This window comes from Centruroides vittatus, unplaced genomic scaffold (assembly GCF_030686945.1).
Source record: "Centruroides vittatus isolate TY-2023 unplaced genomic scaffold, ASM3068694v2 contig_371, whole genome shotgun sequence".
NCBI classification, from domain to species: domain Eukaryota; kingdom Metazoa; phylum Arthropoda; class Arachnida; order Scorpiones; family Buthidae; genus Centruroides; species Centruroides vittatus.
Window position 1 is genome coordinate 843520 of NW_027122194.1, and position 72089 is coordinate 915608.

Genomic DNA, 72089 nt, shown 5'->3' on the forward strand with positions numbered 1-72089 from the left:
TTATAGATTTTTAAAACTATTTTTAATAATGATTTTTTCTGTTTTTAATTTGCAAGTCAAAAATTAAAAGGAATGAAACTTTTAAATATTTATTAATACAGTATTTTGATTTTTACTTTACTGATGAGAGTATTTAATTGTCTTCTAAATTAAAATTAATGTTTTACTGTTGACTACATCTTAAATCTTGAATTTCTTCCAAAAATCTCTTTTATTTTTTATTTTTTTATTTTTATATTTACTTTCAATGCAAAGTTTATGTTATTATTAAGTTATTTTTATTTCAAATTTATTCAAAAAAAGGTTTTATTATTTATTTTTAAATTAGAAGTGTAAATTTTAGATTATTTTAGCATTAAATAACAAATCTAAAATTAAATAGGTAAAATTAGAAAAATAATTAATTTATGTTATGTATAATTATTAGTAATTAAAAAAATACTTTTTAGTATTTATTTTAAACAAGTTCTGAATGTCTGGCTGTTAATCTTTAATCTACAGCCCACCAATGGATAAAAGTCGAGTGGATAAAAGCACTGACCACTGGTTGCGAGTTTGAGCCTGACTAACAAGTTGGTAAAATGTTTTTTTGGGTTTTCTTAACATATCTAACACTTAAACAGGAATCAGTTTCCCATAGAAAGTCTACCCAGCAGGCAAACCCCCTAGCATATCGCTCAAATACTGCCTTGCTTATTCCTTTAATCCAATTCGATGTATTTTTGCTCTTTAAAGAGTTATCTACAAACGTTTATAGAACTCTTACCTCTTTATCCCTATTTTGAACGGTTCCTGATTATCAGTTGTCTATTTACATGCTTCTTTTCATTCGTACCATTAGTTTGAAATTATCATTGTCCATCCTCTTGCTCTAAAGAATATTAAATTTTCCATCCTTACTCATCCTGCTGCTTACAAAATTCTTAGAAACTGGAAGAATTAAATGAAAGGCTCATATTCAAATTGAATTTATATCAAATTTAAACACCTCCTTTTAAGTTTATTCTCATACAATTATCTATTCCAATTAGTTTGCTTTCTATAATTTTCAAACGAAATGTATTACTTCTTATAATGTCTTATAAACAAGACAAAAATTAAATGTAAGTCTTATTTTTAGTTTAATACTTGAATATTATACAAAACAAATAATTTTTGTTCAATATCTATATAAAAGCTAGCAGTATACAAAGAGAAAGTAAACATGAAATTATTATTCAAAAATTGATAAAGATGTTTTTAATGAAATATTTAAATGTAGCTACGGAATATTTATTTATTTTAATTAGTTAAAATCTTCGTGGAAATACAGAAAATACAACGTAATAAACAGTAAGAATTAAGATATTAAAATAATCTAAAACAATAGGGTTTCAAAACACTTTTTCTGATATTATGAGACTCTATGGAGTTAAAAGAGGTTACAAATGTTTAAATAATATAAAATAACCCTTAATTATTGTTATTAAATTAAGAATTTATAAAAATATTTCTTTGAAAGTTATCTGTATTTACCTTGTTATGCTTCTAAAATCTACTGTTAATTTTTTATCCGAATTTTGCCACAAATCTAGTTGCTTACGTAGACTAAAATACACGAGAGAAAATGAAACAATCTGATCCCCTAAATAAAAAAACCCCATTAATCCCCAAAATCCTATGCCTAAATTAAGGGTTGGCAACCATTTTAAATGTGGGTGCCAAAATTTTCAAATGTATGATGCAAAATTATTTCATGTGACAATCGAAATTTTTGGAAGCAGATTATTTGGTGTTCTTTAGATATTGATAGAACCTTTTCAAATAATAAAAATTTCATATACAGTGTATACATACTTTAGAAACCCGATAACATTTTTACGAAACACGAAAAAATGTATAAAAATATGTTGAATATATATTACTTTTCCGGCTATTATATACAATAGAGGGAAAGTATGGCGATCAGTCAAAAACTGACCCCACAAGACTCTTACAGTTTTGGACTCAGGGGACCTTAAGATGTCGAGAAATGCAAAAAAAAAACTTGTAATTTTTTCTCGTTATATCTCATTTAAATTTTGGGCAGTTTTACATAAAAGCATCCCAATTGCGTTTTTAAAAACAACTTGTGCCATTCGTTTGCTTCTTTTTTAAACGTAGATGTATGAAGAAGTATTTTTCTTACATAAACGTTTGCTAGAACTTAAGAAAACGCTTATATAAGCATTTATTTAAGTTTTTATATAAACGCTTATATAAAATTACGATTTAGAATGTTTAAGACACCATTATAATTGAGTAACAAATATAATTTTGATTTTGTAATTTTATAAATAACAAAAATATAAAAAATATATATTATATATAAAATTAATAAATTAATATAAATTTTATACAAAATATATAAAAATATAAATACAGTATATATATTTATCTTTAAATTCTGAGTAGATATTAGCCGAATTAATTAATTTTTCTTTTAAAATATACTCGTTTGTTTATTTTACATCGAAAACCAAATGCAAAAACTACTAACTGCGATAAAAATCCGATACATGAGAGCTTAATTTCCTGTTATGCGAGCGATAAATTCTAGTTTTCGCTTGTGCGTGGTTTCAGTTCCAAACATTAAACTTTTATTTCTGCATCTGCTTGGTTGTAGCCTTAATACTACTTATATATACTGCTGTAAGTTATATACAAATTAACTAACAATAGCAATGCGAAAATAAACGTCGCAAATCAGTAAAACAATAGTACTTTTTATTTTTATAAAATTGACAAACTCGTACATTGAAGTTATAACGTCAAAGATATAGATAGACTTTATTCCAAACATTCCATCCTATTTTTCCACGGAATCACCGTCAAAATTTGGTTTCATTGCTCAAAAATGGGAATATTTATGAGGACATAGCAACAGACATTCGATTTTATGTACAGTACAGAATGTTGATAGTGATTTAGATATACTACATGCAATCAAACTTTTAAAACTTATTATATTGAGCTACATATGATAAATATATTTACCACATATTTATAATTTTATCTCCCAAGTTTTCGTCAAGAATGTTCTAACGACAAAATTTAAAAATGAGCAAATTTAACTAAATGTTCAAAAATTTCGTGGTACAAGTTCGTTAGAGATTAGAAAACTTTGTTGCACAGTCAATGTTCTCTTGTATTTTTATTTAAAGACACACACCCCTAAGGCCTGGTCCACATGAAAAAAAATGTTATTGTGCTATGTTTTTCTTCTTTTTGTCAACTATTTAATTTTGTAAATTACAGTGATGGAGTTAAAGAAAAAGAATGTGATGCTTTTGATAAAAGAATACGAAAAACTCACAATAGCAGTAACATCAACTTCAGTCTCTGGAGAGAAAAAAACTAAGCATCTGTGTGTCGAAATCTCAAAAATCATTTAAAAAATTTTATAAAATAACTTCATATTTTCGGAAAACTTAATTAAAAATTTTAATTAAAACAAAATTATTTCTAAACCAAAATTTTTATAATTTAAAATTATGGCTTTTACTGTTTTGTGTGTTAGCAGTATTAAAATATCACAGAAGATCTTCTATTATTTTTAATGTAAATTATTATTATTTCTTAAAATGAATGACATAATATTTTCTTAAAGTAATTAACTAAAAATAAATAAATTTATTTGATTCTATACTTCTATAGATACAAAATTAATGAAAGAAAGACTACATAGAATCTTTTCCAATAGCAATTAGTGACTGCAATGGGGAAGTAAACAGGATTGCCTGCTGAGAATAAAGTTAGAAAAAGAAGGAAATTACTAAAGTAACTGAACTTCTATACAATTCTCTGATAGAACCCAATGAAATTGTATTAAATTGTCAATATTTAATATAAATGAAAACATTATAAACTCAAAGAAAAAGTTTCAGTTTATTTAAAACACTTTAAGTGTCAATTTGGAGTTGGATGCTGAAATTAATTTGATTGATAAACTGTTTATTTTTTATTCATTGTGGTAAAATATTAAATATTTACTTATTGATTTTATGCAGTTTGCACAAAATTTCTATTTAAAGTATTGCACAAGCTTCTATTTGAAATAAAACTTTTTTACAGCACACCCTCGATTTACGACCGCTATTTTACAACAACCGTTTTTACGATTGGCAAAAACTTCATACTAGATATTAAGATATTAAAAATTTTTTATAATCTTTCAGTACTATAAAGTTAAAATTATATTTTCACGAACGTAAACAAAATTTATGGTATTCAACTTATGGAAAACGGGATGACTCGCTTTACATATCACATACCGATTAGAAGTCTAATGTAATTGGTATCAAAATCAATGGTTTTCAACTTGGATTTTCACTAAATTCCAACATTGATAACCACAGATCAGGATCCGTGGTATCTGTGGAATCTTAATCTTAATCAATATACAACAAAAATATTTATTTCTTAAATTTCATAATATAACTTCTACAACATATTACGAGAGAAAAAGAACTGAAGCGTTAGACAACTCGTTGCAACTTGAATGAATATTCATAAGTTTTCAAAAACTGTGTGCAGGAATGCAAAATATTCATTTTGATATTTTCCACGCAGATTTCAGGATATTGGGGAAAATATTTAATTACGTGACTCATACTTACGTATAACCCATAACTTCTGAATTATTAAATATCGTTAAACAAATATGTATAAAATAGAATCAAATAATTAATAGATGTATAATATATAAAATATAATTTATTAGGCTAATAGTTTCTTATTTATAGTTATTTGAAATTTATTGATATAAGTTTTAGTATTCATAGCACCGAAAATAAATCGTTATATAAAATAATTTCAAACTTTAAATATATGAGAAGTTCTCATTGAGAATTTTCAAGAAAATACAATATTTTAGGTCTACGTGTACTCATGCATTTATAAGTAATATAAATTTAGTGTGCAAGCAGTCCACACAATTCCATTTATTTTGCATATTTTGAAAATATATTCTGCAATATACAGGGCGAGTTTTTCATCTTGAGACAATGAAATATTTTAATTGGATCTCATTATTTTGGAAAAAAGTTTAGACAAAACTTGTAGGGTTTCGAAGAGGCAATCAATTGGTGACCTTGACTTTAATCTTCAAAGTAATTTGAAGGTCAAGCCTGTTTTTTTTCCAATGGGAATACATATTTTTGACCCCGGCAATGGAAAGAGAGAAAAATTTCACAATCAGCCATAACCTTGAGTACCCCGAATTTGAGCGCTGAAGGTCATCTCAAGCGCGATCATTTGAAGCGTGGCTCAACAAATGCATCAAAATGGAAGGGCATCATTTTGAACATTTGTTATAAAATTTTTTCCTAAAACCAATATCTCAAACAACACTGAGAGGTAAAGTGACTCACCGAAAACAAGCACCCTGATAGTGAGAGGCAAGGGGACTCACTGAAAATAAGTACCTCAAAGGAAGCAAAAAACTTCTATGTCCGTGTCGTTACTCTTGGGTAGTGCTAAAAGTAGTGAATGCTTTTAAAGGTCGAAGTAATAAGGTTGCGAAAAAATGTAAATTTTACCTCCCTGTCTATTCCAGTAATAAAAAGTATGGTTTCCCATTAGAAAAAGCTTTTAATTTTAACCTTAAAATAATATTGACCTTTGATCTAGACCTTAAGGTCAAGCATATATCCAATTGTGAAATTTTCCGTTCTTTCCATTGGTGGGGTCAAAAATATGTATTCCCATTGAAAAACACAGACTTGATCTTCAAATTACCTTGAAGATCAAAGTCAAGGTCACATCCAAGGTCACCAATTGATTGCCCCTTCGACACCCTACAACTTTTGTCCAAACGTTTTTCCAAAATAATGAGATCCAATTAAGATATTTCATTGTCTCAAGATAAAAAACTTATCCCAAGATATAAAACTTATATACAAGGTGTATCAGTACAGCGGTTACAAACTTTCAGGAGAGATAGAGTACACCTAGACGATGGGAAATCACATAGCAATGCATGGTGTGTTGTCACTACCGCGCTTTCCTAGCGCGGTAGTGACAACACAAAACACAAGAAAGGAAGGGCATGAACAGGGTGAGAAAACATGTTTATTATTCTTAGTACAGCAAAAATGCTGAGACGTCTTTGGCTGGTGTAGCGACATCTATCGCGGACACCAGCCTGTATATATTCCGCAAAACGGATGTAGTATCGTACCCTCATTCACATTAAAATCTAATTTGGATAACATCATCATCAGTGGTTCGTGTCGTGACGTGTAATGACCGGAGGTCATTACACGTCAGCGCCTCTGGTCATTACACATCACGACACTAACGACATTAGACGTCGGTAACTTCTGAATCGGTAGTCCCGTGGTTGATTGGTCGGGCCTTTCGATTTTCTTTAACACAGGAAGTGCATGGAGTTGACCGTTTGTCTCTCTTGCCGAATGGCTTGTTCAGCAACCGAATTATTGTACACAAAACGAGGCAAATATGGCTTTTAAAAGTTTGTTCCTAAACCGAATTGTTCGGAAAGCGAGGCGTTCGAAACCCTAGCTTTGACTGTATTTTGGTACTTTTTTTTTGTTATTTTATGAATACATTTTTCTTGAAAAAATGTTGAATTTGCACTTTGAAATCACTTAAATTTTTCATAACTATATATATTTAATTTATCAAGAATCATTTTTATATATTTTTGAGAAATATGTGTTTTATTTATTTTTATTTCCATTAATTTACATTAATGGAAAAACCGGTAAGAGTAGAAAGAACTTTAATACATATGCCATCATAAACGTTGATAATCAATATGCTGATTATAAAAAGAACATTTGAAAAATGCATATCTGACGTCATATTCAAAATACCGCTCCAAGTTTCAGTTTTTCATGAAAAAAGTAGCGGTTTTCTTCTTTTTTGAAAACCTCAAAAAAAGTTATTTTCTTATTTCTTATTAAGATATTCTAAGATTTTCTTTTATTGTTTTGCTTCTCTACTTCTTATTTTTTCTTCTTTTGATATTCAGTATGAATCAAGTTTAAATCAACACATTCAAATTCAAAACAGAGTGATCTTTTATAATGTCAATTGTAAATATCTCCTGAAATAAATATTAAATTGAAAAAGTATCCTCTCTGAAAATTTATTATTTTGGAGGGTCCTTTTGAACCACATAGAAATTAAGCCTCTATTTTGTGGATGGGGTGGGAAACTTTACATTTTCAATTATAACCTCCCACATTTTTTTTTTTTTTTTGTATTTTTGGATTCCTTATTGAAATGTTATTGATAATTATTTCAAATACTTTTTTTTATTAATGTCAATATAAAAGTTATTAGCACTTTTAATATTATTGAAAATAAGGCTTTTCTGTAAAGATTGGATGATAAAAGTAAAGTTTATTGAAAGAGATTAACATTTATCACTTTCTATCTGTCAGATGTAATATTATTTGCTAGATTTAACATCTCTAGATTTTTGTCTCTGGAGAATACTAAAAGAAAAGTACTATCACAATGTACCAGTGACATGTGAAAATATACAACATATTATTAATACTTGCGCTACAGAGTTTCAGAAAACGTGGTAAGAAATGCATTGAAGTCAATAGTCACTCTCCCCTTGAACGTTTGTTAAAATGAACATTCTAATTATTTTTCTAAAAACTTAGGGTTCTACTTACAAATCTAAAGTTACTCCTGCCTCATTCACAAGGTGGAGAAGATGGATTAATTTCCATTTAGTTCAAAAAGCCTTTCCAAAATAATAAACTTTCCTTTAAGACTCTTTTTTCAATTTAATATATATTTCAGGAGATATTTGCAATTGACATTACGAATGAAACACCCTGTATATAACATCAAAATCATTCATTTCGTAACTTTCAATTCAATAAAGAAAATTTTACACAAAATAATATAATTTAGTTAATATACAAACAAGTTTATTTTCTTGATAATTCAATTATTTATATACAGAAAAAAACTCGATTATTCGTCACTCTTTTAATTGTCAGTTTTCGTTAACCGTGAAATTGCTAAATTCTTATTTGGGCAGTATATTTTTTCATTACAACAATAGCTGTACTTTCACTATAGCAATTGCTGTAGTGAAGTATATATTGTACTATATTCTAATGAATTTTTCTGTGTAAGATTCTGTACTGTATGCTAGTTAAGGTACTACATTGTATACATATACAGCATTGTACAGTACAGGCCTTATTCTAAGATTTTTTTTTCTATTACACAAATACCAGTTTTGTTTTGGCCAAGCCAATAAATCCTAACATTAGTGAACAATTGTTTATCGTGACATCGTCAGAATACCGGGCTGCAATTTTTCGTCACAAGGCTCTAAATTTTAGTAGTTTTTTGTCCCTGTACATCTTACTTTTCCTATTAACAACAGAGTCATGCCAGTCATCCAACTCCTTTCAGGAACAAATCTTTGAATTAAAATAACGTCTGGTCCAAACCGGAAGTCACGCTATTTCAATTCAAAAGTTCGTATATAGCTAATTGGAGCCTTTTGCCTCCTAAGTTTTCCATATCTGGTCTCGACTTTTATCTATCTAACTCAGTTCTCGAAATTAAGGAAGGACAGACAGGCTGACGCCAGTGGGAACTTATAGGTCTGCAATTTTTTAAAAATGCAACCCAGTAAGTGCTTTATTGTTGTGGGTTATAGTTTAAATGATAATTGTTACGTTGCGACTGTATAAAAAAATATTTATTGTACACTGCTGGTCATTAAAAATGCTACACCAGGAAGAAATGCAAATAGCAGAATCATATTTATTGTATACAAACAGTATAATGGGAAAAAGACATGATTAAATTGACAGGTAATTTTGAGTTACGGAGCATACAGAAATCAATACCCAGTGCTGCCGCCCCTCGCAGCAATAACAGTTGTAATCCGGCTGGGCATCGAGTCAAACAGAGTGATGGCAGGTTGGATGGGTACAGCATTCCATTTGGTTTGAACTCTAAGCCAAAGTTCATCTGTTGTACTGGCTGGTGAGTGGCGGTGTGCCAGTTTCACGGAAACAATTGACCAGACGTTCTCAATTGGGACATATCTGGAAAACGTGCTGGCCAGGACAACAGTCGATCACCCTTTGTATTAGGAAGGTCGGGATAGCATGGGCAACATGCGGTTGTGCGATTGTCCTGTTGAAAGGTAGCATGGTGATAGATAGCATTCGAAGATAGGCACAACAACGGGCCTTAATACATCAGAAATGTAATGGCGGCTGTTCAAATTACTGGCTATGCAAACAAGGAGTGACCGAGATGTAGTATCAATGGCACCCCCATACCATCAATCCAGGTGCTGGACCGACATGACGATGACAAATGCAAACCGGTAATGATCGTTCCACATACTAATACGGCCATCATGATGCCTGTACGCAGAACCGGGCTTCATCTGAAAGGACGACGTGATGCCACTCCTGCATCCATATTCGTCGTTAAACCTACTATTGTGGCGCGCCTATCTCTGTTATAGCATCAAGGGAAGCCGTGGCAATTGTCGTCATGCTAATAATCCGTGGTGCTGTAGATGTCGTCGTACAGTCCATGCAGACACTTGTTGTTCTGAAAAAAATCCAAGTTCCTGTCTTAGAGTACATGACATGGCTGTACAACCCCACAAGGCCATGCGGACAAGATGTCTGTCCTCTCGGGCATTAGTGACCAGGGGCCGCTGAGATCCCACACGGCGTTCTGTATGGCTCTCCTGGACTCACATATTCTCATGACGGTCATGGAATCACGACCAACGCGAGCAGCAATAGCGCGGAATGATAAACCACAGTCCCGGTCTGACGCGTTCTGGTAGGCATTCCCTCCTTCTTACGCGAGGCGTAACAAAACCGTTATAGAAGCAACCAACGTCAAATGCGATTTCCATATGAGAAACCAGTTTTACGATGTTTCCTTTTATACAGACTGTAGGTGACCTTACTCCTACCTGCTTTATGAGCATGCATTGAAATATGAATCATTTTCATATCCAAGCATGTTGTACCTTACATGCAAATTTCGCGTTTGTTGCGTGCCGCCTTCATGGTGCAGCAATTTTATATTAGCAGCAGTATATATATTCAATACAAATGGTAAATCCTGTCAACATTTCTTTCATAGCTCTTTTTTCTTAGGCCGAATAAAATATACATTAAAACCCGTGTGTACAGTAAAGGTCTCAGGACTGAAACCTGAAGGCAACACCTAAGGGTTCAGTCCTGAAACCTTTATTGTGGAATTTGTTTTTTGGTGGATGTTTGAGGATATTGAGAAAATTTGAAATTTGGAATTGTGGAATTGTTCATACTGCGTACACAGATGATTTGGGTGTTGTTGATACCTGCGGATAGCCGCAGAAAATTGGAGGAAAAGTTGCAATTTGCTTTAAAGATTCTTAATGAGTGGTTCAAGTCTAATAAGATGGTTTTGTCTGCCGAGAAAACTAAGTATATGTTATTGAAAGTTCATGTCATTTAATAACGGACGGTCTTGCAAAACAGCGACCGCCCGTTATTAAATTGGATAATAATAAGATTGGATATGTTACATTTATAAAATATTTGGGTATATGTTATGGAGAATGCCAAAATATATTACTCCACATGTTGGATATGTGTGTAATGAAGCTCTTTATTGTTTTTACAAATTGAGAACTATTGCAGGAAAAAAATGGGGAATGAATTATAAGATTTTTGAAATTATTTACAGAGGATTAATGATACCAATATTAGTATATGGTATAAACGTATGGCGGAACTCTATTAAAAAATATCATACAGATTAGTTTACGAAGACTCAGAGTTGCATTGATAATGATGTCAAAAGGATATAGAACAATTTCTACTGCTGCTCTCCAATTATTGACTAATTGTTTATCAATTGATATAAAAATTATGAAATGGTATTATTTTAGTAAAATAAGAAAAGGCCTTGAATATGATTTTAGTATTGATGTTGATAATACAAAGATTAAAACTGTTAAATATAATATAAATAAAGAATTATTGGCATTATGGCAGAGTAGATGGAACACGGAAGTTAAGGGTAGAATAACATCAATGTTTTTCCCTACAATGAAACAAAGAGTAAGTAAAAATTGGATAGAATTGAATTATTATAATACCCAGTGAGCACGGAGCATTTTTTGTTTGAATGTGATTATTTAAGAGATGAAACTAATAATATTTTACATATAATAAACATAAATAAAGATGAAAATTGGTCTTTTAAAGATAAGTGTTACGAAATAGTGCGAAGTAAAAATAATTTTATTAAAATAACAACTAAAGTTGTTAAAAATATGTTTGAAATTAGAAATTTGATACGTTGTGGTTAATTTTATTTGGTTGATTATAACTGAATGTTTGTTTGTTTCGATGATGTTTGTTTAGTCCCATTTATAAAGGGATTTCTAATTAGCTATTTTAGCATATGCAATATTTGTTTATGTGATCTTTATTGTTAATTATACATACGGTCTGTTTTATGTTTATTGTATTTGTTAATATTTATGTTTAAATCGTAAGTTTGTAAAATACTGTTTTGTAACATTAAGAAGTGTCTTGCCGGTAGGCCTATAGAGTGTGGTGAGACTTCTGGGACATTACACACAGTAGCGAATATTTTTTTTTTTTTTTTTTGGTTTGGCAGATTTTTGATTCGAACAGGTTCTTTTATTATCGTAGAAAATTGTTCTGTTCTGAAGAATTTTTTTCTTTTAGGCTGTTTCCTTTTCATTAAGGTTCCGTTTTGGACAGGTTTTACCATACACTGTGTTCCTTCTGGTTATATACTGTAATAACCACAAAAAATACTTATAAAACCCAAAATAGGACAATTAATTACTGCACAAATATGGGATTCCCACTGCCCAATTTGAAATTTCCATTACACATTTTGTGTCGACTTGCACGTTAGAATATGTGCTGGTACAGTAAATATACAGGGTGTGCCAGCGAAAACGAAACGGCAGGTGTTCATGTTCGTCCAAGCAAATCGCTCGGACAGGTCGATTTTACTCTCGAGGGGACATCTTATGCAATAAAGTTTTTGCGATTCTGAATATTAACTAAACAAACATTTTTTTCGAAATAAATGTTTGTTTAGTTAATACAAAATAAATGAGTTTTTAAAATTTTTTGTTGTCTGTTGCATTCAGAATCGCAAAAACTTTATTGCAAAAGATGTCCCCTCGAGAATAAAATCGACCTGTCCGAGCGATTTGCTTGGACGAACACGAACACTCTGCCGTTTCGTTTTCGCTGGCCCACCTTGTATAGTTGATTGTATAGTACTGTACTGTACGTATAGGATTGTGTTTTAATTGTGTATTGTAAATTAAATTTTGTACTGTTAGGAGGAATTCTAATATATCTGTCCATTCTCATATCCGTCACGGTCCTGACCTTTAATGGATAATAGAGTTTCTACTGTATCGATTTTAAATATAATTTTATAATTCGTTCACATTCAAGTATCTTAATTAAAATTTCTATTTCTAATTTTGATCATAGAATTATGCTAATTTAAGTAGCATATTTAAAAATAATCTTTGCATAAATATTATAAAGATTAATTTAGAAATCCTAGTATTGCATTTACTTAATATTATATAGTATCGAAATCATTGAGTGTGCATAATAAAAATATATGGAGATACATATCTTTGGATGACATATATACAGTATGTATTTCGTTTCTTTGAATTTATAACGTTATAAATATATAAAATAAGTAAACAATGCAATAAAACATTCAAGGTAAAGTTTCAAGCCATATTTGAACAGACCTATAAGAAATTTGACATAATAACATGTAATAGTGTTAGAAGTATATAACTAAGAATGATTCTAAAATCTTTTCAGGATTTTATCCTTTGACACATGGCATATAAACGCTTAATTCTCCAAATTTTTATATATTAATATTGTAATTTTTAAATTTATTTCAGATCCTTTAACCAATCGAAAATGGTGACAATAGAAAAACTTAACTGTGTTTTACAGCCGGCAGAGTTTAACTAGCAATTCATATGCCATTTACAGAATGTTTGTCATGTATACATTCAAAGTTATTAAAGGTTAAAGTTAAACAAAAAGGATTCTCGTTCTTATTTAGATGATAGACATCGAGAAAACTCCACGCCACCAGTTCGTTGGTGAGACACGAACCCACCACCAGTAGTTTTATTCACTTGGCCACTGATCAGATCGATCCGTAATGAATTTCCTAATCTTAAATTTATAAAATCTTCATAAAAATAAAATATAAATTTACATAATATAAACATATAACCAACACGAATTTTTATCAGTTGTGTACTTATAAATTTCTTTCACCAGAAGAAAAATAAATGAACGAGCAGGCTTATCTTTTATAATTTATCTTTATTTTTTTTTTAATAAAGATAAATTAGTTTTAAAAAGTTTAAAAATAATTAGATATAAGCTTATAACAAAATAAAATATTAATTTGCTGCTACATGTGCGTAATATAAAAAAAGAATTTGATTAATATATTTTTATAATTACAAAACATGTAATAAGGATATAAATACACCTGTCCACCCATAAAAATTTTAAAATTTAGTTGCTGTAACGACGAAGACATAGCTTCTATGCAATAATTATAAAATATTAACATTATATTAAATTGTAATAAACAAAAAACACTATTAAAACATAGCATTAAATTAAATTAATTAATAAACACAAATAGTCTATAGTGTATTTTAGAAAACTTTTAGTGAATGGTCCAATTTATTTAAAGAATTTTAAAACAAAATTATATCTAAGAAAAAATTATATATTTTTTTCTTTTCTTTAAAAAAGTAATACAGAATTTAAGTTTTCAGAAAAATATCCTCACTTATCTGAAGAAAAACAGTGTAGACACTTGAGAAACTTTTCCTTTCTTACCCTGCAGAGAAATATGCTACTTGAGTTTGGAAAAATATTTTTGAGGATCAAGTTTTTTTATGTTTTAGATAAAACTCTACTGTAAAAGAAAGATATATTGTTGTTTCTGTGAGTGGTAGTCTATAGAATATATATTATTTTTTAAACTAAGTGGAATCTATAGTACTTTATTATATTCGGATAATGATTAAATTATTATATAATAAAGCCCCTTTTAGTTGGACAAGTTTCGCAACCTACAAAGTCGTAATAACATATTCAATACATAAAAAATACGTTTTAAATAAAAGTTTTTAAAAAGTTTATTTTAATATATTAATACTTAACAATACATTAGCAAATTCTTGCATAGTTATAAATTTTACGCTTTATTCTTTTTATAAAATATTGTTTACAAACCGAAATGCAAAAAATTCAGCAACGAGTTGCGTAAAGTTCTTAGCCGAACTTTAAAATTGTATGCGGCGCCATGTTTTACGAGATTTTATTTTAAAACTTTTTATATTACTATTATAAAATGATAAAAAGATTAAATTTAGAGAAGAAGATGAGTTTTATAAAAAAGAAAAAAATTGTAAATGCTAATAATGCGAATGGAGAGTCCACTCGAGAGTTGACACACGACCCCCTTTATCTTCCAACCCTCTTGGCCTCTAATTTTTTTTTTAATTTAAAATTTTTACCAAAATTTTTATAGCATCAGTCCTCTAATACATAAACCTCCTTGCAAAATTTCAGAGATTTTCGACAAAAGAAGCTATTAAGCTTCAAAGTGAGTGAACAAAACACTACACACACTAACATCCATACATACAGGAAAAAAGCCAAAGATTTTTGCATTTTTCGATCGATTGCCACACTTTTCTCTATTATATAAGCCGAGAAAGTAAAAATAAGAGCATATCATCATAAGTTTCCTATCTTCTCCCTGCAGAAACTGCAAAGCAGTTCGATTGCTCACGTTTTATTAATAGACTACTAGCTTGGCCATTGCTTAGTAAACCAGCGAGGATGGAGAAGATTTGTCTACTCTGTGACCAGAACAGACTATAGACGCAAGAAAGATGGGGCACTTCATTTCTAAGTTGGTCACCGCTCTTGGATATTCTCGGGCAACATTTTCTTTTGGAATACCAGAATTACGGACAGACGTCAATGTTGCAGACTCAGACAAGTAGTTACAGGCAAAAACCACCGGTGACTTTCAAGCTTGTAACCATTAAACGGCAGGTAGCATTAAGGCAAATTACGGCTCATATCAACGCCAGTACTTGTCAACCTACTACCTACCGTACTATACAACGGGCATGGAGTTCTATAAGCATCGATCCACAAGTTACCCTTACTCATACTCGGGCATCGTGCAATGTGTTTCTCCTGGACCAAACAACATCGACACTAAACTGTAAACGACTGGTATCGTGTCGTATTGTCAGGTGAATCCGGTTTTCATCTGTTTTGAGTGGATGGCGGGATACCTTTGTGGAGCAGATCTTATGAAGCCATGGATTGCTAATGTCAACAAGGAGTCGTACAGAAACATACTAGTGGCGAATCTATCTATAATGGTATAGGATTTGTTTTTTTGAAGCTTACTTGGAGGTTTGTTTTGATAGGTTCTCGTAACACGAATATCTTTGTGACCATCTCGGTTCATTCGTTGATGGAGACGGGCTGTTTCAGCTGAACAATTCCACTCAACATCGTGCACGAGTGAATGGGACTAGTCTCACGAGCTTTCCAATGACTTCCTGATGCACCCTTCGAGCTCGCTGGATTAGAATCTAATCGATACCTTTGAGATACGCTCTCGGTGACATGGTATCATCTCCAAACAAACGACTGTCATCAAACATGCTGATATGACTGCTGAAATACACACCAATTTCAACACCTCATCGACTCCATGCCATGTCTTATAGTCGCTGTTATTAGATTTAAAAAAAAATTGTTTTACCGGTATTAGTCTGTTGTCTCTTGTTTTTTGGCACTTCAATTTATATACAGGATGTTAAGAAATTAGAACAACAAAATAAGTAGTAGAGTGAGTCAATACAAGCGATTTTGGTCCTATAAACGGAGGTCTCAGCAATCCCCTTAACGAGATACACGCTTCCTAAACTTTTGGTAGTTGTTACTGCCTTGTGATTTACGAATACCATGCAAAGAAATTTGACATTACTGTTAAACATCTGTTAAAGCTATGCGTAGAGTGACGTTAATTCACATTGTTCTGAATACGACCGTATAAACTTAGATACTCGTTCAGCTCTGGATAATCTGCTTCGTATAGTTTGACGATGGCTTGTAGCAACAAGCCAGACGTTAACATAATTCGTTCCACTGACGCAGACAATAGCTTGTGTTTCTTGCCTACGTGTTACGACTGTATATGGTGTTAAATCAATAGTTCTTCAAAACTGTCAGTTATTTTCGAGTATGATCGTCCTTATCTAACTGATATTTTAAAAAAAACATTAGTTTTTTCTCAATTGATTATGGATTATGGCAAACCTTGATAATGTATCTGATAATGAAATATCGTTCATGATAATATTTTTCGTTAATCGTCTTTTGCATTTAGCTTTCCCGTAAATAAAATGCATATCAGCTAGCTCCTAAGATGTAAATTTTTCTATTTTGCTTGATAAACATTCACTTAGTCAAAATAATTACATGTCATGCCGGCTTCACGTCTGTTTAACAAGTGGATAATAATGTTGAGTAAATACAAATTAGGATGCTAATATTCTAAAAGATAAACGTTTAGAGTAAAAATACAAATACAATTTGTATTAAGAAATGTTTATTTTCTTCTATTATAATTAATCTTATAAAAGCATTTCACTTAAAGGTATTTTCATTTTTGACTTTGGACTTTTATTTTGTTATTTATTATAGAAATGGTCTTTTGCCCAACTACCACTTTTTAATTGTTAATTGCAATTAAACTTTAACGTGCAATTAAAAGTGGAATATCAATAAATAAATAACAATTAACAAACATTCTCTATTATGATCCCAGTTTTTACTACTCTAAGATTTATCTGTCTATGTTTTTAAAACTGCTACATGACGAAACAAGGCACATGGCAAGTGGGCTTTTATACACTACGCTCGTGCAATGAGGGGCAGCAAACATTTAGGCGTGCAAAGAAACTTTTGGAGCCTGTATCTCGTAAGAAGACTGCGGCGATTTCCAGTTAATACCACCAAAATTGCTAGTGTTGACCTCTACCACCCATTACATTTTGTCGGTCTAATTTCTTAGCACCCTGTATAAAATTTCATAAATAAAACTAGTTTTGCGTTTTGTAAAGAGACAATTATTATAATTAATAAAATTTATTAAAAATTAAACAAACATTGATAATCAAAATGGTTTTCAATTTATAAGCTCTTCTTTGTGGATGAAATTTACAAGGCTATTATATGATCCGCGCGGTTTTTGTGCTTTCGAAAAAAAAATAATAAATACAATTCCATATAACTATAAAATAGTTTACTGAATGAAGAAACTAATTGATAACATAATCCACTGAATACCAGTGCTTCTTGAGAATTTCTATATATTTTGGACTTGATTGCAAAATGGAATCGTTCTACATAGGTGAGGAATGAAGAATGATGTTTAGATCAAACTATAAGTTAGAATGAAACAGTAAAAAGTAAGCTTCTGTTATACCATACAGTAAAATCGCTCTGAATTGGACAACTCAGAAAGACGTTTTTAATAGAAGGGAAAATGAAGAGCTGTAAACAATATTTGTAATAAACCTGAGTACATCTGTAGGATTGAATTGATGGAATAATGCAACGCAGCAGTGGAGATCTACCAAGGATGAGACACATCTTAGAACTTTCAATGACAAACTGGTCCTACTTAGGTGTTAGACACGTGAATAAAACTCGAAAAACTACACGTGGCCATTTCCTTTGTCAGGCGCAAACACGTAACCAACGTTTTAATTAGGTATGAATGATAAACTTATACTTAATAAAATCTTTTAAGATACTTTATTATACTTTTCTTAACGCAAAAATCTAAACAGCATTTAGTGTTATATATTTTAAATGAAAATTAATTATATTAATCATTTTATCGTCATCATTAATGTATTTATTGATTAGGTAATTTCCAGCTAAATTGCGATTGTTTTTACTTGACAAAATACAAAAATCAATTTATTTATACTACGATATTATACAAGTACAGTATATAGAGAGTGGTCCAAAAATCGCTAACCATTATACATTCCTATATTATTTAAACACTTACTTGTTAGTCATATTTTTACTATTACTATATTTGCAAATTAAAAAAGCACATTGTTCTGACCTCAGTTTATAAGTGTATATTTTGGGCCATCCGTTGTGTGTAGGTGTGTGTGTGTGACGTATAAAGTTCTAGATACTATAACGAGCAAAGAAATAATCAATAAAGTGGTATCTATTAATTGGATCTGTTTGCATGAGTCTTAATTGTGACAAAATTATTTACGGTTAACATAAAAATAGTTGTTTCTGTAATCATATTTGCTATTTCACATCAATTTTATCTTATTCTATTATATATACACAGTCAAACCTCTCAACAACGACCACCTCTAAACGCCGGACACTTTCAGGAACGTTTCTTTTCAAACTAAAATGCATATAAAATAATCTCCTAATAACAACCACTCTGAACAGTGGCTGTTGTTCAGACGTTTGACTATACATACACAGTAGCGAGGTTGAGGCCGAAGTTTTAAACGCGAAAACGTGTACGTCGGACGTTCAGCGCCGCTTTCCTGTAAGCCTAGAAGTTTGACAATGGTGTTTGGAAAGTCACTGGAATCATGCTCGACATTCCAAAGGCCATTGCCAAACTTCTAGGCTTACAGGAAAGCGGCGCTGAACGTCCGACATACACGTTTTCGCGTTTTTAAAACTTCAGCCTCAACCTCGCTAGTGTAAGTATATAACATAAATTTAACCTTGTTATTTATTTTAGTAATATTGTTTATTAATTAATTCACAAAAATGGAAATTGTGTGTCATTTAACTGAATGCTAGCTCACTTGAAATTTAAAAAAAAAAAAAAAATTAGTTTACTTATCGATACTCATTTATTCAGATTTTATTATTATTATTATTATTTATTATTTTGACTCTCCATCCTGTGGGCAAGGTCTACCAGCTGCCAAGTGGATAAAACCATAAAACCACTGAACCAAACCCTGATCCTGGGTTTGCGCCTCGCCAACGGGCTGGCCACGTAGTTTACTAGATTTTTTTTCACGTTTTTAACACGTGAATAGGGCTAGTTACCATAAAAAATCTTTCTGGGAGGCAACCCTTGGCAGATGTACACGTATTACGTTGCCGAATTTCGTCAAATCCTGTGGGCACTAAGAGTCTTTTAAATCATTTCCCCCATGAGTTCGTCCAGGCCCACAATGGGAATGGTGTGGTGGTGAAAGACGAGGCTTGATGAAAAATTCGTGGTGTTTCTCGGCAGCTGAATTCGATCCGGTCTCCCTCACAGCGTTTTGATAACGAATTCTCTGTAAATTTTATTACTAAGTATACGATTTTTATCTCGTATAATCAGGATATTTTCAATAAAATGTGCTTATTTTGATGCTTACCACAGAGAGAGTCGGTAAGGTGATTTGGCACAGGCCTCACATTTACGGGCTCTCAAGAACCAGTGCTCTCTTAACGCATGGGCACGCTGTGCACTTGCCCAGCGGTCTCACGCTAATTTGTTTACAGACCAAAATTTAACAGTAATTTTCCGATCACCCGCCGGTTGTGTAGGCAGGTCCAGTGCTCAGGAGTCTATAATGCTTATCAGACGGTCCTGTCAAGAACATTTGTTACAAATTATTCATTCTATTGCATTTCATGTGTCTTATGAGGAGTAAAATTCTTATTTCTTTTAATAATATTTTATACAAAACATATAATACAATTTTTTAATATTATTTTGTTTTTTCTAGTATACCGAGACCTCAGAAAAGTAAGTGGAGGGCCTCCCTTAACCATTCAAAACCTTAATAGTAAGTACTTATATAAAGGACTGGACTTAGACTTGTTTTGGTCATAATCTCGAACATATAACAAACCCTTCTTCTCCACCAAATAATGATACATGTAAAAATATGAGACCGTAAGCTCTAGAGACGTAAGTTTTTATAATTATTTCAAATAATTTTTATTTATTTATTATTATTTATTTAATTTTGCATTAATTTTGTTTGAATTTTAAATTTTTTAAATTTTAAAAATTATGAGTTAACATTAATTGAACTATCGAACTGCATAGTGTATATAATTACATAAATTATAAACTAAATTTATAATTTCTTTTACTACTCTTTGTAATTTAAGACTTTTAAGTAATTTATAAGTAAAAAAATTAATGAAATTTTAGTGTAATTATAAAAAATAGATAATAATTTATTTATCATACTAAATGACTATAGTAAAGAAGAGAAAGCGTCCTCTGATCTCTGAAACATTAAAACATATCTGAGTGAATCGATGAGTGAATATCACAATAAACATCTTTTATGAGGTATATAGTAACATAACCTTAATTTCTTATAACAGAAATATGAATTAAAAAGGTTTATATCTCACTTTATACATATAATGGAAGCGATACCCATCTGTATTGTTTTCTACATTTCGCCTCCACTCGCTTTATATTGCCTTATAGAAAATCTCGAAATTTTGCAGACTACCTAAGAAAACAACTGTTTTTTCGAACGAGATATTCAGGTATTTGGGGGCGGAGAAATCGATTCCCAAAAATCGGCAACTCTGATTACCGTATATATAGTCAGTCAGTGACTGTTTTTACTTGGAGGGGAGTCACTGCCGTGTCTCTTGATAATAAATCTATGCTAATACAGTTGCATGGAATCGAATAAGTAACACTAAATTTATTTTTAAAAATATTTTTATTATTACAGTAGAACCTAGTTAACTCGAATCTGGATAACTCGAAAATCATTTTCTTTCTCTGATCGTATATACATGTTAAATCAAGCCGGTTAATTCGAAATAGTGATGGCTTCCAGTCATAATGTGAGACATAGATACTATAACTTCCATTCGAACATGTTTTTCGTTTTATTTGATTACTAATGAATTTCTCCGACTTACTGATGTAATAAATAAATGTGGATGACCCGCGTGATGTCTTATCAGGGACCCGGTATTTCCTAGCATTGAGATCGACACTCTCCCTTAATTTAGGAGGAGGTGTCGTTCAGAATGGAGAGATGTGAACTGCGTATGTGGGTGGTGGCGTTAGACACAGAGGCACGAACTCCGTTTACATTTAATCTGGTTTCACTGTATTTTAAACTACTGTAATTCTCCTTAAGATGTATAAATGGATCTTTATGCAAGCCCTTCATGGATTTCATTCCTCTGTCCATTGCGAACTAAACAGTTATTTGGTGTGAAGAAAATGTGGACCTGTGGACCTGATTCACAATGAAGGCAGATATATTGTGGGGGATAAAAATATGGCTGGTGGGCTGACAATGAGGGCAGCTGAGTGATGAAATATACAGGCCAACCATGAAAATTTCTTAGTCCATTCAAACGCGAATTTTGTCCTCCAAAGCGACAGATTGGTGCCTTTAACGCTTTCACTATGCTGAATATGTGAAAAAATTAACCTAAATGTTCTATTTTCTTTAAAATTTTATTCAAAAAACAAATTTCTTTAAACTTTTAGATTCTTTAAAAACATTTCTGAAATAGTTTTTATAAATAACTTTTAAATAAAACATTTTTGAATTGAAAAGATCCATTCTTCAATCTGTTTTGCCAATTTTAAATACGGAAGAGATTTTCCTTATGTTTGATTACTCTAGAAAAGAATAATGCAAAGAGATAAATTCTGATAATGCTTACTTTAAAAAATCTACATAAATAAATGGAATTTTAAGTATAAATGAATTATTTAGTATTATTATTAATAATTATAAATATAATAATAATTTTAAAAGCATAAATTCTATTAAAATATCAAGTTAAAGAATTTGGTGAATTCAAACAAAAATTTCTTTCTGTATTTATCAAATTTAACTGGAAGCCGAAAAATCGATTAATCGGAAAGTATAAATGGTAATAAATTCCGTTAAGTGATTTTGAAGCCGTCCTGCATATAAAAATATTACATACAAATTTGTTTTTTGAGTTCAAAATAAAAAATTCCCATGTTGAAATTTTATTACATTATTCATATACGTGACTATTGGTTATATACAAGTGGCTCAAATGTCAGTTATCTACTGTAAAGACTAAATTATCTAATTTAAATAATAAAATAGTTATATTAATTATAGTTTTAATTAGTATAATTTATCAATTTTGTAAGAGAACACATTATTCTATACTCATTTCTGGATCAAATTTACGTGTAACATAGAAAACACAGTAAGGGACACCTCCAAACAACGGCCATTTTTTTTAAAAGTCTTCCGTAAGTGGCCGTTGTTAAGAGGCTTGACTAGATATAGATATAAATTCTCAATAAATCCTCATCATATACTAGCAGCATATATTTACAGGTTCACCAAAAATCAGTTAATTATTTGTAAAAACTAAAATTTTCTATCTTATTCAACTATTTAATCATAATTTTTATTCAAGTTTCTATTAATTTTCTAGAAGGAGGATACGTTCTAAACTCAGTTTACGATTCGTATTACTGTTCAAGGTACAAATGATATTTTAATTTTGTTTTTCTGTGTCAACAGATGCTATAATTCTTTACACGGTGCTCCTATATGAAGATAAATTTGGGAATCTCTTTAATAAAATTAATTATACAATTCTGTATTAATTTCTCATAAATTAATTTTGTCTAAGTGAATTGTTATATTGTATATTCAATAGTTTTGTAATATTCTTGTAAACTAAATACCCCGTATAACCGGTTAATGTTTCTGTGAAATTATAAATTACCATTTACAAGCGTAGCTTGAACACACAAAACAAAACACGGTTTGGGCCACCCTGTATATGTTTCCTATATTCACGCTGTGTAAACACGTATTCTCGTTGCTTTCTCTCACCATATTGTCACACAAATTGGCTAAAAAGGCGCATATAATTAGTAACAAATAAATAAATTTATTATAAAAAAATTATTTTAAAATATTCTTTAGAAAATAACTAGAATTTTTTATTCTAAAGCGACGTTAAATTTAAAAAGAATCACAATCATTTATTTTTTTTTAAACTTGATTTTTGAAGCTTGATTTTTGTGTTTGATCATCTGACATCCAGTTAAAAGATGTGTGACGTCAAATATCTTCGCTCCATGGCTTAGTTTGAATGGAGATTCCAGTCAAGCGCTTTAGCAACGTGGGATATTCCCCAATAATCATCTGACAACTTCTTTCTCAGAAAATGTGATCAATGTCACTCCTTTCTTTTTTCTTTACCCTGATAATCTCACAATTGTGTAATATTCCCACATTCATGAAAGTCACTATCCCCACAATTACACTTTAAAAAATACATTCAAATGACAATTAAAGCGATATTATTTTATTTAAAAAATTGTTTGTAAATAAATTTATTAAAGTTTTATCAATAAAACTAAATCGTTGCATTAAAAAAACATGTTTTAAGATAGAAAAATTTAATTACATTCTATTTTAATTAAATGCAATACAATTATAATCTATTACATTTAATTAATTATATTTAATTGTATTCTGTTTTAATTCTGTTTATTTATCACAATATTTGAGGAATAACTTTTTGGAAAAAAGGTAAATATAATTAATTAAAATGATGATAATTTATTTTTTATTTATGTTGTTTTAGTTTCCATTAAAGTTTTTATGCTTGATTGATTTTATTGTATTTACTTATGTGGATGATATAACAGAATTAATTAAGAAATAATTGCTGAAAAATCAATACTTTTAATTATTTATTCTTAACAATTACTTCTTAATTGTATAAATTAAAACTTAAATTAGTTTTTAGTAGTGTAAATCGTTGCATAAAAAATTAATAATTGCACACTATTTTTAGATCAACCATTTCTTATTTAAAACTATTATTATTAACATTAAAATACTTTAAAAATTCATCATAAAATTTCGTATTTATTAATATTTTAGTTATTCAAAATCCTGTTATAAAGTTATTTTTAATTGGGTTTTTAAATAAATTTGTGTAAAAATTAAATAAAAATTTGAATAAAAATATTACAAAAATTTCAAAGACATAAATGTAAAGAAACATCTAATAGAAAGTTGCTTAACTTTCCCGGCAACATTTAAAACTGCGTGTGGCGCCATCTATATAATATTTTACTTTTAAAAATCTCTTTATATATTTACTTATTATAAAATGGCAAAAGACTTAATTTCGAGGTAAGGGATGGGTTTTATAAGAAATTGTAAATGCTAATAACAAATAAAGTTGTCATTAAGTCTGACCCTACTGGAGATACACACACTCCTTTTTATCTCCCTATCCCCTCAACCTTTAATCACCAAAATTTAATAGCATCAATCCTCCTAATAAACAATCCTCTCTACAAAATTTCAGAAATTTTCAACAAAAAGCATAGGAGTTATTAAGCTTCAAAGACGGTAAACAAAATTGTGCCCCACACACACATTAATATCCATACATACAGAAAAAAACCCCAAAATTTTTTTGTATTTCTCAACATTCCAAGGTCCTCCGAGTCCAAAAATATAAAAATCTTGGAGGCAATTTTTTTTGACCGATCGCGATACTTAGTTTTTACTTTCCCGGTTCTGTTATATAAGGGAAAGTACCCTTATATAACAGAGCCGGGAAAGTAAAAACTAAATGTAATTAATTATTGTTGGTTTTGTATTTTATATAATATATTCTTTATTTTTATTCCACTTTAAAATTACACAATAGAAAAATTATTATAAGTGAAACTTTTAAATATCTGTAATGTTAAATATAAGACACAAGATAACAGTAGTAACAGAAAGAAGCACGTAAAGCAGAACTATAAGAAAGCTGTAAAATAACGAGCAATTATTTATTTTGACATTGTCACAATGCCAGGCTGTAATTTTTAATTAATTTAATTTAAAATATACGCTCTCCACCTCAATTAGTAGTGACTTGCCCCTGTACATCATACTTTTCCTTTAACAATAGAGTCGGGCTGGTCATCTAACTCCATCATGATAAAAATGCAACAACTATTTAATTAAATATATAACTAAATTTTATAATTTTAAATAATAAAAAATCACGCAACTGAATAATGTATTTAAAATAGAAACAATTTTTAAATTAATTGTTATTATTAAATTTAACTAAAATAATTTTTTAAATTTAAATTAAAAAAAAAACATTATTACATTTAATAATAATTTTTAAAGAAATTAATCAATTATATATTTTATAATAAAATTGTTGTAAAAAATTAAGCTCTAAGTTTACACTATAATTACAAATAATAATAAAAAAATATTATATTCAGATTAAAAATTTATAGAAATATTTTTAGAAATTAATTAACTTGCTTATAATTAAATTTTTAATAATAAAAAATAATAAATTTTAATAATCTTCCATATATAATCAGATAAGATGATCCTCAGCATCACTTTCTATCAAATTTTCGAAAATTTTAACAAAAGAATTTATTGTAATTATTTACTTTAAATATTTATAAGTCTAATTATTTAATTATATTTAATTATATTAAAGCTATAAATATTTAACAATAAAATTTATTTGTAATTCTCCATTAAATACGGTCGAAACTCCAAGCAACAGCTATTTTTATTGTCATTATATTAATTTTTATTTATTCATTAATTTTTTAAAATTAGAATTTTCTTACATAGAAATTTTAAGCGAATTTACGAATGAAATTTTTAGTTAAATAACATTCGAATGTAACCAATTAACGATTTAAAGATTGAAAAATACTTAAATTCTATCCTTTAGGATTAAATAAACGAGAAAAACTTTTTAACAACTTAACAATTGTTTTCTTGAGAGTATCTCATTTATAATTTATTGAAATTGTTTTCGTGATTTTAGTAAATAATAAACCTTTTTGTTTCAAAATAATTCGAATTAAATGTATTTAATAGTAATAATAACACAGTCAATACCTCTAAACAATAGCCACTGATGGGAACGTTAAAAAAAAAAAGAAAAAAAAATGGCCGTTGTATTGAGGTTGAAGATTCGGCTGTAATAATAAAATTTTTAAATATTTTTTATGAATAAATAAATATAAAGTGACTCGAAAGTCAGTTAACCATTGTAACGATCAAATTGATTATCTTTGTTGTGACCTGTCTGGGATTTTTTAGAATTTGGTACACACCCCAACATTCATACATACAGAGGAAACCCGAAGGGTTTTTTTTTTTGCATTTCTAGACGTTTCAAGGTGTCCTGAGTCCAAAAACGTTGACCGATTACTATACTTTTCCTCTGTTATATATATAACAGGTCGCGGAAAGTGAAAAACATTAATTAAATATTAAAATATAGAAAAATTTACTAATATATTCAAATTTGAATTTTAATATATACAAATGTATCTTATAGTTATAATTTTTTGAATAATTTACAAGCAGACATACAGACCAAGGAAATAAAAATAAATTTGAATTCTAGTTTCTGAAATGTCTTATGGACATTTACAATTAAATTTGTTTTTTTATTCAATTCGTTTGTTCGTGTATTTGTAAATTATTCAAAAATTACAACTATAAGATACATTTGTATATAAATAAATTAAATAATAAAATATATAAAAAATTATAATTTATATATAAATAAATGTATCTTATAAATATATTTTTCTGAATAATTTAACCGACGGACAAACAGACAAATTATATAAAAATATATTTTTTTAAATCTAGTTTTATTTCTTAGTCGACTCTAGTTTTTGAGAAATTTTGAGGACAGATATGCAAACGAATGCAGGAAAAAAAATTAATATAAATATATCGATCTACGTTATAAATATACAATTTAAATTTTAAAAAATAAGAATAAAAATATTTTATTTTATAAAATGATAGGATTTAGTATTTACAAGTGATCGATCCTCTTACTTCTAAAGTATTAGTCAACATTTCTAAAAATTGATCTTTACTTCAGAATTTTTTTTGACTTTTTAAGCTGTTAATAAGATTTTTAAACTTTATTACGATAATTTAATTAATATAAAATTTAAAAAATATAACCTTTTAGGTAAAATACAAGTTAATTTTTATATTTAGACATTTAAAGATGATGCTGAGCATCATTAGATCAAAAGAGAAGATCAAGATGAAGCATCAGATAAATATGATAAATAGCTTTCTTACTGATTTTAATATGAAAATAATGTTATGATCTGTTAATTAAATAATACAAAAAAATATAATAAATAATTCATTTTTCCTTTCAACTGTAAATAAAATTTATATTTTTAAATATAAAAAAAAAAAAATGTTTCGTTTAAATTCATACCATTGATGATAATTTGCGAAGAAAATTTTAAATTATTTTATGAATTGAATAAAAATTAAGTTTTTTTAATTATTTTCAATTTATTTTTAAAATGTATTAAATAAAAAATAGATTAGAATGAAGTCAATTTTTATTTTTAGGCATTTAAAAATGATGCTGAGCATCAATGGATCGAACAGGAACACAAAAATAAAGCAATAGAATGGATATGCGAATAGCTTTTATTGATTTACATATGTAAATAATTTTGCAATCTCTTGAAATATAACAAATAATACAAACATTTTCCTTGTTAATTGAAATAAAAATTAATATTGTCAAACTTCTAAACGGGAACAAAACCTGACTCGTTCGAAAATTATTTTTTGTATGGCATTTCAAATAGAAACGTTCCTGAAAAAAGATAAAAATGTAAAAATTACAGCTGTTATTTTAGGTTAGACTGTATTTTTAAATATATAAAATAAAAATTTTAGTGATTTAAAATACAGAAATTGCATATTTTAAATTCATAGCTCTGATGATATTTTAAACGATATTAATTTTTATTCTATATTATTACTTAAAATATCAAAAATTTAATGTTATTATTTGAAATTATTTTTATTTTTTCATGAACTGAATTTTATTGATGTAAATGTAAGATTATGATTATAGATTTGTTATAGATGAAAATTAATAATTAATTGTTCCTTATTTAACTTAATACAAACCCGTAGAAGTCGACACTGAAATCCAGTCACACGTATAATTAAATCAGTCAATATTAACAATACACAATATATACTTCGTAACTGTTATGCACTATTAAAATATAAGTACAGTATGCCGTTTGCAATAGTTCTGTTAAGTATTCATTTGTGTACGATTAATCACACAAGTGAAAAATTTAAGAAAATAAAAGAAAAATGTCATTTTGTAGATGAAAAATTAGTAAGGTTTTCAATCCGAACTCTCACTCTGAAAATATTTATAATTTTATACGGATTATATTTGGAAAACGTACAATTTGTACAGTAGGATGTTTGGAAAATATGAGATAAGATTTTTATCAAACAGGCGATTTATTTACTAAGATTCTTAGTAAATAACGGGCTGTTTTGAAACACGAGATTTTTACCAAAGAATGTTTCAAAATATTCAATTTACACACTAAGAACGCTTAGGAAACATTAGATTCAGACACTAGAATATCTGAGAAACATGAAACTTATATACTAGGGCATTTGGGAAACAGGATTTATATATTAGGATTTATGCTTTTGGAATGTTTAACAAATAAACGATTAGAATTGTTGTTCCGGTTTGACGTTTGATAATTATAATTAAAACATTCGACATATTTCTTTAGAACAGGAATTAAAACTGTAATACTTTTTTCTAATTGCATTTAAGTTAATTATTTTCATTAGATAGATATGAGGATTATGCATTAAGATGATGATTTTTATTAATAAATATACAACATCTTGTCAGATGTCTAATGGAAATATTGAGTTTCTATTTGATGGGTGTTTTATGAATTACAAGACACTAGAATTAATCAATATTTTCGAGATAAATTATGTTTAAATACTTCAAAAATTAATTATCTTACGTAAAGAAAGCATCTCTCAAAAAATTACTTAGAGTATATAAAAATAACGGATCGATTTATTTATATTTTACACTTCAATTGCCAATATTTTGTGGCTTCCTTTCCACTTTCTATCATACAACTTTATATTTTATTTTTTAATATGTAATAACAAAGTTATAATTATAGCGAGTATTTTCATTAAGAAATTTTCATTTAGAATAATAAAATTTAATAATTAAGGATTATATTTTCATTAAAAACGAAACATTATTAATTTTTTTCCACATGAAAATTATGAATTTAAATAATTGACGATTGAAACTATTAAATAAATATCATAATTCGCGAATGTAAAATATGACGAACTTTCATGTTAACTGTTTCTTTACAAGTTAGCTATTTTTAGGCTGGTGTGGGTAAAATTTGACAAAATTTTATATTAATTATGCCTCTCAAGGTCATTCTTTAGTTTTAATCAAGCTTAAAAGTGGTTAGAACTAAATAATGTTTCCCTTGAAGAACACTTTGAGAAAGAGTTAGAGAGGGGGGAAAGGATCTTGCCTTGTTTGATCTTTGTTATAATTTGAGAAAACCTTTTTTATAGTAGATACGAATAGGGTACTTGCACCGCAGGCTTTTAAATTATTTACTAGTAGTGGGATATAGATTGAATCAAAAGCTTTTTGTATGTCAATGAAAACAGCATATACTTTTTTTTTTTTTTTTTTTTTTTTTTTTAATAGATGAAGTTGTATTATCATCAGTAATATGAATATTGCTGATTTAGTTTCTTTATTTTTTGTAAAAGCATAGCGAAATTTAGCTTCCATATCAGTAACTTTAGTCCATTGTTGAAATTTATTTGCCATGAAGCATTTACTTGTAGTTGATAATAATGCCATAGGTCTGTAATTATTAGGGAAAAGCTGATAACCTTTTCTATGGATCATGGTAAGAATAACTGTATTCCAAGAATCAGGATACGAAGAGGCTTTGTACATGGTGTTAAAGAGATTTAACAATTTTAACCTAGAGCTATTTGGAAGCATTTTTAGAAATTTAGTAGTAATATTATTATTTCCCGAGGTTAATTTACTCTTTGTTTTCTGAATTCTTCGTTCAGTTCTTCAATAATAAAATCGGAGTCTAAATATTCGTTATAAGCATCGGTGTTTATTATTGGTAGTAAGTTTGAATGAATTTTTGGGAATCTTTGATAAAAATTTTTCCAAGTATCAAAGGCATTGATTGGTGAATTTTCAGTTAGGTTTGCTTTAAAACGGAATCTCTTATTGTAGACCAGAAGAATTTACTTATTTCTTGATTAAGTTTGATTCGAGTTTCCTGAAGTAGTTTTTCTTTATTGTCTTGGGTAAGTTGTTGTAGGATTGTTTGGCTTTCTTGTAATTAATAAAATTAGTATCATTAGAATTTAGTCTGAAAATTTTTTAATTTAGATTGCTTTTCCATTTTCATTTTATGACAATCAAAATCGTATCAGATTTGTCTGAATCTATTATGGAGGTTTCTTTTTTCATTATTATTGTATATATAATCATTCATTATATTTGTCATTAATTTATAAATTTCTTCACTATTGTTTTCTGTTATTATCGGAATGTCTGTAAATCGATTTTCGATTTCTGTTGAATATCTTGAAGTTTTGTATTTTATTCTTTGACTTTTAATTGATAAGTTGCCTGATTTCTTAGTCGAAAATAGCAAACTTTTGCTATTGTAGGTAGGTGATCGGAGATATCGAAAGTAGTCGTGGTGAAGTCCAGACAGCAATCCAGTAGTAAGTCTGAGCAGATTGTATAATCAATAGTAGATTTTTCGGCATATGTTAAACAAGTGTATTCTGCAGGAATATTAGGCTTAATGCGTCCATTTATTATGTACATTTTAAGATCCGTCATTATTTCTATTAGTTTTTCCCCCAGTCTATTAAAGCTGTTTATCTCTCGATTGACGACTATTTTGTATTAGAAGATTAGGTCCATCATATTTAGAGTCCATTGTTTCACCGTTTCTTGCATTAAAATCTCCTAGTATAATAGAGAGTCATATGTTGCCAAATATCAATTAGTTTGGAGGTTTCATTTAGATTTGTTAAATCATCAGGAGGGATATAAACGAGCATTAGAGTCATTAGTTTATTAGTCATATTTGCAAAGATGGGTTTGTTGATTGAGATAAGGAGCAGGATGTAGTTGTCAGATTTTTTTGTTTGTATTATTTTACAAATTTTTTTTTTATTAATATACAGAGACCATCACTCGGACGACCTGGGCCTATTTGTTTATGTGCCATTACTGATTCTATTATAAATGTATTTAAAAAATTTGACTGAGGGGTTAATTCAGAGATTATCCAAGTTTCTGTTATAGCGAAGATATCGGGTTCAACCTTGAAATGAAAAGAGTTGATTAGAGGAATTTTATGTTTAAGACCTTGGCTATTCCAGTTGACAATAGTAAATAATTGGTTGTTCAAATAAGTTTTATCGTATTGAATTTTACTTTAATTCTTAGTATATCAGCTTGTTGTATTTGTTAACCTAGAAGACGAAAGAAAGGTATCCACGTGTACTAATTTCTCGGTATTTAAACTATAAGTTAATTTTTCACGTTTAATTATTAAAGTGTCATTGCGTAGTTTTACCCGAGGATTGTGTTTTCGTAGTTCATAGAAAGTTGGGAGTAGGTATTTTCGTCTAATCCTTGAGTTTTTTGTTAAGTTCGGTGATATTTGCATATTTTTCCATCCTTCTAGCAAATTCTGTTGTTTCTTCCATATAAAGGTGGAAAAAATGCGATCACGAATATGATTATTGCCAAATGTTAGTCTTATAGTTGAATTTGGTGATTTAGTTAGTTGAACTATTTCCAGGATGTCTTCTTGAGCTATGTTTTGCAAGTTTAATGAAGTAGTAATAAAATTATGAATTTCTAGTCTAGAAATTCAATTCAATTCTTTTCAATTCAATTCAATTCATCTTTATTTGTAATAGGCCTTGGCCTGTTACAAGGGGAGTTATGATCAACATTCATTAAATAAACAGTTATATAGTTACAAATTTTTTAACAAAATTATACAAGTTATAAATAGATTTTAACTTAGCCACATGAAAAAACATATACATTTCCTTTTCCGAGGAGCACTCATTTAAAATATTTAAATCGAAACTTTGTCTTAGGACTATTGCTTTTTCGCATCCACAGACCAGATGAAATTTAGAGAAGTTTTCTAAACACCTCGGACATTCAATTGTAGAATAGATATAAATCTTGTTTTCAATCGTTATTACATCATTATTAAGGCGAAGCTGGACGAAGAACCTCTTAACACCAAAGGGGAGATTAAACAACATGTAATTATTAATATTAGGGTAGTCCAGTATTATATTATATGAATTCCGCATCTTTCGTGTCCGGATATCCTCCACATCAAGTATCAATGAATTCTCCATTACATTTCTAGTAAGCTGTTTACATAAATCTTCACTAATCTCCGGAAGGTGTATAAACGGGCCCATCGAAAATCCAAAATTATTAATTATTCTAGTCAGGTGACTTACCCAGTTCTTTCTCGATTCTGTTCGTAATGATTTCCTATATAATTGGTTCAAAAGACTAAATAACAGCTGCCCACTGTCTCTCACCTTCATTAAAAATTTTACACATCTCTTAACCAACATTGAAGTCATTCTGAATCTATTCAACTCTAATCTTAGTATACTTCCAGGGATTTTATAGTCCAGTAAAAACACTCTCCGTATGAACTTATTTTGAATCGCCTCTAACTTCTGATATTTTGGCAAACACCAAATTGGGGCTGCATAGCTTGTTGCATTTACAATTATTGAATTAAACAATTTAAATTGCGTTTGGGTGTTTTTTAATTTAATTTTTGAAAATAACATTCCTATACTTCCTATTAACTTATTCGCCTTGACCAGTGACATCTTGACTTGTTTTTCAAAGGACAACATAGGGGTTAAGATTACCCCTAAAAACTTTATTTCATTGACTATTTTTAATTCCTCTTTATTAATATAAAATGACATGTTCTTCTTTGAAAGCTTAGAACCATTTCTAAACACCATGATAGCCGATTTCTTCGGATTAATATTCAATTTTAATTTATTAAAATATAACATTGTTTGCTGAATTTTCCTCCGTAGAGCAGCAGCAGTGGGGGCGATTATCACAATATCATCTGCATAGACAATGGAGTGAACTATATTTTCTTCAATCAAGAATCCATCCTCTTCCCTTTCAAAACTGTTATTTAAATCAAAAGTATAAAAATTAAAGAGATGGGGGGACCTCTAGTCTAGTAATAGTTTTAGGATTGGAATAATTATATATAATTGTATTATTGTGGTGATGATCATTAATTAGAGAGTCTATTTTAAATTGAATACAGTCCTTATCTACTTGTAATTTGTCGACATGTTGTTTTAGGTTATTTATTTGTTTTTCCATTTGTTTCTGCTGTTTTTTAGTTTCACAGATGTTTTTATGTAGGCTATAAGGTCAAGATCTTTTTTTATAAGAATCATTTGGCTAAGATGTTTATGGTTAGAAGTGTTAATCAAGTTGGAGATTTTGTTCTATAGGACTGTTGCAGAGGTGTCTGGTAGATTGTCCGGCTTGTTAAGTAAAGTAGGGTCGAAGTTAGTTGACTCACCTGCGAGACTATGATTGCTTAGTTGTGACAAATTCAGGTTAGGGTTCACGTCCTCTGTAAAGTCTTCATAAAAGATTTTTCGGAACTTAAGTTAAAATCCGTTATTAGCCTGAAGTTTGACGAGGATGGTTGATTCTTTTTGCCGTCTGGTTTAGAGCGATTCATTGGCGGTCTTTCCCGCTTTGGTGGAGAACGTTGCAGTTTTACTAATATTATTATTACCTCTGGTGATATTAGTTAAAACAAATATAAACTTTTTTGACACTTTAAGTTAGTCAGAATTAATCAACACTTAAACTTTATGCAGATAACAAAGTGCGCAGAAAAAGTCGCCATCAGCCTTGACGGTTGGAACCAGAGGGTTGAATAATACCAAGGCACAATGCATTTTTGTTAAAGTAATAATATTTCTTATATAATTTCTGAAAATATGTTCGTTGTAAAGAGATAGTGGCAGTTAAAAGTTTGACTATATATATATATTATATATATTTCTTTTTTTCCTATGAACCTATGAAAAAATAAGAAAAATCTATATACAGTATTTTTCTTCAAAAAGTGTAAATAATTTAATCAATTTTTTCAATTATAGTTTTATATAAAAGAGACCACTCAGGGAAAACAACTATGAGGTTTCCTTTAGTTATAAATATATAGGCTATATATATAATAAACAAATAAAAGATTTAATTGGGATAGTAAGAAATGTAATGTCTCTTTACAACTGATACAGAAGTAGAAGTGTAAAGTAAATATTTAAAGATCTGTAATTTTTCTTTTAAAAAATTAATTTTTAATATATAATAAGTTATTTTATTTATTTTTTAAATAGTTTATATATGTATACAGAGCGAGAGAGAGAGAGTTTATGCCTTCTAGATAAATAAATAAATAAAGTCATTAAGATGAGTATATCAAGTAAATGAATCAAGAAATTAATATATTTTCCAATAAAATTGTTTTTCTTTTAATTATTTAAGCTTAAATATATATTTAAGTAAGAATTTTATTTAATTTAATATAATGTAAATATAATATTGATTATGTAATAGGAAGTGGGAATACAGCGTAATGTAATAAAAAGGAAAATATGATGTACAGGTTTATAATATATCATGCATCCTCTTTCTTCGGACATTTCTTGTTCTATGATTTTATAATGGTAATTCTAACTCATATAATGCAATGTAAATGGTGACGTGCATGTTTTGAAAATGATTTAAATGAATAAAACTTCATCTAAAAATTTAGTTTTTGGATAAATTTTCATATAATAATTTAATACAATTTTTAAAAATATTTTGTTTGTAACTAAATATTTAAAATTGGTAATAACCTGTAAGTTTAAATTGTTTATACATATTTAATTTCATTTATAAATTTAACAAAAGTTCACTAAATTATGTAAACAGTATAAAATTAATTTGATATATAAGTCCTGATTTTTTTTAATGATATAAGTAAATAAAGAACACAAACTCATTTTCCTTCTCGTCACTTTTAAAATAAAAAAAAAGAATCCCGTTCTGATATATTACAGTCTCAAAGTTTGATGTTTCTTCTTATAATTTTTCCCCACAATTTAATCTTGAAATATTACACGTTGTTATTGTTTCCGGCAAACTCAGTAATCTTCACAAACCACTATAGTTGAAGTTGCAATGAAGACAGTCAATATATTGTAATCTTTAAAGAAAAGGCTGAAAAGGTTTTTGATAATCAAATACAGAAACTTCTTTTACATTAAAAATTCGAAGAAGAAAATTTATTTGTAATCTTAGTTTTTAATTCATTAATATCTTCTTTTGTCTAATTTTCGGCTATCCGTCTGTCACTGTACATAAGTGTTAATTTATGATTAGTTTTTATAATCAAAATATTTACTTATAACACTGCATATAGATGTACTGTACAGTACATATATGTATAGGCTTCTAATGTTTGCCTATATATGTATAGATTTTGGCTCTATACACTATAGTTGGTTGAGAGAGCCAGGACGCACCGAAAGGCATAGCCTGAGAAGGAAAGGATAAAGGGAGGGAAAGGAAGGAGTATGGAATAGAGTGGGATAGAGGGAAACGGGGAAGGAAGAAGAGGAAAGATGAAGATCACATGTGTGCCATTGCCAGGAGCCAATTGCTAGGCATAAAGACAATATATACAAATGGTCCCTGGCACGGAAGAAGCACAAAAAATGGTGAAAGAGTGTACATAAGATTGCGCGTTAAATTTTACACAGAAGATAACGAACCACATAGCATCGTTTTACACAGCTAAATGGAAAAAAGGAGGGGGGCCAGTAAAGCCCCATACACAACGACAATATTAACACAGTCCTCTATACTCTATATCTCATGAGTGAAAAAACTCGATGTTACAGTCCATTACTATTGTTTTTCTGCTGTGAATTTTTTTTATCTTGTTATCTAACCACTGACTTTATACTTTTTCTGATGGACTTTTACTTTCGCCATAGATCCAATATCTAATATAACATTACGTGCTTTTATACTAAATTTTTAACATTCTTAATAATTAAAACATATATATTAATTTTAGAAATTTCTTTTAAAAATGAATTAAACTTCTATGAAGATATATTTATTTAACTTTAAATTGTTTCAATAAAACGTAACATATGTAACGTAATAACGTACATGTACTTGTTTAATATATGAACAAATTATATTACATTAATTTGTTCATATATTAAATAAATAAATCTCCATAGCTGTATTTAAAAAAGCATGACGTAATTGGTATATACATTTCTTAAATGGAAAGTACGCATCAGTGACCGAATAGATAAAAAAACCACTGAAGATTGTCGCAGGTTTGCTCCTCATCAATGAGCTGGCACGTGGAGTTTTCCGGGTTTTCTTTACGTGTCTAACCTGGGGCCGGCGTGACCTTTGTGGGGCAGAATACACATTCAAATCCTATACTTAAATTTCACAATAAGGAATTATTTATTATAAGTACAAAGGATGTTACATATGTAATATTTATCTTACAAAAAATATAATTTTTCTCGCTTTTTTCGTCGCAAAATCTTTGATTACGTTATCAAAATTGGTTGAGTTTGCTACTTCGCTTTCTATTGAAAAGATAGCCAGAGATGTAAATCGGTCTTGGCTTATTGATGATCGGTTTCAACAGCGAGAAACTACGTTCAGCTGAAGCCACGGTTACTGGCGTAGTTAACATTATTTGTAACGCAATTAATAAATTTGGGTAGGCTTCCGAAACATTGTTTTTTATAATGTATTTCATCGCATCTATAGCCGAATAATTGGCTTGCCTTATCGATTGGGACATCTTAATCTCTTCAAACATTTTAGTTCCGTCGAAATCACCTTCCAAATGTAAGTGAAGATCTTGACAACATTTTAATAAATATTTGTAATCTAAATTCGCAATCTCATTCATATATAGAAAATCAAAAATATTCTGGTGATTTGCATATAATTCAAGTTTACTTTTAAATGATACTAACGCAGTATCTATTATTCTTAAAAAGTGATGTAATACGGAAGTATTCTTCGTCGCTGATCGTCGACGATTCATCCTGTCCTTCGTAATCAAATAATTTCCGTTAAAAAGTTAATCAAAATCGGTGTTTTCTAATTGGGTAATTACCTTAACAGCTAATGTCCTCCGCACCCGTGTTGCAGATGTGCGAACGTTTAATGTCAACGTCTGCAACACGCTGCAACGAAATATTTCAATGCAAAGACGGGAGAGAAAATCTTGTACTTTTGTCACTGTGCAGCAAATTGTCATCGATTAGTGGATTATGCTATTTTTCACACTCACCCGAATATTCAATCTACTATATAGGGGGTCCAACAAAATGTCTCATGAGTTTTTGTAGACCGCGGGACCTTTCAAAACGCGAGCGCGCTGAACCTGCCTCGCGCCACTCTTGTGTCAACTAAACATTGGGTCGCAAACTGATGACTCCCGGTTAAAATACGGCCCGTTAAGGCTTCATATCCGGCCAGCGGCCTTGATGTTTTCTTTTCTATAAATCAATGTTTCTAACATCTTATGAGGATTAAAACAGAAAAAAATTCCGAGTCTAGCTATTTACATAAGCCGCAAAGGCCTGGCAACAAAAGGGCCTTTTTTAATTACAGTATGTTTTAGTTTACCGAATACTAAATCAGAATAGCGCCTGATATACATGTATGTGACTGGCTTTTTTCTGGTTTGAGTTTGAGACCCCTGATCCAAACAGACTCTTGTTTGCCATAAAAATTCTCTGAAAGGCACTCTCTCTCTTGATAGATTCTCTTCTAGTGTTATATTGCTTTACCCCATCACTACAGTTCATTAATTGAAAATAAAATCTTTTAGGTAAATTACAGCACTTTTTTGAAAAGATTAACTGTAAAAAATCAACTTTACTTCATTTTAACTTTTTATAATATAAAAATACATATTTTTGGCCATAATTCCAAAAACCCAATTCTATTTCAATACTTGACCGCTCAGTTTTGAAAATACTTAATTATTTTTTTAATATTGGCAATTAAGAATAGTTCAAAAAATGGAACGTAGTTACATTATTTAATTAAATATATTTAAAATTTACATTTAATTTATATGCATGTTTAATTGTTACTTTATAATAAATACAATTAAATTGTAGCCCATTTACTGGAATCGATATTTTTAATGAATCGATAATCAAATTTTCATAAATTGTACTAAATTAAAATTTTTAAATGAAAATTAATTATATTTAAATGACTAAAGTAATATATTAAATTATGTTTTTGTATTAAAAAATATTCAAAAAATAGTTTCTAACAGCTTTCTTTTCGATCCATGCAAATGTTTCGATAAGAAATCCGAATTTTAATTAGATTCTTAAATAAGAAAGAAACTTTATCCTTTGAAAATAAAATAAAGACTTAACTAAATTAGTAAACAAATAAATTTAAAGTAAATCAAATACTATAAATGCTACTTAGTAACATGTAAAATTAATGTGAATCACATAAAATAGTGTTAATAATCTACAACACCTTGGAGGATAATTAAATCTACTAACTATGACTTATTTTTTGATATTAATAATTAAAAATGACTTGAAAACATGAAAAACTGTTAAATTCTTAATTAAAATTTAACAAGTTCAGTTTTAATGTTGACTTTACTAATGAAATATTCAATAATTCAAGGACTAAAAGCGCAAATTTCACTTTAAAAAAAGTTAAATTTGCACTGAGAGTTCTTTAATTATTTAATATTTTTTATCGTTTTTAATTTATATATAGATAAATTCATGTATAAATTATTCACAACCATGCATTTCACTAATATAATTGAAAATGTATGAATACTCTCAACAAATACCCACGGAATATAATAAATATTGTAGTTGGCTTTCGGAAAACTTGTTATTTATTTTCTTTAAGCTGAAGTATTGGTTTTTTCTGCAAATTTAAATTTCATTTATTTATTCTACATAGAAGCGAGATTTGTGCTGATTCCATAGTGCTCAGTACGTTCTGCATTTTTACTCACTACTGACAGAGTAGATAAAACCACTGACCAATGGTCGCGATTTGGCGCCTGGCTAAACGGGTTGACTACGTGCAATTCTGCGGGTTTTCTTCACATGTCTAACGCTTAAATAAGAGCCTGTTTCTTATAGAACGTCACCCCCATCTCGGCTACTCGTCCGTGTTGTGTTATCTTATTCCATCAATTCAATCCAATCCGTATGATAGCATGTTGTATTACTACATCATTTTTCTAAAATTTCTGAAAGCATCTGCCTTGTTTTAAGTCATAAAAACTGTTATATCTCCATCTTTTTAAGGGAGTTGGAGTTATTGTTTTATTTCTTAAGAAAAAGACGTTATTCTTATTAAACCAACAACACAAAAGAAGACTGTTCTCCTCCGGAATAATTTATTCGAGTAACAAATTCATTTCGTGCGTAGCCTTGTTAACTATACAGGAAACAAAAATATTTTCAATAAAATACGCAAATTCACTTACAAAGGCATCTATAAAAATAAGAATATGACTGTTTAAATTTTTAAAACATGTATATTTGTCTTTTAATTGTGTTACTCAATCCCTTCGTATAGGCTAAAAGACTGCAGAAATGCCTTAAAAAACTAGTTAGAATTCAAGTTAAATGATCAGATAATTCTTACGGTTTACTTTTACATTCATCACGTACAAATATCATTAAGAAATGTTACAAAGTGGCATAACCCGTTAAAAAAATACGTGCAAACAGTTGATTAGAACGTAAAAAACCCAATTATTACGTGTTTTTTATACTCGGTTAACGCAAAAATATTGTTATACCTCCTTTTTTTTATAACATTTATTAGAAGAGCTTTCATTTTCGTTCGAATTTGAATTCATTTTACAACATATTTTCGTGTCAAAGTACGAATATCTTACCGTTATAGAAAATAACGGTAAATCTGGCTTGCTCGTAGTATATACTGTATATTATTCATTATAATATTATGTATGTTTTTAACTTCTATTTTTATAATTGACAACACTTTATATAATTTCCAGATCAAGCTTCATGTATTATTTATCATTAAACAAATACAGGATGGCCCATGTTTTATTCTATATGTTCCAGGTACACTTCTACGAGTAAATGTAAATTGAGGTTATAGAATTTTTTTTTCTTTCACAAAATTGACCGAAACTGTCATGAAAAATATGGTTAAGTACTTAAATACGATAGCAATTGATTGCAGAATTAATCATTGTTAAGATTTAATTGCATTTAATTAACTCAATGTTTTTACTAATGTTTTCATGTAAACATATTCTAAATTTTGTTAGTAATTCTTACAAGTGTAACTGAAACACACGAAATAAAACATGGTTAACCCTTCATAAATTTATAAAATTTAATATTAAATGAAGATTATATATATACATAAATCACCATCTGTTTACATTCATTTTAAAATTATTTTAAGTGTATTTATTTTTCTATAAGCTATTCATACTCTGACACGAAAATTATCTGATAATTTCAGTAAATGGTTTGGAAATTCTTAGCAGTAGCCTAGAACACCAATGTTAACGAATGATGACATTAACTTATACTTTAAAGGAATTTTCAAAAGTTATATTAAATATAATTTAAATTAAATAACATGTTTGAAAGGTAAACAATTCCGTAGAAATTGAGAAACATGAATTTCAAACACATTCAAGTAAATAATGTAGGATTTAACTAACATATGCTAATTTAACACTTATAAAGTGTACCCCAAAAGTCAGTTAATTAACCATAACTAAATTTTTTGTCTTTTTATTTACAAAGTTTACAAAAACTGCTCAAAATTAGATCTTTCTTGAGCAATCCTATCCGGATACTCGATTTTTGGGTCTATTGTTACGCAGTTTAAACTACTTATGGCTGTCTAAAAGTTGCGTAATCGTGTTCAGATAACTGTACATAATTCATATATTAATTATTATTCACTTTACAACAATTTTTTTTTGCATATTTTAGGCTCATTCGTTTTGTCAGGATAGTATATCCTTACGTTATTCTTGTTCTTTTTTACAATGGAAAAACGTAAAATGACGTTAAATTGACCCAATAATGTGCACTATTCCTTCGAAATGAATGCTCCTTTTAATTTAGAATAAAAATATTTTACAAAATACTCAACCAGATAAATTTTCTCTTATTATATTTAAGATAAAAAATAAATAAAATAAGCAGGAAAAAAAACCATAAAGAAATCAATTAGGTTAGTATATTAGATACGAACTTAATATATATATGTTCCCCTCCTAAAAAAAAACTAAAATAAAATATTTGGATAATTTACAAGTCTTATATACGCTAGAAAGGTTTATTTAATTTCAAAACGTAACAATAAATCTGTAACGTTATAGTCTATTTTATTCATTTAAGTATATTAAATTTATGAAATTGGATGGATTTCTAACATATTGCTCTTATTTTTTCCAAAAAATTCCTCCAGGATAAAGTATAATGCATTTCTTAGGTTATAGGAAACTTCAATATATTTTACAAGAACAGAGATATATTTTATATTGAATATTTTTTATTATATAATATTTATATATTTTCATAAATTATAATAATATTTAATTTTCTGAATGAATTTCAATTTTTTCTTGGATGCGTTATTATTCAAATATATGTAAATTCATCTAAGAACTTAACGAAACTTTTTAAAGAAATTTTATTTATATAAAAATACTTCTTTTAAATAATTAAAAACTTGTTTTTTAAAATTTTATAATAATTAATATTCTTTACTTCATTATGTATAATAATCCTGCAGTGGTAGATTGAATAAAACCGTTGAAGGCTAATAGTTGGTCGCGGGTTTGCTCCTCACCAATGGGGTTGTAGAATTAATGAGATAAAATAAGGCCACATGTGGGCGATCTGCCACGAAAAAGTGTCACCAGAGACTTTCTATGGAAAACTGGTGTTATACATATGAAGAAATACTAAAAACTCCATATGACCAGTCCGTAGGTGGGCGCGAACCCAAGACTAGTGTTGATTGGTTTTATCCACTCGGCCATTAGTGGGCTCTCACGAGAAAGGTTTTTCCTAAATAGTAGCCAGTTTGGCCTCTATTTAGGTAGCATCTCTAGGCAGATCGTCCGGTATTACATTGCCTTATTGCATTATCTAACTTAACTAAGATATCATTTAATAAGTTACGTGAACTATCAGAGAGTGTAGCGATAGAAACTATTTAGCAATAATTTATATAGTGACACTGATAAACTGCAAGATGACAGAAATATTACTGAACATACAAAGACTTAATTAAAATGTGTACTAAGTTAATCCTATGCACGAACTTAAATTCATAATTAGATGTCAAATTGTAAAATTCTTAGCTAAATATTTATAAAATATAAATCAGTTATCGTTCTAAAATACTTTATAACGTCAAAAAAACACGCATATAATTCTTTAGATGCATTATTTATGCGAAAAGCACTAATAAAAGTAAATATTTTCTATGTCCTTACAGAGTATTGTTGTTTGGATATGATTTATTAATGTACAAATATACCAATTTTTTATTTTTTATTTATATATATACTATTATAAATTTTTTATTATATAGTTTTATGAATCTACTCTCTCTTTAAATTGAAATCTGATATATATATATATATATATATATATATATATATAAGTTGTGTGGATATTTATCCACTCAACATGCTATATATCAATATATAGAAGCAGACATTTATCGAAGAGGAATAAAACTTTTATCCTCATATTCGCATGGAAAGACGAATCGTATCAACAAGTACAACTAACATGCATATAAAATATAAATACGTTTATAAGAATCCTTCATATTTATCGATACTTAAATGTAGAACGTTGTTTAGACGACTGAACAAAGTAAAGTAAATGCACAGTACAGTTACTGTTGACCTTTATAATATAATAATTACAATAAACTTTTGTGTGCGCCTCTGTGTATATGTGTATATATGTACATATATATGTGTATGTGTGCCTATACAAATCACATGACTTTCAAACTTTAAATCTGTATGTAGTTCTCATCGTTTAATGTACAGTAATCCTTATCGTTCGAGTGCCTTCGAGCGCCAATTCCGAAGGCGAATAGTTGGTGGCACTATATCGAGGTTTGGCTGTATGTAAAATACAGGTGAACATTTATTATTATAAATATTAAAAATCATACTATATTTATAATGAGTTTTAATATTTATAATAATAAACGTTTGTGTTCACCTGTATTTTATATACAGCCAAACCTGGATATAGCGCCAACATCTGTTTGCCTTCGAAAGTGGCGCTAAACTAAAGGTCCTCGAATGATAAAACGATGAGATCTACATACAGGTTGGGAGTTTGAAAGTCACGTAATTTTCTTGTGCCAATGCCCTTTGCAATGCAAAATCGTTCATTCAGAAATTGGCAGAGGACGGAGTCTTCTCTATTTAGTATTTAAGAGGAAGATCCGATCGTGAGTATTCATTAGCGCTCTATCAAAGTGGTGTTATGCAAGATGGCACTATATGGAGGTTTGACTGTATATATACACCTCTAAATATAGTGATCATCCCATATATTGAATAATTCAACTTAGTCTTTTGAGGGTTCAATAAATTAAGAACCGAATGTAAATATAATTACAGAATATATTTGTAATGTTTATTTTTTACAATAAATTTAATCATATTTGTAGCATTTATTTCTATAATAAATATAATACTTGTAACATTTCTTTTCAAATAAGTTTGGTAGTATTTTTATCATTTAGAGCCTCGATTATCCGGGATGAACGGGAAAAATGTCACTCCGGCAATCTCTATAATAAGAATCTCTATTAATCCGGCACCAGTAAACTGAACCCAGGTAAATTTTCAGCAAAATATATTATATCCTCCCTTTACCCTTTTAAGACAATAACCTATAAAGAGAATGACTTAATGAATCAACCATAAGTATTTTTGGCATCGCGGTTAATTCGCTTTACATTTAACGCGATTCCTGATAATCGAGAGCCTAAGAATGTTTTTCTTCGGTAAATTTGATAACTCCTCTACAATACAGTTAAACAATTGAATAACGGCCATTGATGTTTCCATCAATGGCCGTTATTCAATTGTTTGACTCCCTGGAAAAACTTATCTCAATTTAGAGATTGCCGTTATTGGCAGTTCGACTATATTTATTATTATATCTGTATTATTTTGTATTGTTAACAATATAACTCACCATTGTAGAACCTACTCTAGGCTGAAGAAATGAGGAAAATGGTAGATGAAAAAGGGGGATAAGAAAGCGAAATTATAAAATAATACACACATTATTTATTTATTTATTCTACATATGAACATACAATTATTATAGTTTTATTAACATAAAATATTTGATATTTTTCATACAATTTATACCTGAAAAATATAATTTTATGTATCACAGTTACATGCAAATATATTCACAAAATACAATAGTTTGGAGAAAAAATACTGTATTATTCAAGAATAAATTATTTATTTATTTATTTATACAAATGTTTCATCTTTCTTATTTTCTATATGAGTTATACCATTTAGAGATAGGCAAATTTTCTGCTTAGTTTTTAAGCTACCATACATAGTAAATGTTGTATAACTGGTAAGAGTGAATTGACGTTTCAAACTTTTATCATTTTTACACGAAAATAATCTTATGAAGGCATCTCTAAACCTAGAAGAAATTACGTTATACAAAATAGGATTAACAGCAGAATTAATATATAACATAATTCTACAGAAATACAGTAAATTATAATAACTTTCCATTCCAAGTTCCTTCAACTGATGTTCAGGGGCAACGAGCAACCATATTGTAAATATCCTAAATGGCATGAGACATAAGAAGAAACAAAGTACCACAGCGGCTAACATAAATATAACTTGTTTTCTAGCTTTAATTTGTGAATCTGCGACGGGGGATGCGAGAACTCGTTGTGATTCCACTAATCTTTTAGCAATAATGCCATATATAACAATTAATACAAGTAATGGTATAAAAAATAAGAAGGTTGTCACACCAAAAAAATATATTTTTTGCCAAACGCTCTGCATGTCAGTTATACAAACGGGTACTTCAGTACCATCAATGTAAGTGGTATGTTCGTACTCGGTGATGAATAACATGGGGCACGTGATTGATATTGCTACAATCCAGATGACAACTATTATGGCCATTGCTCTCATTTTTGTGCAAGTATATCCTGCCATTAGTGGTCTACATATAGCATAATATCGTTCGAAAGTAATGGCGAGTATTGTCAATATTGAACCATGAGCTACCATCATTTCTGTAAATGGTACGAGTTTACCTATTAAAAAACATTAGGTTTTTTAGAAATATTTAATTAAATATTTTAAAAATTGTTACAAAAATAAATGAAATTTTTGGAATTTTCAAGCCCAAAATAATAATAATAATAATAATAATAATAATAAATAAAAAATAATAATAATGATAATAATACTCAAGCAAATTCTTAAAAGCATTTGAGGCCGAGTGAATAAGAACACTAAAATGATGGGATGGGATGGAATAAGAGAACTCAACACGTGGACGATCTGCCAAGAGGGAGACTTTCTATGGAAAACTGGCTCCAATTTAGGTGTTAAACACGTGAAGAAAATCCGAAAATACTCCAGGTGGACAGCTCGTTAGTGAAGCGCAAACCAGCGACCTGCATTCAGTGGTTTATCCACTCGACCACTAAACACTGGTTCATTCCCGACTAACGGACTGGCAGCATGGAGTTTCCGGGTTTTCTTCCATGTCTAACACTTAAATAGGTGCTAGTTTCCCACAGAAAATCATCCCGGGATGTACAACCCCCTTGACAAATAGCCTTCGTGTTGCACTTCTTTATCCCATCAATCATTCACACCACCACCACCACCCCCATATATATATATATATAATTTAATTTATTAGAATTTGCATGACTAAAACAGGCATTTAGTTGATAAATTCTCCTTCGAGATTTCAATAAACAGTAAAAATAAAATTTCTAATTGATTTTTATTCAATAAAATGGTCTTTAAAATTCAAAACAAATAATTTTTTCATAGATTTAAAATTCAAAAGTAAAATTAATTAATTACTTTCAATACTTATTAAATTCGAATATTAATTAATTAAAATGTAATTTAATTAGCTACCGATAAATAGCCCGTACAATTATAATGATGTTTAAATTGCCTTCATTTATAATACATTATTCATTCATTCATTAAAAATAGCAAACAATTACATTAAATTTTATAATATTTTATTTAACTTTCTTCTTTGCTACGGAAATTAATTTTTAGAAACGCATTTTTGGAAAAATTACGTTGAGAACTCACTTTACATAGGCCGAAAGCAATTTTTATAAAGTGAATTTTCCATATTTTTCAACTGAAAATTTACTGTATAATCTTCTTCATGAGAATTATTCAACCATAAATAATCCATTTACTGTATATTTATGGAAAAATAAGTTATAAGTAATCTTAAATGCTCTCGAAAATACAAAAATATATCCATAAAGTTTAATATTACATCTTGAAAATTATAATTTGTTTATTTTAATTTATATGAAATTAATAATTTTCTTATGTTTATGGAATCGGAGGTTGAATTGTTAACAAATTAATTTCTAAAATAAAGCAAAGAAAATTTAGAAAATAAATTGTTTGAGATGAAGATATGATCCGAACCTACGACTCTCTATAATAATTTCAACAAGATTACAGGATTTTATACATATATATATATCACTTATATTTAATAAAATATCAAAGAAAACTCAGAAAATAACATATTTGACCTAAGGATGTGATCCGTACCGTATCTTTCTATAACGATTATATAAAAGCTATTCAAACGTTAAAGGATTTTCTGGTGTTTTTATAAATAACTAAGTGTGAAAAATTAATTCCAAAAAGTAAATTTGAATTTATAAATCGTACTTATATCCATAAAACATCAAGGAATATCGGAAGGTCGGGTATTTGGTGTATGAATACAATCGGAACTCAATCTTCCGATAGTAATAAAGTTAAAGACATTTCTTATATTTACTAAATAACTCAGTAGACAAAATTAATTCCCAAAATGTAAATTTTAGTATATAAATCGCATTTAAATTTAAAATCCCCAAAAAAAGAACATATATGGCTTGAATATGATCGGCGCCAATCAATGGCCGAGTGGATAAAACCACTGTATTAGTTAGTCGCAGGTACGTGTCTAACAAAGCAGCTAACCATGTTGAATTTTCCAGGTTTTGTTAACGTGTCTAACACCTAAATAGGTCTGAGTTTCCATAAAATTTCTCCTTGAGGCATTCCCTTTGGCAGATCGCCCACCTGTTGTGTTGCCTTTTCCCATCAACCCAATTTAATCTATAAACATCATCTACATTAAAAAATCTGTTACTTTGATTTTGTAAATAATTTAATGAAAGAGAATTCAAATCTTAATTTTGCTTATAAACCATACTTTTACTCAACAAAATCCAGTAAAGTCGCAAGTCGTAGTATCCGAGATTCGAATCATAGCTTTAGTTAATAATAAGTATGCTCTTGATTTTAGAAACAATTAATTATTATCACAATTTAAATTTTAAACAATAATAAAATAAAATACTTACACATTACTTTTCCCAAAATCCAAACTTCTGGTAAAGAATGCAATTCAGTAAGTACAGTTGGCATACAAATAATCATAATTAGAAGATCAGCAACACTTAAATTAACCAAAAAATAATTAGTAGAATTCCTTAATTCCTTATTCAAAATGACTATTGTTGGTACTAGAATATTACCAACAATTCCTATAATTAATAATATAATACATATTCCAGTATTTATGTATTTTATGTACAAAGGAAATTCTAAATTCTCTTCTAAAAAGTCATAATCATCTTCATAGTATTTAACCATATTATTTTTATAAGTAGAATTCATAGGTACAAGTAATGATGAATTTAAGTGCATGATTTTAAACATGAAAATAGATACATTTCAATAATTTTTAAAAATATTTTTCTATATTAATTCTGCATTTTTTTTCTTGCTTTTTTGAAGAGAATAATGTCTTGTTTCCTTTTACAAGAGCACTTTAAGTACTTTAAAGTTGTAAGTCAGATATCTTTTCTTGTTCTCAATAACATTCTTTATTAATAACGTTTAAGAATCGTTGAAGAAAACGTTTCATCTTGTTCAAATACTTTATCTGTTAAAGAAGAAAATTTATTTTTTAGAAAAAATAAAATAAATAAATATATATATAAAATTTCAAATAATATAAATTAAATAAGACATTAAAAAATAAACATCATTAGGACTGAGAAGAGCAAAATGATCATCCTCCATTTATTCATTTAAAAATTAAAACAATTAATAATAAAAGTTTAAACTTTTTATTTTGATTTTAGTTAATAATAATTAAATAAGGCATTAAAAATAATCATTGTCATCATTAAGAAAAAGAGAACACAATTATCATCATCCATCAATTATCGTAAACAGAAATTAAATAAGAAATTAATTAACGATTAATAATCATTTAACTCTACTTTTCTCAACGATGATAATTTATCATCACCATTAAGAAGAATTATTTATAATACACGTTAAACAACTTATTTAAAATATAATTTTTAATGAATTTAACTTAAATAAAAAGTTATTTACATTTTTATAAATACTATTTTAATTTATAAAAGAATTATTATAATTATTACTATTAAATTCTTACCTTATTTTTAAACATATCTTTTCAATTATAAAATTAATTTTTGTATAACTTCTATACAAAAGCATCGTCGAACTTTGTTAGTCCAATCCACCTGGCTCTGTAGATATTCCTCCTTTTATATTCCACTTCTGCGTTGCCTAGGTAACAACATCCTGGTATCATATGGATTGTTAGTTTCTCCAAGGTTATTGGAGCACTCCTTTTCTTCACAAATTTACGTTATTTCATAAATAACTTTATTAATTGCTTTATTAAGTGCTATAAATTTATTATTCAAGCAGATTCTACGTATAATTATTAAGATAATATTATTATTATCATCGATTTTTGTAAATAATATTTAATATTAAAATGGTTAGATTAAATTAATATTCATTAAAGTTTTGAAACTTGATAGTCAAGGAAACTTTAAATATAAAATTTATAATTTACATTATAATATAAAATAGAAAATGTCTGTCCGTCATTTTATATTTTATATTATAAACATCAAAACCCTTTGATCGATCTTCACTAAATTTCTCATGTTTATTCTCTAGAACTCTGCGGAAAATATAAGGGAGAAGTTTTCTCCCCCCCGATTTCATTCCCTCTATTAACTCCTAAACTTGTTACTTAAAATAACTTAGATAAATTATTGTAGAACATCTCATTGAAAAGAAATTCATTTTAATTCAATAATACTTAATAAATTAATACCTTATATACAGTGTTATATGCCGGGTGAATCAAAAGTTCGTTAACAAGTTATATTTTAAAACTTAATTGACTACGTTGTTTTAAACCGGCTTTAACGGTTCTACAAGAAAATGTATCCGGTTTGGACCACCCTTTGGAGCTATTTTTTAGTTTTACGAAAGTAAAAATATAGAATTTACTTACTTATTTATTTATTTTTAATATTTGTATACAGTTGATACACTTGTTTGTGTGTGTTTTTTTAAATAAAATTATTATTTTCTTATCTTACGCTCTTTAATCAAGAAATATCTGTTTTAAGATATGACAAATGAAATAAGTTTGTTAATCTTATTACGCCTGTTTGCTAAATTAAATATTGTGATAAATGCCACATATATATCTTCTGTAATCTTCAAAGAAAATGCACACATTCTTTTGACTGTATTAAAAATTGCAGGATTGTAATTATGATAATTGGATTTACAAAGGTTAACATATTCAAGAACATCTTCAATTCATTAATATTTTACTCATTTTATACGAACATTTTTCATATTTTCGCTTCAAAATACTGTAATATCTTTTATTCATAGTTACACTCCAGTTCCAATGTTAAATACTTTTTCAAATTTATTGAAAATTCTTAAAAAACCAACAGATTTTATCCTTATTTTCAAAAAGAATTAACTTATGATTTCTGTTATAATTTGCGTAAAAAATAGCATAAATAATTAATTTTTCGTGACTTTTTTATACTCTTGCAACTATTAAAACTGTTAATCAATCTTCAAATGTTCAATATAATATCAGCTTAAATATTCATAATTTTTTGAAAGGAGAAAATTTTATAGAGGACTGAGAGAAAAACGTTTCTGTAACATAATATCTGTTCTTGTTGTTATAAGCTTTTCAATTCAATTATTAGGAGTAGAACCTACTCAAGGATCAGAAGGTAGAGACTATTCAAGGATTAGGAGGTAGTTACCCAAGAGTCAGGAGGTAGAACTATTCAAGGGTAAGAGGTAAAACCTACTAAAGAAACACAGCAGCGCGTTATTCTCTCATAGAGCCCAGACAAATTTGAATTAAAGGGTCCCATGTACAGTGTTGACTTTAAAGATTTTTCTTCTAGGAAGTTTTTAGGAGAATCTCAGGTATCCTTTTTTGTTTTTTAAGTTAAGGCGAGTTAAGTTCTGCGTAGTGCCAGTGCACCCAGCCATATCGGAAATCTATGGTCCCCAGATATGGGCCAAATTTAAATTTCGATATTCTTACTGCATTTATGAGTATATGAAAGATTGGTTTGAGGACAGTGCCTCACTGCAGAGCCAAGAAGCCTGAAGAAAGGAAGAGAGCAGAGAGATGTGAAAGAGGAAAATAAAATTAAATTGTATCATGAATTATATTATATATTATTATTATATTTACTTTATACAGAATTATAACTTAAATAAATTGATGAATTACAATATTTTGTTAATTTTTCATAACTTTAAACATGTAATCTGATATTTAAATTATCAATTTGTCTCCAACTTCAAAACCAATTTAAGTAATGCAGTAACAGCATCAATTTTACATGAATATATCTATTATACATTATGTATAATTACAACATTATATTTATAAAATATGCAATAAAGATTTACTTCTTATATTATTAATAATAATAATAATAATTAATAAATTTTTTAAAATAATATTAATTTTACTGCATTTTATATACTTTATAAGATCACAAATTACAGCTATTATAATTTTAATAAATTAAAATAACATAATTTAATTATGTTATATACAGATTAACTATTTAATAAGGGATTAGTTAAGTAGAAAAATAAAGTTTAAATACGAATAAAATGTAATTAACTTTAGATTGATTAACAAAGCTAATGAACATACCAATATATTTCTTTCCTTCAGAATTTTGCATTTTTGTATTTTTTAAATACAAATATTTAGAATTAGAAAACAGAAACAATTAAAGAAGTTATAATTGTCTTTGCTCTTTATTTATTTATTTAATTTATCTTATTTATCACACATTCAAAGCATTAAATACTTTGATAAGTAGCTGAAATGCAATTCTTAAAAGGAAAATTTAATTGAAAAACATCAGACAATGCTTACAATCGCTTCGATTTTCTAGAATTATTCGTTTTGAAGGTCAAAGAAATATAGTTTTTCGTTCTCCATACTCCTCTGTGCATATCCTTGAATATTATAATGAATTTTATCTATGAATTTGGAGCTTAATATTATCTTTAAATATTAATTTTCATATTAAAAAGCCATTTGATTCGGTTAACTGACCCTGTATTCTTTTCTGTTTTAATTATTAAAGAGATAAATCTAAAAATAGCAAGTATTAAAAATATATTTTAGTCATTAATACTTTCAATAATTACAATTATTCATGTACTGTACATCTGTGTAGAAATTGTGTTTTATCTTTACGATAAAAACAATAATTGTAAAATTAAGTGTAACTTCACTATTACAAATACAATTTTTCCTTTTTTTTACAATAATGTTCACTAACTTAGCAATATTTCAAATTTACTGTTCGATACAGCTGTTCACTTCTGTACAAAAGTGGTACAAAAATAGAAATGTAATAATAAAGAAAAATAAATTCGAAAGTTATCTGAAACTAAAGATATATCTGGGAAGGATTTATATTATTATCCAGATTTTAGCCTTTTATTACTTAAATATACTTTTGCTTTTTTTTACGTACTGCTGGTAAGCAGTTTTGTAAATCCTATTTCCAAATTGCCTTCCAACAATGTGGTAAATATATGTGACAGTGTATTAAATTGTTTGCCAACAAATTCACACATATTGTTGAAAAGCAATTTTGTACATTTTATTGGGAAATTGCTTTCCAACAATATGACAAATACAGCAATATAACAACTTTCTTTCCATCAAGTTTACCACATTGTTGGGAAATAATTTTGAATTGCTATAAAGTAATCTTAAAATGTAAGATAAAAATTAGATTACAATCGAAGTTCCTTTCCGGTACTATAAAAAATATTCGATAATCCGAAATCGTCGTGTCAACCTAGTGTATAAAATGATTGAACATTTGGTAGCTGGGTTTGCACCTCACCAAAGGGTGATCACGTGGAGTTTTCCGAGTTTTCTTTAGGTTTATAACACCTAAATAGGTGCATCTATCCATAGCAAGCCTTCTGGGAAGCATTTCTCCTTGACAGATGCTAGTATTCCACGAATTGGGATTTATTTGGATACGTGACACCCTGAAGATTCCGAGACGAAATTGAGACGAAGGTAGTGAGCACGTTGCTACTCTAGGCCTATGTGCAGAGGTTGACTATGAGATCGATAAAAATAACTCAGCGTGTCTTTCATGAATCGTATCTACTCCGTATCCATAGGCGTCGGAAGAAAATTTTCCAGGGGGGGGAAAGCTTAAAGACAAATAATTATATCAATAAATGTTGATTTAATTATTTAATTTTTGAGGAATTTTCACAAGTATATTATGGAATACAGTATTACATTAATGCAAAAAAGACAGAAAAAGTATTCCATGGTCGATAGTATAATGTTACATATCGCAAACACTCTTATGATTATATTTGTGGAACTTTTTACTCCATTACAGGGAAGAACAAGTGTTCCTCTGCAGACGTCCATGACTGTATCTCTGGAAAAATAATGCGCTGTATCATCTTAAGAACCCGTGTAAACAAGGCGCAAGCATACAGCAGCGTGCAGTATCAAAATATGCAGCAATACCTGAATCATCATATCTAGCATAAAAAGATTTTCTTTGCCTAACAGCATTGTTTCTATTATTTAAATAAATGATTGAATAAATGAAAGAACGTCTGGCAAACTGGCATTTTCGATAATTCGGCACCAATTTGGTCCATAAGTGCTGGAATAAAGAACTTCTAATGCAATAAAAAAAATTCATAAATTTATGAAAATCATTCATATTATCATGAATTATTACATTTTTTTAAAAAATTGTATTTTTATTTACTGTAGAATAGGAAAAAATCAATATTCAAAATGTTAAATAATGAATGGCCGGATGGTTAAGATGGCAGCGTACCGCTTTGGGGAGCAAGGATTGAATACTGACGGGTTGTAAAACTCCCAGGAATTTTTCGGGGTTGGCCTAAACCCTCACCACACAATCGTACCATTTTAGGCCTGACCGAACTCATTGTGGGCTTGCTAAAAAGATGCTTTTTTTTAGTCCCTAATGGGCGGAAAAAGTTATAAAAGATAACGTTATAAAAGTTAATACTACAATTTTATTGTAATTCTTGGTAAATTTGAAAATGGTACAACAAATTCTATAATTGAACAAAATAAATGCACATTCTTAATACGTCACAAATCTTCATGAAAATAAGATATTTTTACTATTCACACGATGAGGGACGTTAAAATACAATCGTACGTTCCATAAAACAGTATATACGGAGTCCCCTAATTGCAGTTGTAATGCGTTCCTCACTCTTTCTTCCTTGTAGATACTATGAGGACCTTTTTCCATTTCCATTATAGGTTCGGCCAGGCCCATAATAGGGATTGACGAAGAACGGACCCCATATAATCGAAACAGACGGCCCTTGAAAAATTCCTCACTCAGATTTGATCTAGGATCCAAAGGTAGGTTGCTACCTTAATAGCTTTGGCCATCCTACACCCCAGCTATCCTACCCAATTATATTCATAATTATGCCCATGATATTCACCTACTAGATCAATCCAATGTATTTTGTGAAATTTAAGGATTATTTCCTGAAGCTCGAAGGTCCTAAACGATTAAAGATTGGAAAAAAATTATACTGATATTTTAATTATTCGTGATATTTTGACAGTATTTCCTCATATAATATAAGCTTGGAATAATTTGTATTTCCTCACATATACACATATAAGAGGAAGTAGAAGGAGCAGGTAGATGGAATAAATCATCGCAATACTTGAGCGATCTGCCTGCCAGAGAATGCCTCCCGGAAGGACTTTCCTTGGGAAACTAACCTTCATTTAGGTGTTATACACGTGAAAAAATCAGGAAAAGCTCATTGGTAATGCGCGAACCCACAATCTGAAAATACTACATGTATATTTGTGAGGCTTGTGAGTTATTTCTCCACATATACAGAGGGACCAATCCTTCTATAAATATGTATACAAAATACTAGTACAGAATCCCTTAATATATATTACAATACGAGTGCTCGCTTTGATTGGATTACCCTGGGCCTTCATCGTTTTAGAGATAGCAATTAATAAATATTTTTATCATTACACGAATATTTATAACATTTCTAAGTGTCAAAGAGTAACATTTACATAATACACATTATTAAATTTGGTTGAACAAATCACATAACTGTTTAACTTTTACAAATAATTAGATTGTTATACAAATTTATATAATTTTATTTAATTAACTTTACATCATTTCGCCTTAAGAAAGTTAATAAATGCAATAAAAATGTTAACTTTAATTATTATTAAAAATATGAATTAATGTGATTTTCTTAAATAAACAAATCTAAGATTGTTTCAGGTTTAATGAGTTTTAAATTTTCTAAATTAAATTTTGATAGATTAATTAAAGAATGTCATAAACATAACTTTGTATATTCAATCTCTAGCAAAATATTTTGAATTAAGATTTTAATTATATTTAACCTCAAATTAATTTATAAATATAAATGAATATTTTAAAAATTTATTTATTCAATTCTTTTTAATTATTAAATTATTAAATGAAAGAACTTTTCTAAAATTAAATCGCTTTTAAGCGTTGAAAATCTACAGAAAATATTTGAAGTTTTATTTTTGTAATAAACGATTATAAAAATAAAACAAAAACCGTTGAATTATAAGATTAAAATTTTATTAATTACTACTATTTTTATTAAATTAAAATTTAGATTTGTACGAATTTCAACCAGTAGCTTGCGAGCTACTTTAATCGCTTTGTTCCATTAACTAAGAGGAAAGATATGTGATAATGCTCTGTTAGTCGAGGAAGCGATCGTAGCTACTAAACTGCTGAGCAATATTGATTGGTTTTCTATTTTTCCCAAATATTAAGTCGCAAATTTCGGGTATTTCTTTTATTTGTAAATAATTATAAAAATTGTAACTGTTCTAACCATGATATAAAACTGTCTTCTGTGATCTGCTGACTAAATACAGAGTAATCTCTGTATACAGTCCTGATTTAATTAAAATAATTCCTATACCTAGTCCCTTATCTCCTTACTTTAGTTGGCTCTACTATTTGGGATAAAATTTTCAAAAATTGCGAACCTAAAAATTTCTTTGGCATCCGTCTGTAATTGTCCTTTATTAATCTCGATAATGGAGTTATATGGCTGAAAATCGAGAACAGATATCGAAGACGTAGGAGCAGGAAGCCCCGATTAACTATATACAAACTTCCGGTTTAGACTAAAAGTTACGTTATTTCAATTTAAAATTTTCTCCAGAACGGTTTTACATAGATGACTGGCATGACTCTATTGTTAACAGGATAAGTATGATATACAGGGGCAAGACACTACTAAAATTGAGAACATAGTGACAAAAAACTGCAGCCCGACATCGTGACGATGTCACAATAAATAATTGTTCGTTTCTTAGTAAATTTCCTTTCTTTCCTTGAGGACAGTTGCTAAAATGATCCTCAACAGAACTTCAAAGATAAGAGAAGCTAAAGAAAAAAGATATGAGAGAAAAAATGAAACTAGGTAAAAATAATTAGCTATGTTTTAGAATAAACTAGGGAAATTAACAAATTGTGAGTAAATGTTTTAACATTGTTCAAAGGTTCTCAAGTTAGGAAGAAAAAGGAGATACTAGAAAGACTAGGCGATCAAAGCTACGCCCAGTGCCATAATTAGACAGGTGCAATAACTGGACCCAAGATGAAAGGGATGTCGAAAAGTAACTGACAAAAACATTGTCAAATATACTGTAATAATACTGTAATTTCGTTTATAAATATATGTGGATGACAATGTATATCTTTTTTTCACATAAAAATTGTTTATAAACAAATATTTTATCTTAGTTGTTTCATTATTATTATTATTTCCTCTACTCCAAAAATTAAGGAGTACAAAAATAAATCTTGCACAGGAATTAAGTGGTTCGAAAATAAAACTTTGATGAAATGCTAGTTACGACAATGGCTACTCCATGTTTTTCGTCTTTATATGCAGTTAGCAGGTCATTGAAGGTGCTATTAGGCCATTTTTTGACGTTATCTCTTAGCAACTCTTAACGAAGGTCAACGAGACTAAGAGCAGAGAATCTTCCATAAAGCATTAATAATCTGTCAGAAACGTTTAGTCAAGTGCATAAAACTCCTCACCAAATTGTTCTTAATGTCTAACAATTTACTTAATAACGAACTTAAATCTTCGTCTATTCGTTCAAAATTATTTATAGAAGCATCATCCTCTAATCCGATTTGTAAAGATTTTCGATATTACAAGAGAATAACAAAAGTATAGATAATGTTATTTACTATTTTCAAACTTTAATTATAATCGATCAAATCATTAATATTTCTTAAAGGAAACTATACAAGAGACTGAATTTTACATCATAACTTAAACGCCTATAAATTTAATTAATAGTTAGCAATTTTATGACTTGAAGTTTTAAAGATTCTTATAAATAAATGTCAAACTTTAACCTATATTTAGTTATTGTATTTACAATAGGGAAAGTATTATTTATGGTTAAGAAAATTATAATTCTCTTCGATGTGAATTTTAAGTATTGAACGCGTAGGCGTTATTACTCTTATTTTTAAGAAAATAAACAGAAAACAATTTTATTTTTTTCCGTTGTAAGTTATTATGTCGTTACTAAATTTATACTTGTAAAGTTTAAAAAATAGATTTATCTTTTAAAAATTCTTTTAAGTCGATAATTATAGATGTAAAATTATATTACTGTTGAATAGTAATAGCTTACAATTAAACTTCGATGTAGATCCGTCCTAAATAACTTCATCCCTGTAAAGTGTCTATAAATAATTGTAAAATAATCTTCCCCATAAATATAGTTTTAAATAAAGAATGCTTCGATATCTGTAAATTACTAAATGTACTATTTTGAATTGCAAATGACGTTGTTATCATCAAATCATGTCCAACTTGTGTGTAGTCTTCATTACATTCTTAGCCAGCAATGATAGTTGATCAAGGGTTCGCGCCCACCAACGGGCTGGAGTTTACCAGACTTTTTTTACGTGTCTAACACTTAGATAGGGGAAATTTCATGTAAAAAGTCCTCTAGGAAGGCATGCCTTACGGGAATGTAATCGAATTATTATATTCTTGTCATTTAAAGCTTTTCAGTTTAGCGCTATACTCGCTTTAATGGCAATTTACTGGTGAGCAAATGGTACGCTAAATACAGCTTTGACTGTAATATAATTCCTGTTGAAAGAAGTTATGATGCTATTAAATAGAAATGTATTATTATATTGCTGTTAAGTAGTAATGTATTGTTAATTGTTTCGAGTAATAATGTGTTGTTGTAATGCTTTGCTGATAGCAATATATTGTTAAAACCCTGCTGAGTAAAATATTGTAAATGCTGTTCATTAGCAATAATATTAACAAAATATATTGCCATCGAATGATAATGTACTTATGTAATGCTGACAAGCAGATTTTAACACAGGGTTATTTGGTTCGGGCCTTACATTCACGAGGCCTCAAACAATTTGTTGCAAATTATTAAAAAAAGAAAATCTTTAATTTTTTAATCAGATTTTATTATTAAAAAATATAATAAAAAACTTTAATACCGTTTTTATGTTTTAGTATACCTGAAGCCTCTTTTTACTTCTAAGACATCCTGCTAACTAGTAGCAAGTTACTGATGCATTGTTTTACAAACAGAACTATAGAATAGTATTGAATTGGATTGATAAGATGTGGCAATGCAATACATGAGCGAGCTGCTAAGGGGATACGTCCAGAGAGAATTTCTATGGAAAAACTGGCTCCTATTTAGATTAGACACGTGAAGAAAATCCCAAATCTCCACGTGGTCACGTCCTGTGACCAACTACCAGTATTTAGTGGCTTTATCCATTCAGCATGTGGTGGAGTGGTATTGTATTTTAATGCTATCAAACAGCATTAAAATATAATACCACTCCAGCATTATAATATTATTATAATTCTATTAAATGGTAGCATATTGTAATAGTGTTAACAAAAGCTAAATAAATTATAAGGCCCTAAAACTGTTAAATATATTATTTGGTAGAAAGAGCTTTATACGTTATAGCTTAAGGTCGTAAGAAGTCTAAATCCGGTCTAAAATGTTAAATATTATTATAAGCCAGATATGTTAATGATGTTGAGTTATCTTTCTAATCCAGAAGAATTATTACAGATCAATATTAAAATTACGTCAGATGTTAATTACCTTGTTTAGTATACCACTAATGGCATCCTATTAAAATTAATACCCATTAAATTTATAATTAGGAAACATTTTACAATAAAAAAAATTTGTAAATTGAATTCTTTAACAATTAATAAGGTAATTTTTTTTAAATATTTTACGCACAAAATACTGAATAAGTGCAATTATTTAGTGTAACGTCGTCACAATGCCGGGCTGCAATTTTTATTTAAAACGTGTTCTCTCGATTTTAAGTGTCTTGCCCTTGTACAGTACATCCATGTCCCTTAAGCTTTCCATATTTGGTTTCGACTTTCATCTATCTAATTCCGTTATCGAAATTAAGGAAGAACAGACAATAGACAGGCGAACACCAGTGGGAATTTATAAGTCTGCAATTTAAAAATTTCAACCGAAATACCCAGAAATTTTTACAAATTCCTCGAAAATTAGCTTAGTTTCTGAACAAACAGAAATGAAGACAGACAAATAGACAGACAGGCGGAATATTTCGATTAGTTTTCGAGAAATTAAATAAAATAAAAATTAACGTCGCCATCTAGTACACAAATATTAAGTTATTTAAAGAAAAATTAAAATTTTAACTTTAAATGTATATGTAACAAATGAATTAAATGTCAAAGTTTATAATTTAATGTGATACGAGCTTTTATTAATTAATTTTTAATTTATAAATTAATAAAATTGTAAATATGTCAGCAATGGTGTATACAATTAATGTATTTAATTTAATTAGTGAATTTAGTGAATTTATCAATAAAACTAATAAAATATTTATTTTTTACTTTTAATTAAATAATTATAATTTTAAAAGATTTCCTAATAACAATTAATGCGTTTGCTTTCTATAATAAAAAAATTGATAATTACAACAACAAACTAATTGTAATTATAATTTCTTATAAAATTATCTATAATTGTAATGCTTACAAATGAAAAAATGTAGAAATTTTACGTAAAATATAAACACAGTCATTACAAATTACAACTAAATTATTTTAATTACAAATTTGTAATTATTACAATTTAACTGTATTAATTAAACTTGTAAAAGCAACTAAAATAATTACATTTAATTATTACACAAAATGTTTATAAAATCAATTACCAGTTCCTTTCAAAAATCAAGATCGACATTATCAGATGTGTCTGTCGAAGATATTGAGAATATTTTATATAGTAATAATTGCGGCATATTGTAATAGATTCTGATACCAAATTTTATTGTTACTTCAATACATTTGTGGTAGTTGTACTAGTAGTAGTAGCAATAATAGTCTGAATAAAAGAAAGTCATGCCGACAGTGACCGAATGGATAAAACCACTGAACACCGATCGTGGGTTCGTTTCTCACCAACAGGCTAGCCACGTAGAGAGTTTTTTCGGGTTCTTTTTTTTTAACTCTTTCCGCCCTGAGGGCACTAAGAGGGCCTCTTTTAGTAGGCCCATTATGGGTTCGGCCAGGCCCACAATGGGGCGACCGGGTGTTGAGGGACGGGGCCCGACATATCCAAACGGACCACCCCCCGAAAAATTCCTGGGATTATTCGACCCGTTCGGATTCGATCCCGGGTCTCCCAGAGCGGTAGGCTGCCACCTTAACCGCTCGGCCATCCGGCCATCAGTTTTTTCGGGTTTATTCACGTGTATAACACCTAAATAGAGGCCAATTTCTCATAGAAAATCGTCCCGGAAAGTGCTCCTTCTTGACAGATTATCTATGTGTTCATTTACCATGTCCCAGAAAAAAGAATCAATAGGCTATTAGGCCAGGAATGTAGACATAAGAGCCTGTATTTAGTATTATATGCTAAAAAAGTAATATAGTACAATAAAATTAATTTTATTCATATATCTTTTGTAGTTTCTGGACAGTAGATCCATATTATCATATGATATCCAAAAGTAAGACATTTCTAATTTTGAACGACTTCTCCTCTTTCATATTATATAGAGAAAAAATTCTTCATTTTAACCTTAAAATATATTTCTCATCTATTCAAACACAGCTATAAGTTCTTCTTTTCAGAACAATTTGTGCTTCTTTCTTAAGGCTTTAGCTTACCGCTATGGGATATCCGGGATGGAATTCGCGCTGGTCACTGTAGGAACCTGCCATATTCATTTCTCGTTGATACGTTGGGTGCTATCTCTCACCCTATTATGACCATCATCACTTGACTGCTCCCATTATGAGCATGATTAAAAAGGTCTTATTAGTGCCTACAGGGCGGAAAGTATAAAAAAATGATCTATGTAATTGTGAGACCCGAAATTCATAGCCTTATTCCTATAGTGATAGAGTGGACTGATCAACAGGGCAAATTTATAAATTCCAAATACAAAATTATAATTTATAAGAAGTACAGTTTAAAGTCATAATGACTATAAAATGTATTCATTACAAATTATAATTCTCAACATATTACTGAATTACTACAATTACAATTGAAATTGTTTCAATGAATTGTGGTCACAATTAAAAACGGACTAAACTATTGATTATAAATTTATCATTACAATGTAGTTATAATAATACAATAATTTAGTAATAAAGACTAAATTTATAGTCATTACAATAAATCAATCTTTAACCAAATTGTAATAACTACAAATTTGTAATTATCGTGAGCAGCATGTTTAATTAATAACTACAGATCTGTAATTGCAGTTCAGCCGCGGTAATACTGTAATTATAGGTATTAAGGCCTGTAGTTTATAATGAATAATTTTATGGTCATTTACAGTCCTTGTTATAACATAACTGTATTACTGTAATTAAATTGTGGTAACCACAAATTTGTAATCATTATAGTCTTGTAACATTTATTACAATGTAGTTCTAGTCATGAAATAGGACTGCAACTAAGTTAGAAACTCAGTGGGATGGGACATGGACTAGTTACAAATGTGAGATCTACGAGGCTTACTAGATGAATGGAAATTAACCGCCTCGTCCATCCACCGACAGTATAGCCTCACATCTACGTAAACCTCAAAAATATTCTAAATTATTCAGTGCATTGCATTTCTTGTATATTAAGAAAATTTTTTCAATGTAAATTTTAATTATTTTATTTTATGTTATTCAAAATAATTATAAGCGAAAATGTTCTCAGTTTCGCTCTTCTCGTAGTGTCACCCCTTCCTGCTATTACGGCTCTTGAACTTACCCAAGAAGTTATTTTCAGGATCGTTCTAAAAATACGATTCTGAAAATAACTTGAGTTGGCATTCTTTCATTCATTTCCAATTACTTCTTAAATTTTATATTATTGACAGAAAGACTGTTGTAAATTAAATTTTGGTCGGAGGTGTAACGTCATTTTTTTAAAATAAAATGGCGCCTAAGCGAAGAAGAACTCGTATGGGCAGACGAAGAAAAGAAAAATTACGTCCTATTAAATGTCATTAACTTAATTTACATGAAGAATTGAATACCTAACTAGGAAAGTACTTACATGATTATTAGAACCTTTACTAATTGTAGTCAAATCTTGAGTTACTTTTTCCTAATTATATGTAATTATTACATCAATTTAAGAAATAAAATTACAAAAAAGTTGATACTTTCAATTAAATGGTCTCGCGGTCGTCCACATTGACCACAATCTTTCAAGCCACGAATTACTGGTATTGGTAATGCAACTGAGATATAACTGTTACTGTATCTTGAATTTGCGAAACATTGAGGAGCCCAATTACCATCAGCCCATGGGACATCCTCCCAGAGGTTATTTGGGACACAACATCCGATGCAGAGTCACTCGGCATATGCAGGTGTATGGTACCTGACAGCAGTGGTGAAATAGTTAACAAAGGGAAGCTTCGCTAGCAGAAATTTTTTCCCTGACAATCACCGACAAACGATATGGAAGTTTTGGCTAGAAATAAATACAATACCTTTTCTTGCGATATATCTAATAATCAGTGGCGTATTTGGAACGTAACGAGCCCTGGGCGAAGACCAGGTAACAATAGTATATTAGTGCTGTCGACCTTTTTTTTTTTTCTTATTTTTTTTCCTTAGGCAGAAAAAATTTTTCACCCCGAATGGCACTGCTGATAATAGACAGATGTCATCATCTCTCGTAATACAATATCCTTTTTTATTTCGCTGTCCATAGCCCGACACGTCTTCCACAGCCATCTTGTATTATCTCGCGCGCGTGAGATTGTGGGATCTCTCTTATGACTGGAATCTATTTTTCAAGAACTCTCTTGAATCCGATCGCGATTAAACTCGTTTTCGGTCGAGATTGAAACGGTCGAGAGAGATCGCACCAAGACATAGTCCCCGACTTGCTCACAATCTAGATCAGTGTTTCTCAAACTTTTTGGTCCGCGACCCTCCTTTTGCATTTAAAAATTTCAAAGGACCCCGAAGAATGAGTATGTGTAGAAAAACATCCCGGAGGTAGGGGGTTAATTTAAATTCAGGATAAGTTAATTTCTTTTGTTTAATTAATCTATTCCATGTTGAAATTTCTCTCCGTTGCGTGTCGCTTTGCGTTGAATTTTTGTCAATGTTAAGACTAACGAAATTTTTTTAAAAATTATTTCTTTATTTTTCACAAACAAAATAAATATATTAAAAAATATAAAAACAAAAAACATTATATTTCGGAAGTTTATCTTGTCTCAAAACGTTCCGTTTCAGCACAACACAGTCCTCAGAAAAACAAGCATAACTTACCATTCACGATGGGAAAAAAGTCTCGTTCAAATACTGGCGCGTCCTTAAGTACCCTCTCATGGTCGCGCCAGGCTGCCAGCTAAAAACGCATATCAACTAAAATAATATCGGAGTATCCTAAGACATAGCCAAATATTGCAGCACAACAGCACTAGCGGAAATTCAAATTTGCCGACTGAAACGCTTTCGGTTGATCGGTTTTCAGATAATCGACGCTCTACCTAAGTCGACTTGCCTACAGACGCAACGCTGCTAGCGAACATCGTTCCAAATGACAACGCTATTCTATCATAGTTTAGGCGGAGAGTGAAACTCGGGGGATTCCCCAACAGCGCACAAATTTATGAATATTATATTTAGGCTCGTATTTAAATATTTATATTGTTTTTATTATTTATATGTGCAATTTATTTAAGTAAAAATTATTTTATATATTTTTATTTCTACTATTTCTAAACATGAATCTATAGTAAATTTATAAAATATTTGAAAAAAAATTGATTTGGCATCAATTTTTCAGCGACCCCCCAAATATTTTTCACGACCCCCTTAGGGGTCGCGACCCACTTTGAGAATCACTGATCTAGATTGAAATGCTCGGTGCGAACGGGGTATAAGGCTCTAGTTTAGTAGTGTTACAGAGTATAATACGTATATTTTAATATATTTAAAAAAAAAAACAAAACCACTGAGAAATGTTCCGTGTGTTTAACAAGGTTCGGAAAACTGAAAATTTTAACAACGGGTTCGGCCGAACCTGTGCGAACCCGCTGAATATCACCACTGCCTAACAGGAAGGATTCGGCCGAAGTCAAACAAAAGAGCCAGGTTCAGAGCAGGCAACAGATGTCTCTAGACTAAGCTAGTATAGCAGTGGCGTGCCGTCATTGGAAGCGGTAGAAGCGCCGCATCCACCTTCCAATGACCCTCCCTTGTATTTTCTAAAATATAAATTTTCATATTTTAACGTACTTTGAATTAATTAAAATTAATATTTTATTATAACTGCATTATGTATCTTATTAAAAAATTCTATACTATATGTGAAAAAATGATAAGATTGCTATTGTATATTCGAATGTCAGTGGCGGAATGGAAGCGCTTCCGAGACAGCTTTCACGGCGAGAATAACTGAATGGTGTAAAGCAGCCAGAGGGCATTGGCGCATGCGCTTTACAGAGCACCAACCTCAGCCGGTTTAGCTGGTGGAAGCTACACAAGTGTAACGCTTCCAACGATTCTATCCCTTAGCCACTGGGTAGGGAGCTATCTGACTAAGTGAATTGTTTAAGATTTAAAAAGTAAAGAGTATTCAATGTTATTTTTATGTACGTTTTTTTGCAAAGTTATATTTAATTACAGTATAATTAATAGAAAATTATAATTATATTGACAGATTTTCAGACATGAAATCTTTAGAATTTTTATCACTTTCAGATGTTTTTCATAATATTAAAATTATTAACAATTTTTCCGAGCGTGTTTTAATTCTTTAAATTAAGTAAATTTTATGGGAAATTTTTTGATTTATCTAAATTACGTAGTGAATCGCAATATTTATATTCGTGTCCGTACTATATTGACAAGTAACTCAGACATAAAACATATTATAATTAATGTCGATCCGAACAAAGACGTACTAAAAGAATTATATGATTTAATATCATTAACATCTAGCAGTGGATCTGTTGAGCGCAGTTTTTTGACCACGGAGCGAATTCATACATTGGTCAAGAACACTCGGTCGGAGGAAAAATTGTCGTCGCTAGCGTTACTTTTAATAGAAAAAGAGCTTTTAAATACGTTGATGGAGTGGACGACCAGCGACTTTTATGATAAAGTAATTAACGACTTTGTGAAAATAATCGCCGAATAGAGTTAGTTTATAAAAAATTAAAAAAACAAGTTTTTTTATCATTGTTTGTATCATATCAATTTGTATTATGTATGTATTATTTGTATTTTAGAACTAAAATACATAAATTGTTTATTTTTGTTATTTCCAGTATTTGTTTAAAACTTTTATGGAAATGTCATGTACCGGAACAGGTCTGACCCGTCACGAAAGACGCGAAAAAACGGTTAATTTAGAGAAAAATTTATTAGTTTAAAAAAACATAGGTAAAAGTCGTTTGTAGTCGGACACCCATTGTTTATATCAAACTGCCAGGCAGAAACCATAAATCGCGGAAGGAAGTCGTCCTACGATCGGTGGAAGATCGAATTTATCTTCGATTTTGACTTTTCTCACTCTCCAGGTAAGAGTCTCGTTACGTTTAGCGTGATTGAGGGAGAACGACCAAACAAAATGGACGAAAGAAAGAACGGAGATTGATATAATCTCCGACAATCGAGGACACCTGGCACTCGGTTAACGTTCCGAATAACCAAAACGCAGCGTGTCAACGCGCAAAAAAAAAAAAAAAAAAAAAAACAATTTCTCGTCTATTATGCCAACCTGTAACCCCGAGCCACTTCGGACTTAAACCGTGTCCTCGACTCCAATGGACGAAGTCTCCCCGTGCCTTACAGACTTGTCAACGCCACTGTCCCCAGGCCACCTTCGATCGACCATCGAAGAACCACATCGACGCTCAGGAAGTCCGAACGACTGATTGTCCTAAAGCAAACTATTTTGTACATAGTATATGTTTATTTTTTGTTAAAATAAACGGTTTTTGTCAGATACTTGTTGTATTTGTCTTCACAGCCACCACCCATGTATGAATGGACCCTAGACCATTATTGACGCGCAATTAACTGATTGCCCCTGGAAGTCGGCATCTTACAGAAACACAGCTTCCCTATCATCAAATGTCCCGGCACGCCACTGTAGTATAGACAGTTAAACCGGAATAGTCGTCAAAACTGGATGTTGGTCCAGACTAAAACCTACAAAAGCAGGACAGTAACAAGACAAACCTAGATAATAGACTTTTCTGTATACTTCTCGATCATCGCCTATCAGCCAAAAGGCCATCCATTGTAAAAACCCATGGTCTGCATCATTTTTTAAGAAAGGTGGCTACCGTTTTGCCCAGCAGTCTCCCTAGAAGTATTGGATGAAAGACCCAAGTGTGATCCTCTCCGAAGACTAGACTACAAGCCAGATGTAAATGCCAAAAAAGACTCGCCGGTTACCAACCAGCCTATTCCCAGGCCCGAAAGCCATAAACCCATTGTGAATAAGGCCGCGTGCAACTTTACTATACTGATATTAGCCAAAAGTCTGAAAAGCGATATAACTACTACTAAACATACACATATAACTAGTACTACAATTATTGTAATACAATACTAACTGGCTCACCAGTGGTCAAGTGGCCAGTTCACGCCTCACTAATGAGCTGGCTGCATAGAGTTTTCAGAGTTTCCTTCACCTAAATAGAGACCAGTATCCCATCGAAAGCACTCCCGGGAGGCACTCCCTTAGCAAATCGCCCACGTATTACGTTGCCTTATTCCATCAAACCAAGCAAGTACTAACTTGTATATTGATACGAACAACAAGATAGCTGAGAAGGTTAAACATCAGCCTACCGCTCTGGGGATTCCGAGATCGAATTAGGAAGAACAATTCTCCAAGAATTTTCAGAGAGATACAGCGGACTCCATTATAGGCTTGGCCAAACACAGATGGTTATGATTAAAAGAACATTTTAGTGCTCACAGCACAGAGGGTAAATGAAAAAACCCATCAAGCAGGTAAAAGTAAGTTTATAACTTAAACAAATAAATAAATGCATATATTATATCTACATATGTAATAAATATAATAATAATAATATTATAAACATTGTAAATTAAAGTAGACACTTTTAACTTGATAAAAGTATAATAATAATCGTATCGTAAATCAAATTAATGTTAAAAAACGTAAGGAAAATTTAACTTGACAATTTTAATGGAACCTTATTTAAAATATAATAATAACAACATTTTAAAGAAAAAAGTTAAAGCAAAATGATAACAAGATTTATCTTCCAGTAATAATTTTAATGGGTTAAAATGATTATTACTTGAACAGTAATAAAAATAAAATAAAATAAACGTATGCAAAATGATTTTCAATTTGATTTATTCTTCATTATTCCTTCCATACTTTTTAGTTCTTATTTAAAGAATAATTTTTCTATTATCTTCAACTTTTATTCGCAAACTAACAACACTAGATAATTTTTTAAATCGTAAATTAAAAGTTATAAAAATTAAAAAATACAGTTATTTTTAATATTGATAGATAAAAATAATAAATTAATTATTAATTAAATAGCATTAAGTGATTAAACAAAACACGATTACAACGTAGACTATGTGCCATAATTACGCCATTGCAGTCGGGGTGGGCCTCACAATGAGGATGAGCAACTTGAACAAAAGACAAATGATTGATTGATTGATTAACATAAGCGCATCGTAAATGTGGCTGACCAGACTTATGCTCATTGATCTCTCCCATGGCCTGTCTGATTCGTAATGAGATTGACATAATGTGTGAGGGATTAATAATTGATTGATTAATACAAGGCGGCGGTACATCGTAGGTTATACTTTCAGTGGTGTTGACAGCATATGTGAAAGATGCTATTAAATTAATACTAGTGTTAATTAAGTTTATTATTAAAATTCATTGAATTTAATAATGTGTTGAATCACATAAATATTATTATCATTAGTCTAATTTATAAAATATTCTTCTTTGATGATTCAGTCCATGAACTGGTCTGTAATCATGATATTCTTCCAAATGTTCCCATCATTATTTGCCATCTTGATAGATATCAAATTTATTTGGTTTGGTGTGGTTGGTAGAATAAAACATCGCAACACAACAAGGGGCAGATTGCAACAAAGGGAATGCCTGAAAGGCATTCCCCTTATTGCAATCTGTTCCTTGATGCCTTCTGGGAGGATTTTCTAAGCGAAACTGGACCCTATTTAGGTGTTAGATGAGTGAAGAAAACCTAAAAAGGACTCACACGGCCAGTCCGTTGGTCAGGTGAGAACTCACAATCAATTTATTGTAGGTGGTTATGTATCCCTTTGGCCATTGTCAGCTTGATTCGAAAGTTGTAATGTTGATGAAGTCTTGGCGCATTTGTCTAAACAGTGAGTTTCTCGATCTTTCCCTATAATCCTCAGTTACATTGTTCAAACGATTGGAGTATCTCTCTGTGTGACTCCACAAGATTTTTTTATACTTTTTCCGCCCTGTGGACACTAAGAGGGCCTCTTTTAGCAAGCTCATTGTGGGTTCGGCCTGGCCCACTATGAAGCGCCGAGTGGTGAGGGACGGAGCCCGACATATCCGGTCGGACCATCCCCTGAAAATTTCCTGGGAATTTTACGACCCGTCTGGATTCGATCCCGTGTCCGTCAGAGCGGTAGGCTGCCATCTTGACAGCTCGGCTATCTGACTGTCGACTCCACGCGATTAGTTGGCATCTACGAATGACGTTCATATGGACACTCCGAATGACGAGATCGATGACGATCCATTCGTCAAAACTTCCGTGTACGATACATTGTTGAAATAATGTTTACCGTCACTCACTCATGGAACCGTTACGAATAAATTAAAAAAATAGCGAATTATTAAGTTTAATTATACTGTAAATAATAAATACAGATATATTGATATTATTTTATATATTTATTGTATATTCTATCGCAAATAAGATAGGTATTAGTTGACAATGGGAATATAACAACTAATTAAGCAAATCAAATAGACATTCAAATTGTCAGTTATACCCTATATATACACATATATTTGATTTGTTTAAAAAATAAAAATTTGTATTAATTTTAAGATTACACATGAAAAAAATAGACGATGATGCTGTACATTTAATAAGACTGGCATTCAGAACTAGAGACAGTACGGCATCAGGTACAAGTGATACTGAATAGTTGGTAGTGGGTTCGTACCTGACCAACGAACTCATGGAGTTTTCCGGGTTTTCTTCACGTGTTTAATATATAAATAGGGACCAGTTTTCCCTAGAAAATCTTTTCGCGAGGTACTCTTCTCTTGGTCGATCATCCATGTGCTCGGTTATCTTATTTCATCAATCCTACAATCCTAAACATGTGCATAACAACAATAAAAATAACCCATTAAACATTTCTAAAAGTAACTTAAATTTAAAATACAACTATTATTTTAAAAATATTTTACAAATAAAATATTTAAATAAAAAAAAATTAAACTTTGATATATTCTGTAAAAGATGTTTGTAAAAATTACTTTAAATCAATAAAAACACAGTGGAATTTATTTTCAAAGTATCTAAACTAAAAAGACGAAAAACATGATAGAATTTTATCTTCTTCATCTCAAACTTGCTTAAATTTATTTAACATTCCAACTATTCTACTTTAACATTTATGAACATTTTGATTCAGGCACTTTCTCGTACTTAATTAAATTTAATCAGATTTATATTTAATTAATTTTCCACATCTGTAAAGATAAATTTTATTCTTCATGTTTTCAATTCTTTCTCTTTTTATTCGCTTATAAAACATTTTTTATATAATTTAATTAGCAAAGAAGAGAATAATTACCAATAATATTCTTGGTTTATCTTTTAAGTTGATTTTTATTTTTTAAAAATAATAATAATTTAAATGCTATTCTTAAATATCTTAAATTCCCGAAACTTGATATAAATTTTCCAGTTTTAAATTGTACATATTTTTAAAATTAAAAAAAAAATTAATTATTTAAAATTAATCCCTAATGTCGCCACGTGGAATAAATTATTTTAAAATCTTTTAGCGCCATCTGTTACTACAAAACATAACAATTTCTCCATTCAACTATTAATAAATCACAATAATTAATTTTAAATAGTTTAATTACATTATGTAGTTGTGCAGGCGTTTAAATAATTTAAAATTTATTATTTGGTTTTAAAAATAACTTAAATTGCAGGTTATTAAAATTTAAAATAATAATATTAATTCTAATATACAGTATATATATATATTTTTAATTAGACATATAGATGATATCTATGACTTTTTCAAAAGTCATCAATATCATCTATATGTTTTTCAGATTTTAAACTATTTTCTTTTTAAATATTAACGTATTTTTATTTTTGAGTTCGTTGAACTTTACTGTTGATTTTTTTCGTCTTTTCTATCTTTAAGAATTAAGGAAGATATCTTAGGTACCAATAACATTTAATCTCAATCACAAAGGTGATGTGGATTCCCAAAGGGTTCTCATCTGATGGTTTTGCGAAGTCCGCAGACTTGTATCAGCCTTTATTCCTCGTTGTTCTATGCCCCGAAAACATTTATAATATTTATTATTTAAATACTTTATATATTTTTTGTGTACTTTCATTAATAATTCTCTTCAAAAATTTTTTCGACAAAGAACTGAAGTAAATTATTGCTTTCGAAATATTAAAAAAATAATTATATATTAATTATTACATTTAATTCTTTATTAATAATAAATAACTAAAATTATTTAAACTTAAGAGACTATTTTTGAAAATTCGCTTTTAATACTAAATGCTAGCACTAGGTGGCGGTTCGTACGTTTGTAATTAAAACTTCAGATTTAAATTTTATTTTATTTTTTAAATAATAAATAGTATAAATACTTTTTTAATTTTAAGTACATATAAAGAAAAATATTTAAAATAATTAGCTTAACTATTAATATATAAAAAACATAAAATTAATTATTATTATTTTTTAATTTAATTTAAAAATTTTTATAATTATTTAATACAAAGTATTAACACAAGGTGGCAGTTTATAAAGCAAAAAAAAGGTCAAAAAATATTCGAGTTTTTTTTATAATATAAACATTTTCAAAGTTCTAAATTTACTAAAATTTCTCTAAAAATTTTAAGATTATATACATAAAAAGCTTGGAAATATTTATAAAATATTATAACATAAACTATCGTTTTTCCCTAACAATAGAGATGTGAAATGCCGTTCAGGTTGCAATAAAACGTGAAAAATAGTTGAAGTCAATAGTAATAATTTTACTTGTCTAATAAAGTTTACAAAAGCTGAAGAAAAGAATATATTTGTCGCGATTTAAAAAAAAAGACATATTTTGCCATCATTCCATTTACTGTACAAAAAATATTTTTATTTACTTTTATGTTATTTTATATTATAAATAAATTTAAATATATATATATATATATATATATATATAAACTTTTATA

The 72089-nt window shown here is 29.2% G+C and overlaps 1 protein-coding gene across 1 annotated transcript; it reads right to left on the reverse strand.

Moving 5' to 3' along the window:
- Positions 1-44766: 44766 nt before the first annotated feature.
- On the reverse strand, positions 44767-48076 carry LOC136975474 (growth hormone secretagogue receptor type 1-like). Its single transcript, XM_067270533.1, has 2 exons — positions 47928-48076; positions 44767-45608 (listed from the first exon to the last, which is right to left on the reverse strand). Exons 1-2 carry the CDS (start codon positions 48001-48003, stop codon positions 44788-44790), a joined length of 897 nt encoding a protein of 298 aa, XP_067126634.1. The 5' UTR covers positions 48004-48076; the 3' UTR covers positions 44767-44787.
- Positions 48077-72089: the final 24013 nt, after the last annotated feature.

What these genes read in the sequence shown, in the direction of transcription:
- LOC136975474 (XM_067270533.1), bottom strand. Translation starts at nt 48,003, where the DNA reads ATGATTATTTGTATGCCAACTGTACTTACTGAATTGCATTCTTTACCA. An exon ending in GATTTTGGGAAAAGTAATGT is followed by an intron (nt 45,609 to 47,927) that starts GTAAGTATTTTA and finishes GTTTTTTAATAG; the next exon opens with GTAAACTCGTACCATTTACA.